The sequence below is a fragment of the Miscanthus floridulus genome, chromosome 13 (genome assembly GCF_019320115.1).
Source record: "Miscanthus floridulus cultivar M001 chromosome 13, ASM1932011v1, whole genome shotgun sequence".
Lineage (NCBI taxonomy): Eukaryota > Viridiplantae > Streptophyta > Magnoliopsida > Poales > Poaceae > Miscanthus > Miscanthus floridulus.
The window spans coordinates 30,489,182-30,561,270 of record NC_089592.1 but is presented as its reverse complement, the minus strand read 5'-3'; the positions used below and the strand labels follow the sequence as shown (position 1 = coordinate 30,561,270).

The 72,089-nt window shown below is 45.4% G+C and overlaps 2 protein-coding genes and 1 long non-coding RNA gene across 3 annotated transcripts in view; all 3 read left to right on the top strand.

The window, feature by feature from the left end:
- The first annotated feature begins 23,486 nt into the window (after window positions 1-23,486).
- On the top strand, window positions 23,487-28,805 carry LOC136500540 (26S proteasome non-ATPase regulatory subunit 1 homolog A-like). The gene is made up of 11 exons (XM_066495914.1): window positions 23,487-23,812; window positions 24,666-24,835; window positions 24,938-25,040; window positions 25,126-25,294; window positions 25,429-25,563; window positions 25,657-26,000; window positions 26,090-26,225; window positions 26,324-26,572; window positions 26,850-27,070; window positions 27,184-28,144; window positions 28,273-28,805. Exons 1-11 carry the CDS (start codon window positions 23,661-23,663, stop codon window positions 28,594-28,596), a joined length of 2,964 nt encoding a protein of 987 aa, XP_066352011.1. The 5' UTR covers window positions 23,487-23,660; the 3' UTR covers window positions 28,597-28,805.
- Window positions 28,806-61,137: 32,332 nt separating this feature from the next.
- Window positions 61,138-64,465, top strand: LOC136502281 (uncharacterized). The gene is made up of 8 exons (XR_010770463.1): window positions 61,138-61,177; window positions 61,293-61,333; window positions 61,415-61,457; window positions 61,888-61,954; window positions 62,055-62,113; window positions 63,083-63,173; window positions 63,602-63,738; window positions 64,043-64,465. It is a non-coding gene; the product is annotated as an uncharacterized lncRNA (long non-coding RNA).
- Window positions 64,466-68,591: 4,126 nt separating this feature from the next.
- LOC136499229 (ethanolamine-phosphate cytidylyltransferase-like) overlaps window positions 68,592-72,089 on the top strand; it is a 4,665-nt gene continuing 1,167 nt past the window's right edge. The window contains exons 1-6 of the mRNA XM_066494940.1: window positions 68,592-68,752; window positions 69,934-70,334; window positions 70,565-70,800; window positions 70,959-71,116; window positions 71,828-71,899; window positions 71,982-72,049. Coding sequence (XP_066351037.1) covers window positions 69,964-70,334; window positions 70,565-70,800; window positions 70,959-71,116; window positions 71,828-71,899; window positions 71,982-72,049 — 905 coding nt within the window. The 5' untranslated portion in view covers window positions 68,592-68,752; window positions 69,934-69,963. The remainder of the gene's footprint in view (window positions 68,753-69,933; window positions 70,335-70,564; window positions 70,801-70,958; window positions 71,117-71,827; window positions 71,900-71,981; window positions 72,050-72,089) is intronic.

Here is a 72,089-nt window from a genome sequence, read left to right as displayed (position 1 = left end):
ATTCTTATTGACAAAAGCTTATATGATCCAAGCATGTTAAAAACCTCAACTCTTTCACATACTCGAGGTGGTATTGTCATCAATCACCAAAAAGGGGGAGATTGAAAGCATCTAGGCCCCTAGTAGGGTTTTGGTGATTAATGACAATACAAGATTACTATGACTAACGTGTGTTTTGCAGAGGCAATTTAAGTTAGGTCATGGTAATGGAGATTGATTGGGCAATCGAGGTGGTCATGCCCCTATGATGGAAATCGTTTCGATTTTCAAAGGATGGATGACAAGGTTAAGGATGACTAGTTCTAAGTGTCGATTGGAGTTGGAGAGACACTTAGGGTAGTTTAGGACTTTGTTTTTTCCTTTGGCCATACTATTAAGGGGGGTATGGACGGGTAGCTTGACCTAGGTGAGTCTAGTGAGTTAGGTGTGGTGCACACTAGTTAAAACTAGCGCTAGGTAGCTCCTACATATGCCTAAGATCCAATGGAGCATACTTCATTCATGTATGATCGAGAGTTGGAAGTGAATGGAGGGTCAAATACTGACCGGACGCTAGCGCAGAGTCCGGTCAGTTCATTTGACTGAGGTGAGATCGTTCGGTGCAACCGGACACTGAGAGGTCAAGTGACCGGACGCTGAGAGGCAGCATCCGGTCGACTCCAGTAAGGGTCCAGAGAGGGAAAATCATGACCGGATGCTTTCGGTCAGTGCTGATCAGACGCTGCCCAGTGTTCGGTCACACTGTGAACACTGGAGTTTGGGGTGTACTGACCAGAGCGTCCGGTCACCCCATAGAGGCACATAACAGTTCGTTTTTTAGCCCATGTTATAAATAGAAGCTCCACTCGTGTGTGGAGTTACTTTTGCTCATTCCAACAGCTGAGAAACACCTTAGAGAGTGCCAAGAAGAGCAAGGTCCTAGTGAGGTGATTAAGATTTGAGAATCCCAAAGAGAGCCCTCATTAGTGAAGATCAAGAGTAGCAAAGTGTGCATCCACCTTCTCATTAGGCTTGCCGTGGTCAAGTGAGAGTCCGTGCTTATTACTCTTGGTGATCGCCATCACCTAGATGGCTTGGTGGTGATTGGGAGCTTGGTGATCATCTAGAGAGCTTGTGGATGACCCAACTCACATTGTGAGCGGTTGTGGGTGATTCACCATGACAGAGTGTCAAAGAATCAACCCATAGAGAGCACTTGATCCTTGCGCGAATCAAGTGGGAGCTACACCCTTGCGCGGGTGCTCCAACGAGGACTAGTGGGGAGTGGCGACTCTCCGATACCTCAGCAAAACATCGCCGCGTCTCCTCTCCCTCTCCATTTACTTTGAGCATTTACTTTGAGCAATTCAATACTTGTCTTTATATTCATAGAATTGCCATGCTAGAGTAGGATTGGAATTTTGGTTGCAAGTCCTTTGTGCGGTAGAACACTTATAAACACTTTCTAGGCACAAGGGGTTAATTGGGCTAACCGTAGGATTTAATTATTGCAAAGAAATTTAGAATTAGCCCAATTCACCCCCCCCCTCTTAGGCATCTTGATCCTTTCACACACCTGCGATGCCTCTCCGATGAGGCACTCAGTGAACTCCGACAAAGGGGTAGCGGCGTTATTCTTCGCGTAGAACCACAATGCATGCCACCCCTTGTTGGATCTGGAGAGCTGGCAGGGCATGTACTACGCCGATCGGTGCCCCTGAAGGTGGCTCACGCATCCCATCAACACCGGCGCATCCCTCTTCTTGTTCTTTTGTAGGGAGACAGAGAAGAAGTATCTCCACAACGCAAAGTGGGGCTCGATTCCCATGTACCCCTTGCATAGCGCAATGAAGATCGTGATGTGCTAGATCTCATTTGGGTTTAGGTGCTACAGCTCGATTTGGTAGTGGTGCAGCAGCCCCTAAAAGAATGGGTGAGGGGGATCACAAATCTGTACTCATGGAAGGGCGTGAAACACACGATGTAGCCATCGGGCAGTGCTGGCACCTCCTCATGACCGGGCACGAGCTACTCTGCCGCATCGGTTCTCCCATGGAGGAGGCCACGCTTGACGAGGCCCTCCATGCGCGTGTGGGTGACGTTGGAGCGATACCATGACTCCATGGGAAGCAAAGGCGGAGGAACAAGAGCTTTGCTGGCGGCAGAAGAGCAAGGGCAACAAATCCAGGTGTTGGCGGCGGAGAAGTGGAGATGGCGAGGTTATGGTCAGACGTATTATGGACAATGGGAAAGGCCCCTGTTTATAGTAGGAGGTGGAGCGAGAGGCGAATCGTCCACCTCAATCCATGCACCCGCCATGTCCCATCACTTTGCCTCTCCAAAAATCATGCACATGCCACCTCTGGATGCTCCCTCGAAGAATGCGCCAAATGATGGGTTGCCCCATTCGATGGGTTGAGAACCACCATAGGTAAGAAGGGATATGAAGCTAAAAACACTCCCACAGCCCATTAAATCCCAAGGGTTCGAAGGCTGGCCCACCAACGGGTTCACAGCTACTCAAGGGTACCTTTAAAGTCAGAGGTGGAAAGGGATGGGCCCGTTAGCGGCCAGTACCTGGGCGCACGAGCGCCACGGGCATGCCAACCCACATTCGAGTCTTGGCCGGTGCACAGTGCATGGTTTTTCCTCGAAGAAAGGCAACGAGCCCTTGGGACCGGTCGAATGGACCTAAGAACTATATGGACTGGCCGCTAGGAATCTAGAGTCGATCACCAGCTAACCCATGCTAGACCCCTGTGAATAGGAAGCCAGGGCCCCACCTAGGCTAGCCCATTAACAGCTCACCAAGCACCATGATTCGTTCATCAAGGAAAACATGGCATGGCTTAGCCCCTCCATTTTATTGAAAAAACATGTGAGGGAGGACGATTACAAGATGAGCTGACCCCTTGACCGAACCCTTGCTGCGCACGGGGGCTCGAGAGTTGGACTCGCATGGAGACCAAATATGCGATCGCATACCAATGGCGGATCAGTCGGATCCTAGGGAGGAAATAGAATCAAGAGAGATCTTTTCTGATTCCTTGAATCCCACAGCTACATGCTCTCGAGGAGTCCAAACATGATGGAAAAGAATCTCGACCATACCAAGACATCCTACGGCCCGCAAAGGGAGATCAAGATCCTCAGAATCCTTCCATCTGAAAAAGCCTTCGAAGGAGTATCCTACTCCTCTACAGGCTCGAGGGCTACTATAGGGTATCAGTATTAGGGATAGAAAAAAGAAGGAAGCTAATGGCTGCAAACGCTTACTCCCTCGGATGGTCAAGAGTGTATCTTGGTCTTGCCTGGCCCTAAGGGCATAGGCTCCATCTTGCTTGATGTTAAGGACACGGGATCTAGGTCACTCGACCCTAAGGGCACGGCTCCGTCTCGCTCGACCCCTCGAGCGAGAGCCCCATCACATTTGACCCCAAGAGCGTGGACTCCGCCTCCCCTAATCCCAAGAGCGCATGCTCTGCCTCACCCGACTCCTAGGGTGTGGGCTCTGCCTTGCCTGACCTCGAGGGCGTGAGCTCTGCCTCACTTGACCACTCGAGCGTGGGCTCTACCCCTCCCGAAGGAGGTCCTGTACTGCCCCCAACCACTATGGGTCTAAAAGTATGAGTCCATGGTCAAACTTCTAATGCTAGAAGGGGAGTAGGCACGTCTTGACGTGACCCATGGCCACGATGGGCCATGTCTGAGGACACACGTCGCCAATAGCATTGGGTGTGCCGATGCTGTGCTACCTACTTCCCATATGGTCTCCAGCGGAGGCTTTAGCTAGCCATATCGTCCGTTGGGACAGAATGGAGCGCCACGACCAGCTGACGACGCCCACATACATCACCAGTGATGAACAAGGCTGCAATGTGGAGCCATCCCTATCATCATCTATAGGGCCGGTGGGACCCACATAAAGGAGATGGAAGACATTGCAATTCCAAAAGCCTTCCTCTCCTCGTCTCTCTCTCTCTCTCTCTCTCTCTCTAATGTGACCTGCGTCTTCCCCTTCATCTATAAAAGGGGAAGCAGGGCACCCCATGGAGGGAAGGAAAAGGGGGGGTAGAGAGAGAGAGCTCAACTAGACTCATTCTTTTCACCAGAGACTTGGGACCTTCTCCCTCTCTCTCCTGTTTATAACCCCTACTACAAACCAAGTGCCGGTAAAACGAGCAACAATAGACTAGATGTAGGTATGTTCTACCCAAACCAGTATAAATCCTTGTTTTCTCCGAGCACAGCCATCTGGGTCAGAGCGCAAATCACAAAATTTACTAGTCGGTGATCCGAAACATCGACAACTGGAAACTCATATGTCCTTCTCAATGGCATCCTAGGGAAGTATTTCAACTATAAAGGGGGTGTTAGGTAGGGTGACCCTCTCTCTCCACTCTTATTTGTTCTAGCTATAGATCTGCTCCAAATAGTGGTAAACAGTGGTTAACAGAGCATGGCATTTGTCGGTGCGGGACCCACGGGATACCTCGCAAGGAAGGGAGAAGATCTAGTCTAGCTAGGATTCTTCCCATGTAATCTTAGTAGTAGTATTATTCGGTAATCCTACTAGGAACTCTCATTGTAAACCGACTAGGATTCTGACCTCCTGACTATATAAAGGAGGGTAGGGTTCCTAGAGACAGGACTTTTTACAACACAACACTTTACAATCAATCCAACGCAAAGGCTAACGCCGACTAGACGTAGGGCTATTACTCGATAAAAGATTGAGGGTCTGAACCAGGATAAATCGACTATCTCTTGCGTTAACTATCGAGTTCCGCATACGCTGAAGCCTAAACATACTGCCCCGGGTACTCCTGTGGTAGGCTATCGGTGGTGAAACATCGACAGCTGGCACACCAGGTAGGGGCTTTCGGTGACATTGCATCCGAGAGCTCGACGGACCTCGACAACATGATCTTCTCGACGGGGTCAACTTTCATCTTCGGTTCGTGGATCTATGAGGCAGGTGACAATGGCAAGCTCCAAAGCCATCTCCTCGCAAATTTGGATCACCATGAAGACCATTCCATTTCGGTGACTACGACATATCAACTTGCTGGAAGATTCACGCAGCTTACGATGTCCGATCCAACTTAGATTTCATGACTTTGCGCATCTGACTCAAACTCAGGTTCTGCATCTAAAATGGAGTCTTACCCGAGTTCTTCCAAGAAACCGAGTTCTTTTCTGATGGGGCTTAAGAACACAGCCTTGGCCTATCAAGAATACAACTCGGAGTACACTTAGAGTCTTTTCAAGAAGTCAGGTCCTTTTTCGTTCAGACTCCACAACATGGCAACGTCTTATCAAACATGGCCCGAAGGATTCCTCGATCTGGTGCCTAGAATGCCACTGAAAGGAGCCCAGGAAGGTCTCATGTTAACTATAACATCTCAAGACTGCATCGTCCACTGGCCAGGTTCCATTCCTGAGGATAGTGGCACCCAACTAGTCGATAATACGACAACAGTAATTCTACCCTAGCAAGAAGGAGACTCAATCTGTGACCTTGAAGCCTCTACTAAAGTTATCAACTACTCTGACAGTGTGGAAACTGATGTCGATAGCGGAGCAATTCACGCATGAGAAGTATTCATGGTTCACCATCCTCGATCACCATTGGTCCCCCTAGAAGCGCCCGATGTTAGGTCATCGGATGAATCTGAGTCCAACATATCACCCTTTACCCAGGGGCACGATGATGAGACCGAGAGTCAGAGGCAAGACAGAGAGAGAAAGAACAAATTGAAACAAGGACATCAACGCCGTGCTAGGCAACGCAAGGAATCTTGGATTAGATATGAGTTAGATCTAGCTGAGTACAATAGAAGAAAACCAGAGCGAGAGGTCAAAGAAGGACAAGCGGTGAATACACCCTACAATAAGATCTGAGAAGCACTAGAAGAACTTGGAGCGACATCACTTCCTAGTGAAAAATAGGAACAGCTCCGAGACCTCCTCCAATTAGCAGCCCTAAGGACGCACGACGGAAGGGCCTGCTCAAGACTACCCGCCAGGTCAACATCTCATAGGAAGGAAGATCAAAATCAAAAGAAGTTCGCTTTCGAGAGACTTGAACCAAGCGGAAGTCACAACAGAGAAAGTAGAAGGGACCATAGTCAAAATTACCGAATCAAACAACCAAGGAAGATCAGAAGCAAAGTACCTATTCAGACATCCCCACAAAACTACTCTTACCAAAACGATAGTTGGCAGGAAGGATGTGCCGAATCAGAATACAAAGAAGCCAGAACGCACGATAGATTCCCCTGTTTTGCAAACAGACTTGCTTCAATACGACTGCCTCACAAGTTCAAGCCGTCCAACCACTCTAAATATGATGGCAAGACCAAACCAAGGCAGTGGCTCAGGATTTACTCACAGTCGATTGAACTAGCCGGAGGAGGCGACGACATCAAGACCTTGTTCTTTCCTATGGCCCTAGAAACCATGCCCCTCTAATGGTTCGACAAATTAAATCCAGGGTCAATCAGAAATTGGGAGGACTTGCAAAGAGTTTTCTATGAAAATTTCATGGGTATCATTACGCACCCCATCACCCACGTAGAATTAAAAGGACTCAAGCAGAAAGGGGCGAAAGTCTCAGAGATTACTATCGACGATTTGGCGAACTACGTGCTCAAGTACATGACATCAGTAATCGAAGCTTTCTCTCATGGAATCATGGCTAGGTGGCAATTTTAGGACTTCTGCAAAGAAAATCCGAGAAACAATAAAGAATTCAGACGCACAGTAGAAAAGATGATTACTGTAGAGGAGAAGACACAAGAAAGGTTCCCGGATAGAAACAACCGAGACAACCTAGACAAGCAAAATCATCGAAACATCGACAGCTGGCGCATACAAGTTGATAACTGAAGATGGAAAAGAAGTCAACAATACATGGCACATCAGCCAACTAAGAAGATTCTATACATGAAAACAACTCAAGGGAGAATATATATACAAGCCACAAGAGATCAACATTCATGATCAATAAAGATGGTGTTCCTCGACAACAAATGTCTTATTATGAATCTTCCTGAGTTGTTTTCACTAAGCATACCGATCGAGAGCAAAAGATCTAAAAAGATGCTTGAGCCCGCCGATGAGGGTAGCTAATAAGCTAACACCTGAACCAAAAAGCAAAATGGCTGAAAATACGCCTGAGCATACCGGCCGAGAGCAAAAGAGCTGAAAAGATGCTTGAGCCCGCTGATGTGGGTAGCTAATAAGCTAACACCCAAACCAAAAAGCAAAATGGTTGAAAATACGCCTGAGCATACCGGCCGAGAGCAAAAGAGCTAAAAAGATGCTTGAGCCCACCGATGAGGGTAGCTAATAAGCTAACACCCGAACCAAAAAGCAAAATGGCTAAAAATACGCCTAAGCATACCGGCCGAGAGCAAAAGAGCTAAAAAGATGCTTGAGCTCGCCAATGAGGGTAGCCAATAAACTAACACCCGAACCAAAAAGCAAAATGGCTGAAAATACGCCTGAGCATACCGGCCGAGAGCAAAAGAGCTAAAAAGATGCTTGAGCCCACCGATGAGGGTAGCTAATAAACTAACACCCGAACCAAAAAGCAAAATGGCTGAAAATACGCCTAAGCATACCGGCCGAGAGCAAAAGAGCTAAAAAGATGCTTGAGCCCACCGATGAGGGTAGCTAATAAGCTAACACCCGAACCAAAAAGCAAAATGGTTGAAAATACGCCTGAGCATACCGGTCGAGAGCAAAAGAGCTAAAAAGATGCTTGAGCCCGCCGATAAGGGTAGCTAACAAGCTAACACCCGAATAAAAAGCAAAATGGCTGAAAATACGCCTAAGCATACCGGCTGAGAGCAAAAGAGCTGAAAAGATGCTTGAGCCCGCTGATGAGGGTAGCTAATAAGCTAACACCCAAACCAAAAAGCAAAATGGCTAAAAATATGCCTGAGCATACCGGCCGAGAGCAAAAGAGCTAAAAAGATGCTTAAGCCCGCTGATGAGGGTAGCTAATAAGCTAACACCCAAACCAAAAAGCAAAATGGCTAAAAATATGCCTGAGCATACCGGCCAAGAGCAAAAGAGCTAAAAAGACACTTGAGCCCGCCGATGAGGGTAGCTAATAAGCTAACACCCAAACCAAAAAGCAAAACGACTGAAACTAAGCCTGAGCATAAGTCAGAGCAATTTCAAGACAAGACCCTCCAGCCCCTTGTTCCAAATAGCAAGAGGCTCGAGGGCTACACTCAGAAGATTCCAAGAAGTGCTACACGGTTTCGCTTAGGAAAGCACTCAGATGACGCTTGTACCTACTCAGCAGGACCTAAAGGAACAAGACGAGGCTTCTAGAACTCAACCATGAAGTGCTCGGGGGCTTGTCGATCCTAAGATGTTTTTGCAACTAGGAAAGGACCAGACGCTGACCACATCCCGAGTTAAGCCAAAAAGAAGAAGCTAAAGATGTCCTAAGTCTTTTCAGTACTAGCAAGAACACAAAGTTTGTCAAGACAATGACATATACCGAGTTGTTTACACGGCACAAATGAAAGCCAAAAAAGCACTCGACAGATCAAGAAAGTTTGTCAAGACAACGATCTACCTAAACTGGGTTGTTTACAAGACGAAGAAATACAGGCAAAGAAGACATCAACAAAAAATAAAGAATCTTCATTCAATCTTCATTCAAAAAGAAGTTTAGTGTTCTATTACAGAAGCTGGAGTACAAAGGTCAATTACATCAAGCATTGTCATTAGGAGAAGAAATATCAATGTTAAGATTATCAACAATCCTCCTAGCTAAATCTTCGACCTCAGGCTCCACCTTCTCAACAGCATCCAGATATTCTTGACTCTTGGCTTCATCAGCAACCTTGGACAAAGGAAACTCTGGAGAAAGAACTCGGACCTAGGCAAGAACATTTCTGGTACATAGTTGGGCGCACCTCTTCATGAACTCCTGGAAATGGGTCGGCACTTGGGGAATAAACTGAGCCCAAGATTGACCATCATCCATTGAAGTCCGGAGAAGACCGGCTACTGACTAAAAGGATTTCCACAAAGCATTCCAGTTCTCAGTAGCCATCGCCAACTTGCCAGTCAAGACTTCGATAGTTTTTTGGGCCTGCATAAGATCCCTATTAGCTCCATGCCTAATCAACTTAGCAAGCGTGAGTTCTTCTTCAACTCGAGAAATTACCTCCTCAGCCCTATTGTGGTTAGTACGAACAAGTGTCTTCATCTCCTTGATACCCTCCGAGAGCTTCTACTTTTCAACTCAGAGAGCTAGACCAGGAAACAAAAAACAAGTCAGTAGAAAGGCAAATTGAATACAAAAAGAAATGAAAAAGAACTCGCAATACCAGTGCACTCTTTCTTCATGGCCTCCACATTTTTCAAGGCCTCCTAGGCAACTGCATCCCTCTGCTTTTCTACCTAAACCACCCGAGCACGGAGAGCCTTCTCCTCCTTCTGATGCGTCTGATGCTCGGTCTCCAACTCGGCTCGACAGAGGTCAAGCTCTGCCTTTAGGGTACTCACCTCAGAAGACAACTTTTTCTTGGTTTCAGACAAGAAAAAGAAGCTGGTATGATCACGAGAAAAATACTGAGCAAAAAGAGAGAGAGAAACAAGACATAAGGACAGAAGAAAGATGAACATCCAAAGAAAGAACTTCAGAAAAACTTACCTGGAGCTTTTCCCCAAAAGAAGTCGCAAAGGTCGCCAAGTTTCCCTAGGCACCAGTCAGCTCTGACAACCGATGAGTAGCATCAAATTGATGCAACACATCATCATCCAAACGCAGAGCACAGGTACCAAGAGAGATAGAAGGAGAAGCCGACGTAGGCAAAGAAGGCAAAACCAGGGCCGTATCCTGGGAAGCCTCGGCTAACTCCTCAGATGGATCCACCCCCACGGCCACGGTCACCCCCGGAGTTAGCAGATCCGAAGCAGCATGATCACCAGGGCGCCCCGTCTCCGTCACAACCACCTCACCGACCGTACTTTCCGAGTCCTTTGACTCAGTACGCGGGGGCGCACCAGAGGACTGACAAGAGGGCGGCTGAGGAGTAAGAGAAGGCAAGGGTCTGCAAGATGATAAGAAAACTCAACAATAAGAATATGAGTCAGGAAAAAGAAAATAGAAGCAAAGAATCATAACAAGGAATCACTCACTCAGCTACCCTCTTCTTCAGAAAACCAACATAAGACCTAAGAGGGGGAACTATAGCGGCAAAAATATCACCGCCACCCTATGATAGGAGCGGCGCGGCCGGTACTAGAGCCCCAGAAGAACTCGAACTCAATGATTGCTTACTACAAGAGAGCAAGACCAAAGTCAAAACAAAAAGAGGGGTTCAACAACAGGAAAACAAGAAAACAACTCACCAACGAGTAACAAGGGCGGCATCATCGTCCTCTTCTTCCTCACTCTTGACCAAGGACACCATAGCACCAGCTGAAAAAGGACAAAAGTACTCGGTCAAAGATAAAAACAAACTACAAAAGGACAGAGCGTATTAATATGCTCACCTAAGAGCATGCTAGCTACATCTAGAGTACCTGGACGAGTACTCGACTGGCGAGACTTCTTGGCAGCAGATAGAGCAGAAGAACTATCCGCTCGCCCCCTCTTTCTGACAATACGAGGAGCTCGAGGAACTGGGCGAGGAACATACTCTACATATACATCAAGGTTTGCGGAAGAAACGCCAGGAAATATTGTGGTGGTTTGAAACTTACTGGTCAAGGATGCCCCAGCAAGACTATCCCTAGCCTCCACATTTGCAGGGCAATCATCAAGGGGAATTGGATCAGCGAAATTACGCCCCAATTCCTATAAAAGAGTAAAACAATAAGACAAGGAAGACTAAGCAAAAAGTGGAGACAACAAAAGAAATACAAAAAGTACCCGCATAAGAAAAAACAACTCACAGTAGGAGGTGGGTTGTTAGCACTATACTCAAGGACAGCAAGTGGGACGATGCTTACTCCTTTCAGCATCTTCTAAAGATGCTCGAGCACCTCCTCATCAGTCAACTCAAGGGTAGGGACCATACGAGAAGGGTCCTCCACCCCAGAGTACTCAAACCCAAAATTCTCCCACTCCTTCAGAGGCTGAACACGGCGGCGAAGAAAACTAGAGATGATACCGAAGTCGGTCAAGCCCTGCTACTTCAGAGTACATATCCTCTCAAGAAATAGCTTGATCACTTGGCTCTCATCCGTCATCAGGGGGTTCTTTTCCCATCAGTCATTAACTAAGGGACCAGATCTAGAATGAATGGAAAGAGGAGGAATCAAATTGGCGGCATAAAACTAGTCGGCACGCCAATCCCTCATAGAATCAACTAGGTCATAGTAAAAGAATTTGCTCTTAAGACCCTGGCAAAACTAAATCCCGTAGCCACCAAGAACATTGGTGTCATCACGGTGGGGTTGTGGCTTCAGACGAAAGAAGTAACGAAAGAGAGAAAGAGAAGGAGGAATTCCAAGGAAAGTTTCACAAAGATGAATGAAAATAGAAAGATGAAGGATAGCATTGGGAGCAAGATGGTTCAGGCTAATCCCAAAATAGTTGAGAAATCGATGAAGAAAAGCAGAAGCAGGAAGGCAGAGTCCGACATGGATAAAGGAGACGAAAAGAATAATCTCACCAGGACCTAGAGTAGGGACCCAATGCTCGCCTGGAGCTCTCCAATCAGCAATGTCCTTGCTCTGAATTCGACCATCGCTAACAAGCTCATGAAGCTGATCTTCAGTCGTTGTCAGAGCCAGCCAAATCTTCTGAGCAGCCCTCATGGCCATAAACTCTTGATTCTCAATCACGGAAAGTGATGCCTCCTCATCTACAAAGGCTGCTTGGGACTTGCTCGCTGATTTCTTCCTACCCATATACTAGCGGGAGCAATAAAGAACTAGGAGGCAATGATGATTCAGATGGTGGCACTCAGATGACGGCAATAATGGCGGCGGCGAAAGTTTGAAGACTAGGGTTTCAAGGGAAAATCAGGGCAGTAAAGAAAAAGAAGAGGAAAGGCCCTTAAATAGATTTTACACCAGTAAAAACACGGCCCACCAGGCCCATTTTAACACGGCATGAGGACGCAACGGTCCATTTACTGACACAGCTAAAATGACGGACGGCACAAATCCACACAACGGTACAGTTCAATGGGCAGATTTTAGACTTATCCCTCCAGCACCACGGCGGAGTTATCATATTGCTACAAAAAGAACTCATCAACCATGAAGCAAAGAAGGGTTACCTCACAAGGAATGCAACAACCCAGTCCTTATAGAAAGAACTTAGGAATCTCATAAATAATCGAGATATCAGGAGAATAAAGAATGACAACTCAGAAGACAAGATTCTTTCCATTATAAATGGTTTCAAAAAATAGAAGATTACACATCTTACAAGACCCAACGAACTCGGTACTACGACAAGCAAGGTAGCAAAGAGGAACCCAGACACAGCTAGGCTCTAGAACGACTATGTGTTCCAAATTGCTACTCGGTAGAACAAATCGCACACGGCTACACTGTTTTCTTCAAAGGACGGACACAGTGCATCCAAGGCGGAAATCAGCAGCACGGCGGGAAAACATGGAGCAGAGAAGGCCGGTAGGCATCTGTCTACCCAAGTCTGATGTGATGTTGGATATGGTGTTGATCTGCACCGGACAATCTTAGGGCAGGCGATGAGGATCAACCCAGAACTGCCAGATGAAGGAACGTATCCCACATCACAAGACTCCCTCCGACTACCGCCACGTACTTCCAAGTACAATGCTGCTATGGGATTAGCCTACCTCTAATCCATATCACAAGACTCCCTCCAGCTATGGCAAGATACACAAGAACTACAAAATACGTCCGGAGGCTGCTCTACTTCACAAACTACCATATTCATGACTATAGAGATTTCAGACCACGCAACAAAATGCTCGATGAATTAAAATAGCACACAAGGAGGATATTTAGAGGCCAAAGAAGCGATGCACATGGACCGGGAGCACCAACGGAACAAACCTAACAAAGGACACAGTGGAAAGACAGAATTCAATGAAAGAGGACTCAGGCGTGAAGGAGCAATACTCAAGAACAAGCATATTCAAAAGAATATACCAAACTGTACAACTCGTGAACAAACAACATTTACTATCAACCACCACCATACAACTACATCTGACAATAGCAGACTACCAGAGAACATGCCAAGAACCTGTATCCAAGTTCTTTTTCCGGGGGTTGCAATAGGAAAGGCTTTCAGTCATTTGAACAACTCAGATTCAAGACCCTCCAACTTTTTGTTCCAAATAGCAAGAGGCTCGGGGGCTACACTTAGAGAGTGCACTTTTTCCTTCAAAAAAGCGCACATCACTCAGAAGACTTCCTCAAGACAGTAGTTTTTCAAACAACATAAGATTCAACACCCTCCAACTTTTTGTTCCAAATAGCAAGAGGCTCGGGGGCTACACTCAATGAGTGCACTTTTTCCTTCAAAAAAGCGCACATCACTTAGAAGACTTCTTCAAGACAGACCACTTCAAGGCCACACGACAAAAAGAACCCGGACATAGCTATATCCGAGCTCTTTTGACAAAGAACCCGGGTATATGCTCAGGAGCCCTTCGACAAAGAATCAGAGCGATTTCAAGAGAAAACCCTCTAGCTCCTTGTGCCAAACAGCAAGAGGCTTGAGGGCTACACCCAAATGGGAGTACTTTTTTCTTCAAAAAGGTACACACCACGCGAAGATCTCACGAAGCGCTACACGGTTTCACTCAAGAAAGCACTCGGACGATGCTTGTTCCTGCTCGACAAGACCTGAAGGAACAAGACGAGGCTTCTAGAGCTCAACCATGAAGTGCTCGGGGGCTTGTCGGTGCGGGACCCATGGGATACCCCGTAAGGAAGGGAGAAGATGTAGTCTAACTAGGATTCTTTCCATGTAATCTTAGTAGTAGTAGTATTCTGTAATCCTACTATGAACTCTCATTATAAATCAACTAGGATTTTGACCTCCTGACTATATAAAGGAGGACATGGTTCCTAGAGATAGGACTTTTTATGACACAACACTTTACAATCAATCCAACGCAAAGGCTAACACTGACTGGACGTAGGGCTATTACTCGATCAAAGATCGAGGGTCCGAACTAGGATAAATCGACTGTCTCTTGCGTTAACCGTCGAGTTCCGCATATGCTGAAGCCCGAACATACTGCCCCGGGTACCCCCGTGGCAGGCTATCGGTGGTGAAACATCGATAGCATTCTAGGGTCCTTAAACATCCACTATGTGACAATTTTCAAGATGATTACCCAATTGTACAATATGTTGATGACACTCTCCTCTTTATGCCTAGTGATGCTAGAGTGCTCTTTAACCTCAAAGGCCTACTCAGATCATTTTTAGACTCTACCGGGCTACATGTTAACTTTGGAAAATCATATTTGGTGCCCATCAACATGAGTAATGATAGAGCCACTCATCTTGCCAACACCTTTGGGTGTGAAGTTGGTGGTATGCCTTTCACCTATTTAGGTCTGCCCCTTGGAACTACTAAGCCCACCATCACTGAATTTGCACCTTTGCTCACAAAAATAGAAAGGAGATTGTCTGGTATTAGTAAATTTCTATCTTAGGGCGCGTTTAGTTCGGCCACCGAATCGGCGCCGCCGAATTTGCTGCGCTACTGTAGCGTTTTGTTTTTATTTGGTAATAATTATCCAATCGTTGACTAATTAGGCTCAAAACATTCGTCTCGTAAAGTACAACCAAACTGTGCAATTAGTTTTTGATTTCGTCAACATATAGTACTCCATGCATGTACCACAAGTTTGATGCGACGGAGAATCTTTCTTTTTGCATAGTGCCAAATTCTGGAATTTGGGGCAACTAAACATGGCCTTACAATGGAAGGCTCATTCTTGTTAATTTAGTTTTTTCAGCTCTCCCAACATTCTACATGTACAGCTTGAAAATTCCTCCCTAGGTTACCAAACAAATTGACACCTTCAGAAAGCATTACTTGTGGAGCAAAGGTGACATAAACAGAAGAGGCAACTGCTGGGCTTGTTGGGCACAGCCTGCAAACCAAGGAATCAAGGGGGTTTGGGAATCCTAGATATTCAAAGTCAAAATGATGCTCTACTGATGAAATTCTTGGACAAGTTTTATAACAATGTTGATGTTCCCTGGGTCACTCTTACTTGGTCCAAATTCTACTCCAATGATCAAACCCCACCACAAACAAGAAGCCTTGTGGGGTCTTTCTGGTGGAAAGATATTATGAAACTCTTTGACAAATACCAAAGTCTTGCAATATGTAGCCCCAATAGGGGCAATACAATACTCTTCTGTTCAGACATTTGAGTAGATTAAACAATAAAGACAAATTTCCCCAGCTCTTCTCTTTCACCAGGAAACCTAGCTAAATGCTCTGTCAGGTTCTTTCTCAATCAATAGATGGATAGAATATTCAGTTTACCCCTCTCAGCTGGCTGCAGCATAGCTAGAGGAAGTCCAACAGATTATGCAAGCTAGAACTTGGGATGAGTCTATTAGTGATACATGGAGCTACAGCTGGGGTTCCTCAAGGTACAACAGTAAGGGGCTGTTTGCTTCCCAGCCATGTCTCGACACACCTAAAGTTCGGCAGCCACAGACAAAAGGATAGTGTTTGGTTCCTCGCCTTGTTATGCGACTGCCACAATTTCTACATGCACTGTTCCATGGCGGGTGTGGCGGCCAAAAGGCTCACCACAAACTGTGGCGTGGAGTCCGCTGTGGTAGCAGACTTCGGCCATCTACCAAACAACCCGTAAGAAAGCCTATGGCATTCTCATTGGCACTACCCCAGCTTCCCCCCTCTTCAAATGGTTGTGGGCTTCAAGCAACCTGGGCAATCATAAATTTTTCTTCTGGCTGCTCCTAAGAGATAGATTGAACAGAAGAAACATGTTAAGAAGAAAGAACATGGATCTGGATGACTACAGTTGTGTCCTTTGTAGCTTGGGCTGTGAAGAAACATGTTTCCATTTATTTTTCGAGTGCCTCTTTAGCAGAGATTTCTAGGCTACTATCCCAATCAATTGGAACATGAATCTCAGCCCTCTGGACATGATACTGCAAGCAAGAGCAGACTTTGATAACATCATCTTTAGGGAAATAATTATTACGGCATGTTGGGTGATTTGGAACACAAGAAATAAAATCATTTTCGACAATGGACATAGAAATGTTAATCAGTGGAAGAGACAGTTCAGAGATGAACTTGGCTTGGTGTGCACCAAAGCCAAACCAGCTAGAAGTACCCTCCTTAGCATCTGGAGAGAGAGTTACTTGTAATGTCTTTTCCTTTTTATTTTTGGGCCTAGAAGCCTTGTATTTCTTCTTTTGGTTTAGTCTTTTTGTACATAAACATTCTTTTATTTAATGGAAAAAAATATAGGTAGGGGTTCCCTACTGATTCAGTAAAAAAAAAGATAAAATCTAGAGATTCTGACAATAATAAAACACCTAACATTGTATCGGCTACACTATAATAATCATCTCCAATAATAGCTATTAGATCTACTTTCTTTTATCAATAATAACCATCCTTCTAAATAATATATAAAGTAACCTCTAAAAGCATCTCCAATAGTTCAAAAATACGTAAAGTAATCTTTCGCACATCCGGTCTTCAGCGTCTATAAACCTTTCGACTGTGAGACAGAACTCATCTGCAGTCTCCTCTGTGATGGCTGAAAGCATGGTGCCGACTTCATATGGAAGTTGCCCCATTATGCCGACTGACCGCTAAGAATCAGATGGATTCCCAAGTAGCCGAGGCCAGTGTAGATCTTCCCTTGTGTCGTGGCAGAGAGGACCGTCCGAAGTTGAAGCGGGTAGCTGTTGGCGGTTCTTACCGACAAAATCTAACCACCAACTGTGATCCAAAAAGGAGAAAACTACATGTTTTTACACACATATACCTTTACTATTGACATAGTTCCACTTGTATTGGAAGATCAATGTTTTATAGGACATGTACAAGAATACAGTGGAATTATAGTCAAAATGCACCATCAGAGAAAGCGTAACGCGGATCCGCTCAAAGGAAATAGAAGAAGGCCCATCCAACTGATCCAATCCGGCCAAGCACCGCCGTGGCAAGGACCCAGGACCAGCCAGGAGCCCACATGCGCAAGGCAGTGGTGAGGCAGGCTAGCAGGGGTGCGCCCGCACCGCCCCCAGTGCGGCTCGGCCCACCCTTGCTCTGGCGGTTGAATGGTGGCATGCAATGATGGTGCAAGGCGGTTTCCTAATTTATTTTACACCCAAACTGACCTCACTCATGTATAAATATAGGGGTGGAGCTCTCACACCACACAAGAGCCTCTCTCCCTCCACATTTGTATTCTTTTTACTCTTTTAGTTGGAGTTAGACAAGAAGCTTCATTAGAGAGTTTAAACCTTGGAGTATTCTTGGTATGAATAATATGAAGATTTCTCTTATGTTCTTGCTCTCATATTATCAATGTAGCTATGCTTATGAATTAGAGCTAAGTTCTGATGTTATCACCCAACCTCTGAGGGCGGGCTTCGCCTCGCCCGACCCTTGGGTTTGCGCTCTGACTCACCCGACCTTTGAGGGCAGGCTCCGCCTTGCCCGACACCGAGGCCGTGGGCTCCGTCTCACCTGACACTGAGGCCATGGGCTCCACCTCACCCGACCTCTGAGGGCTGGCTCCACCTCGCCGACCTCTTAGGGCTAGCTCCGCCTTGCCCGGCCTCTGGGGGGACTCCGCCTCGACCGACCCCGAGGCCGGGGGATCCGTCTCGCCCGACGAAGACCCATAGCGCCGCCAACCACTCTAGGTCTAAGCGAATGGGCCTGGGTCAAAGCTATGACACCACAGAGGTGACCGCCATGTGCTAATATAACCCGTGGCCATGACGGGCCATACCTGAGGATTCACATCAGGAACAGCGTCGGGCGTATAGGTGTTGTTCTGCCTAACCCTCGTACGAGCATTGACAGGTGCGTCAGTTCACCACGACGTCTGCTAGGATGAAGTGGAGCACCACGACTAGGAGACAGCGCCTGCTCATGGCGCTAATGATGGATAGGGCCACGATGTGGAGCTGTCTCTATTGATGTCTATAGGGTCAGCGGGACCCACATGAAGGAAAAGAAGGACCCAGCGATCCTGGAGGACTTCTTCTCCTTCTCATTCTCCTCTTTTCCCTCCACTATAACCTATGCTTTCCCTTGGCCTATAAAAGGAATGGCAGGGCATCCCATGGAGGGGGACTTGCATCGCAACACATTGCATCGATTAGGACTGGAACCCATCGAACCCCGAACCGATCAGAACACACAAGCACACAGTCGGGAAGCGACCGAGCTCTCGGCACCCATTCGCTCCTCTCACCAGAGACTTAGGACCTATCCCTCTCTCGACCGTTTGTAACGCCTACTATGAACTTTTAGTGCTAGTAACACGAGCAACAACAACGAACTGGACGTAGGGACATTCTGCCCGAACCAGTATAAACCTCGTGTCCTCTTAGCACACCATCCAAGCCAGATGCACAATATTAGAAATTTACTAGTTAGTGGCAACTCAAAACACCGACAGCCGGCACTAGGCCCGCCGGTCAGGCCAAAGGGGAGTGAAGAGGGAGGCGACGCCGTTGCTCCCTCCCATTCTCACTCTCCCGCCCTCGCTCTGCCTCTCTCACACTCGCCGAAGCGAAGCAGAGCACTGCACCATCACCGCTGCACCACCACCGCGCTTGCTCGTTGCCCACGCAACATCACTGTAACAGAACTAACCAATTTATAAGAGCACAAGTACAATGGCGGCTCGCAAGCAGGCGCACTGTCATACTTGAGCCCATATAAACCCGATAGTCCGTCGAGTACCACAAATGGTCTCGATTAACCATCAATATACAATTAAAATCGTACATGATTTAACATACATGTCACATGTTACATAAAGTTCACAAATATAGTTCATCCATCAGAGTACGAGTTAAGGTTATTACAAACCAAGTTCAAGTAAAATAGTAGCGGAAGCAAATTAAAGTTTAAAACTAACATCTGCCATTATAGTTCAAATATAGTGCCAGCTTATGATCACACCCACAAAAGCATATGAGAAGGATTAATAAGAGATGCCTGCCTAGGGCTTACTCCTCGTCCATGGCGGAACAAAAGCAGTTCTTGCAATAGTCATGATAAACTATAGCATCAGCAACAATGGGAATAAAACCCTGAGTACGAGAAGGTACTCAGCTAGACTTACCCATCATAAATCAAAAATAAAGTGACTACAAGGACCATGCAAGGCTTTATAAGTAGAGCTAGCTTGACAACATTTTTGCATAAAAATCTTACCAATTCAAGTATACAATTATAATTTGGTCATCAAGTTAATTATAGCTATTTATCTCTAGATTAGCAACTAACATGTGCCAAACATGTGGTATATCTTTTAATAGCATGCAGTAGTAACCATAGCCGGTATAATAATTCCATGTTCATCATAACCATTATTTCATAATACAGTTACTACGATGTTGGAGCTAGCCAAGTTTCTCACGGTCTGGGAGAGACGGTGATTCGAGTCGATTTCAACCAGCTGGGAATATATTCCTAACACAAACCCAGGTAGACCAGATCAATGGACACCTTAGGTTACCTTTGGTACATCTCAGGTCCACATTTCGCGGGTTTACCCAGCGCTGGACAATTAGGGACAACCAATTGCCAGGACATTCATGCATGGCCTGCCCTTGGGCTCATGTCTAGCTCTCCGCACATCCTTACTACCATCCAGAGTGTGCACTTTTACAGAACGGGGCCTAGCCTGAGTTGAGCTACTCGGCTTGGCGGTCGGAATGAGTTATCTGGCCAGCTAAGTGAGAGGCATGCGTTCAATCTTGTCAGAAGTGCCAACAATAGTATGGTCCTTAACCGGCACAAACGGAATCACATGAGTCAACCTGCACATAGACTCCGTCCGGCCTCCATTTACATTACCCCATGATTCTTTTCCACGATAGCAAATATAGCCAACCGTGTTTCGGTATCCACCTATATCTTGCAGGTAATAGAAAATCGCTCGACTTCTACAGGTCTAAGCATGGCTAAGCATATATTCAATCCTGCACCTACACAGGGTTAAAGGTATATGTAACTGGACAAGGTAGTTCTATGCATCAAGTGTTTCCAATCAACTCTTATAATCTAATGCATCAAACATAAATGACTTAAGTGATATTTTGTAAAACATGAGAGACATAGAATGCTCCGGGGCTTGCCTTTGAGGAAAGAGGTTGGTAAGTGATCTGGGCACTCAGGGAGGTCCTCGAGAGTTTGCTCCTCTTCTCCAGGAGCTGTGGCATGAGGCGTCTCCTACTGATCATCCTCTTCTTCTTCGTTGAACTCCAAAAGGGTTATACCTTTGGACGATCCTATATGCATGAGCATGAAATAAGATAGAGTTTTAGGTGCCACTTGAGCCTTATCTTCCTGGCCATGAGGATCTCTTCAGGAATAGGCTTTTGTTATAAACAAGGAAGTCCTAAATGCTATCCATGTGAGTTGAGCACTGTCTAAGAGAGACTTCGTGCCCACTTGTAAGGATTCATGTTTAGGGTCCCTATGCAACTTGGCGCCATGCTAAAAGGAGTACACTTTTCATTTTATCTGGATTGCTCTAGCCTGATTTGCTTGCAGTTTCACCTTTTCAGTTGCTGTCATCCTACATAAAAACCATTTCTTTAACCATGATAAGGATACACAATCTGCTGAACTTGTTATTGATCCATTTACTGTTATTTTCAATTTCTTGCACGGTATTGACACCACAAGGAGTGCATTGAAGTTATGCAAGGTGGAAGAAAAGGTCAGTATTTTAAGAAATTATAAACCTCTTGTGTTGATAGTAAATTCTCGAATTACATTTGAAATTTTTTTTTCTCGAAAAACGCAGGAGATCTGCGTCTCATTGTATTAAGAAGAAATTACATTTGAAATACTGATTATATGTTAATGGTACTGGACAAATTTAAAATATGTCACCCCAGGACATTTACTGCAAATAGTATAGAAAAGTCCTTAGCCGTTTTTAACAAAACATTCTTTAATTTAGTAGCTATTTACTGTAAATAGTATAGAAAAGTCCTTAGCCGTTTTTATTTGGTCTTCTACTCTAGGAGAAAACGGGTGACAGATGGAGCTCAGTGTTCATTGTGTAGGGAACTGAGAGGGATGGGTGCAATTGAAAGGGCGATGAGTAAATACTGTGATTGTGTGATTCAAAAGAGAGACATATTTGACCCATTTCTTGCCCTAACATTTGATTCTGAGGGTTAACTCATGGAGTGCTATAAAACCTTCGTTCAAGGAAAGTTTGGGCTAGTGTCCACAAAGGAAATGTAAACAGGAAATGGTTTCCAAACAATGAGGGAGATTGATTTCCATGGACAGATGATTGTATATATTTGACAATCTATCCTAGTCAGTTCTTGTAACAGTTCATCATGTTGGTATAGCATTTCTTTGTTTTTTGGTTTGTTGTTTCCTATTTATGGTGTCAAGGATTTGACAAAAGGGTGTACTTCCAGGGCAACGATAAATGATTAGGTTGCACAACACTGGTAATGATTGATTGTTGGTTTATGTCAACATATGTGAATGAATATAATCATGAGTTCTCAACAAATTATGCAGAGGAAAGGGAATGGAATTCTCATAAGAAAATAGACCTGAGCACAAGGGACCTGATATATTATCTTCAGGAGAACAATGTTTCATTAAGTAAGGTACATTGTGATGCTAGAAAGCTTCTATATTTGAACCACATCATGCTATAAAATTTATATTTTCATTCAAGCTGAGGCACAAGTAGAGATTTAGGTGACCATAACAACCTTGACACAAGTGGATGTGGTTGACTGGGAAAAATATATTCTACTAGTGAACTAGTCCATTATTCTACTAGTGAGCTAGTGCAATAGATCCAGCATGGGGGGACGTTGCAAGGGACATTACAATATTGCATTATCTGTGATTATGGAATATGAATGCTTATAAGGTACTATTGAACCAATTTCTAACCTGATAAGAATGTGGCCTAGAAAGAATCACAAAATGAGGTTATTAGTTAGTTGTACTTTCCTGTCTGTCTGTTTCCATTCATTTTGCTGACATTGAGTTTATTTTTTAGGTGTTGCACTTGGTTTTATATTCTTCCAAATTATGTTCTAGCTGGATTTTGGATTCTTATTGATGTCAAGTTGTAAAGTGGATGACAATGGAGGGGTTGTTTATTAATTATTATAAAGTCATGTCTACTAAGGGAAGCAAAGAAGTTCCAAGAGCTGTGTTACTGCATCTACACTGTTTGTTGGATAGGAAAGAAAAAGATTGTACAGTGAGTATACAATGTCCAGAAATGTAAGGATCATGTTTATTTTTTTTAATAGAGATGATTCCTGTATTTAGAAATTTGAGCCAGGGTTCAAATGCTACAGTTCTTGAGGGAAATGTGAGCCATGTTCGCTTGTCTTATAATCCGTACGTTTTAGCTTATCTTTTCGGTCGAAACAGTGTTTTTCTCTCACAATAAATCAACCGGAATAGTATTTCAGCTTGTTTTTTCAGCGAAGCAAACAGGGCTGTGATGTCCATTCGTTTCTGAAGAAGCGAGTAAGGCACTGCCACCAGTGAACTCTTGCAAGTGGGAGCCTCGAGATGCTGGTGCAGTTGTTGGCTGAGCTAGCAGAACTCCTGTATGATTTCTAGGGCGGTCGGTGACTGAATTGTTGCTACAAGATGATGACTCTGTTCATGCTGCAATGATGTCTGGTGTAATTTCATAAGCCCACAAAGTTATTCATATCTAGCTGTAAAATTCTTAGAAGTACTTAAATTGGAAACACTAATCCTATATATGCTTATTGGTATGCAAAAGTGTAGCACTGCTTGTTGTGGTTCTAACAACACGTGAAAAACGATTTTCTGGACCCAAATCTCTGGAATTGTTTCCTAGCTATCTCCCACATTGCTGATATGGACAAGGATCAACTTGTTGAGAAGTAAACACATGTTAGTGCTACAAAAATTGTTGGCAAGAACTCAATTCTGCCCTGTTCGGCTTATCCAGAAATCGGCTTATTCGGCTTGTTTTTTTAGCCGGAGCAGTGTTTTTCTCTTACAATAATTCAGCCATAACAGTGTTTTTCAGCCAGTTTCAGCCAAGATATTATACAAAAATATTATATCTTATAGGGCACTGTATATTTCCACTAGATATATGCGTTGCACCCGGGCTTGCCACAGTCGGAGACGTACAGAATACGTATCCTACGTCGATTCATTCAGTATTATATTAAATTAAAAACCAACACTACAGCTACAGGAGAAACACGTCTCCGAAACAAAAACACATATCCGAATTGCCCTCCTCCAACCCTTATATTTGCGCCGCGGTCCCCAAAGCCCCCTCACCTAGAATCGAATCCGCGACCTTCTTCTGCTCCAAGCAAGGTAGCAAAGCCGCACCCGCACCCGCACCCAGACCTCGACGGGCGGCGAGCAGCAAGAGGGCAGCCCGTGCCCTATCGACGCGAACCCCTCAGCGGCGGATCGGTACTCGTAGGCGGCGGCGGACATGGCTGCGGCGGCGGTGATGGTGAGCTCGGCGGGCTCCCTGCTGGCGATGCTGCAAGAGCCGGCGCCGGAGCTCAAGCTCCACGCGCTCGCCAGCCTCAACTCCCTCGTCCACGCCTTCTGGCACGAGATCTCCACCAGCGTCTCCTCCATGTAAGTCCCCTCCTCCTCCCCGCCCCCTTCCCCGCTCCCCCAGCCGGGCGCTCCACTCCCGCCCCCCTCAATTTGCCCGTTCTGCCTCCGCCGCCACGGCCGTCGGCGGGTGCTGCGGCGCCCCGTCGCCGCGCGTTTCGTTTAGTTTCGGCGAATTTCGGTTAGGCTAGGTTCGATTCTGGCTCGCCTCGAGAGGTTCGGCTAGATGGCGTCGGCAGCGCCGCGTCGAGTTTTCGATTTAAACTTCAGAGGGAACCCTGGGTTCGATCTGTTCGGATGGAGGTTTTGGGAGGGTTAATGTGCTGCCACTGGTTACTGGAAACCTAGAATTTTTAGAATTTAGAGCTTGTTATGATTCGTGCCCTCCAAGTCATGGACACTGTTTGCTGAAAAATCTGAACTTTCTTACTAGGTTTCTAGATTGTTTAAGGCAACAAATCCTGAACTTTTAGATTGTGGATGTCATGATAGGATATGAATCAAATGTGGTAACTTTGTTCTTTAAAATAAAAAGCTGTAATCTGTCGCAAAGTAGTAGTACTGATCTATGTTTTTATACTGTTTAATGTGGGAGCTGCCTTTAGCTTATTAGTTGCTCCTCAGTTCAACAGAAGCTATTCACTTGTAGTGGAGATACCTGCTATGAGAATTGGTGTTTATTTCCTTGGAGTTACATTCATTTTAGAAGGATCCGTATGAATACCAAGATTATTCATGACTGCTGCAAGTGATGTGCATGGGCCAAAATATTTTCTCTCATTATCCTGTATAAAAAAGTTTTGACAATCAGTATAAGCTTGGGTGCTTTCCTTTGTGCTTGTATTTCTCACAATTTGTTTCCTGCTGCTTGCAGTGAGAGTTTGTATGAAGACGAGGAGTTTGTCCAGAGGCAGCTTGCAGCACTAGTCGCCTCTAAGGTGTTTTTCTACTTGGGCGAGCTAAATGATGCTCTGTCGTATGCACTTGGCGCTGGACCCCTGTTTGATGTTTCTGACGACTCTGATTATGCTCAAACACTGTTAGGTGAGGAACTGCCTGGCGCCTGGCACCTGGCACCAGTTAATTATTGCCAGCACTAAAAGTACTGTGTTAACATTACCTCCTTTGCCCTGTTTCTTTATTCAGCAAAAGCTTTGGATGAATATGCTGCCATCCAATCAAGGGCCACTGGGGAAGAAAAAACAATGGACCCTAGGCTGGAGGCCATTGTGGAAAGGATGTTGGACAAGTATGATAGTTTCCTCATGGTCCATTGTTTCTTGGTTTGTTAAAATTTTGCAGTTTTGAGCTCACACATACATGTTGCCTTTCAGGTGCATTCTTGATGGAAAGTATCAACAGGCCATGGGTATGTCTGTTGAGTGCCGGAGACTGGATAAACTGGAGGGAGCAATTTCTCGATGTGATAATCTTCATGGAGCTCTTTCATATTGCATCAATCTGTCTCACCAATATGTTAGTCACCGCGAATATCGATTGGAGGTAGGCATGCTATGGATGATTGATATTATAAATCCTGCCAATTGATTCAACCTCTTGTGATTGGCACACAACTACTGTGCACAAAATGTTAGAAAATCATCGTGTTGTCTAACATTTTGTTTCTGTATTTCCAGATTCTACGATGTCTTGTCAAAATATATCAGACATTGCCAAATCCAGATTATTTAAGCATTTGCCAGTGTCTTATGTTCTTGGGTGACCCTGCAAGTGTTGCAAGCATCTTGGACAAGCTGATTTCTGGAAGCAACGTATGCCTCTTTTTTCCCTTTGCCAAACAAGAGGGTTTCTTAATTTGCTGATTGCCTTTGTTTTTGAAACTTAACCTTATGTTCATTTGCCAGGATGATGCTCTCCTTGCGTACCAAACTGCTTTCGATCTTGCTGAAAATGAAAATCAGGCTTTCCTCCTGAATGTGCGGAATCACCTTGATGCATTGAGTTCACATACTTCTGCCCATGTGGACCCTGACAGCGGACCGGCTGTACCAAGTAATCAAACTAATGCTGCTACAGAACCATCTGGGGATGTCCAGATGAGAGACGACATAAACATGCCAAACGGCAGTGCTACCACTGTGGATCCAAATGCAGCAACACATGCTGATAGGCTGACAAAAATCAAGGGCATACTGTCAGGAGAGACATCTATTCAGTTGACATTGCAGTTCCTATACAGCCATAATAGGTAATGTGACATTATCTGACTGATGAATTGTAACAACTGACTGTTCTTTTAGTTTTGTGTCTTAAATTTATTTTTTGCTCATTTAACAGGTCTGATCTTGAAATTTTGAAGACTATAAAGCAAGCTGTGGAAATGAGGAACAGTGTCTGCCATAGCGCAACAATATGCTCCAATGCAATCATGCATGCTGGAACAACAGTTGATACCTTCCTCAGAGAAAACTTGGTATGATTGGTTTCATGCAGTGTGCTTGATGTTACCAAATGCCTAGCATCTTCAATTTTTATATCCATATATTTATCTCATATTGGTCTGTATTACAGGAATGGCTAGGTAGGGCAACCAACTGGGCCAAGTTCAGTGCCACTGCTGGACTAGGCGTCATTCATAGAGGCCATCTTCAACAAGGCCGCGCATTAATGGCCCCCTACCTGCCTCAGAATGGTGCTGGTGGCAGTGGTAGCCCATACTCGGAAGGAGGTGCCCTCTATGCTCTTGGTTTGATTCATGCCAACCATGGTGAAGGAATCAAAGACTTTCTTCGTGAGAGTCTTCGCAACGCCACTTCTGAGGTACTATTCCAGGGCCACATTCCCAAATCTTTGGTTTGTAACAATCCTTTCATGAGAGTGACTACAGTATACATCTCGATGTAGTTTATGTTCTTGAGTGAAATAGCTGCAGTCTTATAGTAGTCTGCAGGTGGGGGAAATGTAGGAGTGAGGCAAATGTTGGCACTGGGAAAGTTCAATTTTTTGTTACTTATTATATATGTACCGTAGCAAGTTAGCAACCATACACATGTTTCCTTCCTTTCACTCAATTACATTCTAACTTTGAACAATACAGGTGGTCCAACATGGTGCTTGTCTGGGGCTCGGGCTTGCAGCACTAGGTACATCAGATGAGGAAATATGTGAGGACATAAAGAATATTCTGTACACGGATAGTGCTGTGGCCAGTGAGGCAGCTGGTATTGGCATGGGTTTGCTCATGGTTGGCACGGCCAGTGAGAAGGCCACAGAGATGCTTGCCTATGCTCATGATACACAACATGAGAAAATTATCAGGTATGCAATAGGATGCCTTTTGACAACAAGTTCTTAATGCACTACTACACACATGATATTTATTTGTGAAGATGGTAAAGATGTTCCTGTTCTGACTCCTTTCCTGTCTCCAGGGGCTTGTCACTTGGAATTGCATTGACGGTGTATGGCAGGGAAGAAGAAGCTGACACCTTGATTGAACAAATGACTAGAGATCAAGATCCCATACTTCGTTATGGTGGTATGTATGCATTGGCTCTAGCATACAGAGGGACTGCAAATAACAAAGCTATCCACCAGCTTCTGCATTTTGCTGTGTCGGATGTGAGCGATGATGTGCGGAGGACTGCAGTGTTGGCTCTTGGCTTTGTCCTGTACAACGAGCCTGAACAGACACCCAGAATTGTGTCCCTACTATCAGAATCATACAATCCACATGTCCGTTATGGTGCAGCTCTAGCTGTTGGAATCTCCTGTGCCGGAACAGGATTAAGTGAAGCCATCTCCTTACTGGAGCCTCTGACATCAGACGTCGTCGACTTTGTACGCCAGGGTGCTCTCATTGCCATGGCAATGGTGATGATCCAGACCAATGAATCTTACGATTCACGTGTCGGAGCATTCAGGCGCCAGTTGGAAAAGATAATCCTTGACAAGCACGAGGATACCATGAGCAAAATGGGCGCAATACTGGCTTCCGGTATTCTCGATGCCGGTGGCAGGAATGTCACCATCAAGCTCAAGTCGAGGTCAAAGCATGACAGGCTCACCGCTGTTGTCGGACTAGCTGTTTTCACCCAGTTCTGGTACTGGTACCCGCTCACCTACTTCATAAGCCTTGCCGTCTCTCCGACGGCCCTCATCGGCCTCAACTCTGACCTGAAAGTGCCAAAGTTTGAGTTCCTGTCGAACGCTAAGCCATCGCTGTTCGATTACCCCAAGCCAGTCACTCAGCAGACTGCGACCGCATCAGTCAAGGTGCCGGCGGCCATCTTGTCGACGTATGCCAAGTCTAAGTCCAGGGCAAAGAAGGAAGCAGAGAGCAAGGCCAAGGAGAAAGCAGAGGAGTCTTCCATAGCTTCTACTTCGATGCAGGTAAGCGATGCAGTGTATTGAACTATTAACTGCTTTGCTTTGATTTGTGTCCAAGTTGATTTAACTGCTTGCTTTGATTTGCATCCAACTGATCGTTACGCTGGCAATTGGTTTTTGTGTGAGCTCAGGTGGATGGCGCCGCCACAGAGAAGAAGGCCCCCGAACCAGAGCCTACGTTCCAGATTCTGACAAACCCAGCCCGGGTCGTTCCAGCCCAGGAGAAGTTCATAAAGTTCCTGGAAGACAGCAGGTACAAGCCGGTGAAGGCTGCCCCCTCGGGCTTCGTCCTCCTACAGGACCTCAAGCCCATGGAGGCCGAGGAGCTCACCCTAACTGAGGCGCCGTCAACCGCCGCCACGACCAATGCCCCGGCATCCAGCGCCAGCGAGCCAGCTGCCATGGCTGTCGACGATGAGCCCCAGCCGCCCCTGGCTTTTGAGTACACCGATTAGAGGTTATGATGATCCTCGGATCTGGATGTATGGGTTGGGTTGTCTGTAGTAACTTCGTATTGTTGGATGGCGGAACTCGGGGCGTATCACTAATTCATTTATTTTAATTTTATATACTTTTCCTCGAGCATTTATCGTGTGAAGAAGATGTATTGCTGTCTGAATTTTCTGCTGCATTTGCACGGCTGAAGGAAATCAGGAAGTCCCTACCATGTTGTCGGGGAACGGGGGATGGTATTCTTGAGCTGTGCTGCATTGGTGTGGTTGCCATGTGCAGCACGTGCGGTTTTGTAATGTTTCATGTCGCTCTCGAATATGATCCCTGCTGTGAATTGGGGGCAGAGATGCGTGGACCACGTTAACAGCCTGTTTGGGATGCGATGCGAGCACTTGTCATGAATAAATTCGAACCTTTTGTTCCCATATATCATGGGGGGAAAACGAGAACAAATTCGAACCCGACGGACGTGAACAGAATTGGCGAAACGAAAAATAGCCAAACCTTTCCATCGGCGTCAGAAGGCGTGAAATTTACAAGAACCCTTTGTCTCTTTATACAGTGGAAACGCCTGGCGTGTGGTCGTTTCCTGTGAACTTTTTTTTTTCCGAATACGATGCTCGCTCGTATACGTATGCGCACTCATCTATATAAACAGCATACACCTTATTTCTAAAGGTACTTACCAAAGATATAAACACATGTGCATATACACTTTACTTCTAAGCGCACTTCCAAAAGATTGAGACTGAGATTGGACACATCCCATATCCTAAAATTATTTACTTCTATGGCAACTTTTGAAAGATATAAACATACACATACACCTACTTCTAAGGACACTTCTAAAAGACTGAGCACGTTCCATATCCTAAAATAAATACAGGCGAAAAACAAATGTGAGTATCCGCATAAAGTGAAGGACTTAGGAACAACTCTAAGAGACTTTTTTATATTCTTTCTAATTTATAGAAATAGGGATTTTGATGAAAAAATATATTCTCAAACAATCTCTTTAAATGGATATCTAATATTATAGATTTCTCATAAGCCAAAGATAAAAAACGAGAATGACTTTCCAGAGTGTACATAAGATAAAATGTGTAGAAAATGAACTCAAATAAATCTCTGAATAATGATCTATAGAGTAAATTTTAGAAAAACTCTTACTCTAAACCTAAATAGATAAACAACACAACGAGCTAAGCTACCTCATTTCACCAAGACTTTAATAAACTCTTATAAAGTATATATCTCCAATTCAATTCGATAACTCTACTACTGACTCAAATTCAAGTGTTCAACTACTCTACCTCGAGTCTTGCGCATCTTTTGGTTCCGCTGTCCGTTGTCCTTGTGAAAGCATCAAGGTCCTTAGTTGGGTTTTGGTGATTAATGACAATACGAGATTACTGTGACTAACGTATGTTTTGCAGAGGCAATTAAGTTAGGTCATGGTAATGGCAATTGATTGGGCAATCATAGTTGTCATGCCCCTACGATGGAAATCGTTTTGGTTTTCAAAGGATTGACGACAAGGTTAAGGATGGACTAGTTCTAAGTGTCGTTTGGTGTTGAAGAGACACTTAGAGTAGTTTAAGACTTTATTTTTCCTTTGGTCGTACTATTAAGGGGATATGAACGGGTAGCTTGACCTATGTGAGTCTAGTGGGTTAGGTGTGGTGCACACTTATCAAATCTAGCACTAGGTAGCTTCTAAGTAGCCCTTAGATCAATTGGAGCAGACTTCATTCACATATGATTGTTAGTTGGAAACGAATGGAGGGTCAAATGTTGACCGGACGCTGGTTTTGGTGTGACCGGATGCTGGCGTAGAGTCCGGTCAGTTCATTTGATCAAGGTGAAGTCGTCTGGATGCGACCGGACGTTGAGCGAAATGTGACCAGACGCTGGGTGTCAGAGTCTGGTCAACTCTAATAAGGTTCTAGAGAGAGAGAATCCTGATCGGACGCGTCTGGTCAGTGCTGACCGAACGCTGGTCAGGTTCCGGCTACTGACCGGACGCTGAGCAGCAAAGTGACCGGACGCGGGGTTCTAGAGTCTGGTCAACATCAGTAAGGTTCCAAAGACCAGTTTTTGTGACCGGACGTGTCCGGTCAGTGTCCGGTCACAACTTAACTGCTCGGTGGCGGGGAGAACTGATCGAAGCATCCGATCACCTTAACTAGAGCGTTCGGTCACCCCGCAGAGGCACATAACGGTTCGTTTTGAATGAGGGGTTATAAATACTTCCTCTATTCATTCAAGGGATTACTTTTGCTCATTTCAACAGCTGAGAAACACCATTGAGAGTGCTAAGGAGAGCAAGATCCTAGTGAGGTGATTGAGATTTGAGAATCCAAGAGAGAAGCCTCATTAGTGAAAAGAGAGTAGCAAGTGTGCATCCACCCTTCTCATTAGGCTTATTGTGGTCAAGTGAGAGTTCTTGCTTGTTATTTGTAACACCCCTGGTGTTACGATCTTGTTTAGCACCTTGATTAAGGCCTAAAAGAAATTAATTAACCAAGCTCTCATGTTTTAAAGTTTTTAAACTCACATAAAATGATAAAACAAATTATCCATTGTTTTTGTATAGCTTGAAGGTTCACGACGAGTACCTTGGCTTGGTGTAGTTCGTAGGTTGGTTTGACGTGCGGGGTTACCCCAGAAATATCCCGAAGTTCTTTCAAAATGCACTGTAACCCACGTTCCAGGACTTAGTTTGTGAACTGGTGCCTAGGTGATGAACCCAGGTTGGTGTGCTGGTATCTTCTTCTCGTGTGGCCCGTGTATTGTGCGGTTTGCTTCGTGGGATAGCTGATGAGAACAACTTTAGCGCCGCGACATTAGGGGGCCTCAATTACGATCATTAGCAGTTTCACGTTGCTTTAGATTTAGAGCTCTTCATTATTCATTGTTGGTCGGCCTGAGCCAAAATTACCGCATGTGCACATTACTGCCGGTCCTGGCCATCGTCGCGCCTGTGGCCGGTCTTGCTCGCTACCGGTCGGGCCATGCGGGGGCCCCGCCGAAGCTATAGCCGCTGCCTCCATTATCCCATCGAACTTATGGCCTTGTCGTGATGCCGCTGTTTTCCCCGCGTGCCTTCTACGTTGGTTTTGCGTGGTGGGCTCTGCACAAGGCCATTGTTCTGCTGTCGTCGTCCGCACGCAGCCAAAGTCGATCCGTCCCATCATGGTACGTTGCGGCACGTCTTCTTTAAGCCGTATAGCGCAAACACCATAGGCCTTCGATGCATCCGCGACCAATGATGGCCGAGACATGTAAATGTCGTCGCCCAGCTAGTCCAGCACTCACTCGCGTCGTGTCCTGGTCCTACAACGCTGTCTGCCTCTGTGCTGAGCCGTGCCACTGAGGTGTCTGCGCCTGCACGTTTGCCACTATCATGTAGTCATCACGACAAAGCAAGTCAGGCTAGGTCACCTCTGTGTCGCTGCTGCTGCTCCCGCTCCGCAGAGCGGCCCTTCTTTTTCTTCCCCGTGTGGCGTGCCTTGTTTGCAGCGTTGCTCGTCGCCTCTTCCTTTCCCCCCTCCGCTTGGCACCTTGCACGCCCACACCCCGCCATGGCCAGGCGCGCGTGCTCCTCGGTCCCTGCCGCTGCCCCACTGTCTTAGCTCTGCCGTGGCTACTCCTGTTTCCCCGGCGCACCATGGAGCCGTCCGGCTCGCCGCCTCCTTCGCTTGCAGCTCCCCATGCTACCATCCCATGCGCATGCCACGACCTCGCGCTGGTCGTGTCCCTCGGTCCCGCTGCTGCCCACAGCTGTGCGCCGCACCATCACCGTGCCCCTTGCCTGCTCGCCCTTCTCACCCACGCCACGTCTCCGTCATCAACAACTACCGCGGAGGCGTGCCCGTGCCCCGCTATCGCGGCGTCCCGCGCGTCGGCGCCCCGCCGCTTCCCTTCCCGCGGCCCGCGCTGGACCGCTCCACCTCCGGCTTGCCCTCACCGCAGCGCCCGTTGGGAGCCACGCTGTGCCGCCGCCGTGCCTGCCCGGTGTCGTGGGGCCTGTCCCTGCCTGTCGCTGCTGTCGTCCCATGACCGCTCGTGTGTGCGCGTGGTGGGTGCACCACGGGTCCCGCTCGGCCATGTGGTTGCCATCCTCGGGTGCGGCCAGAAATGCTGATGCCCCCACGCGCTGCCCCATGACGATACCGCCGCCGGCGAGCCCTCTTGTGGCCGGCGGATTGCTACCCCGGCTGGTGCTCTGCTTTGGAGGATGAAGAAGGGTATGAATCCAAGCCGAAGTTTTGTACATGGTGCTTACTGCAAAATACATGACTCATTTGAACAGTACTATGGACCTAGGGTTGAATAGAGAAAAGTGTAGGGGTCGTTTCACAAATATACCGTCGCCACCATGCCCAAACCATGTTGGGCCGGCTAGCTGGGCCGGCCTATCGCTGATTGTGCGCCTGGACCGCCGTGCTGGGCCGCGCATGCCATTGCCGCGTGACTCGCTAGGCCGGCTTGGTCCACCTGCGCCTGGGCCAATGGCCCACGCTTAGGCCGCTGGCCTGCGCCTAGGCCGCTGCCTGCGCTTGGCCCGCACCTGGTTGGTGGGCCGCGCCACGCCTTGCTAGGACGACCGGGTCTCGCCTAGGTCGCGCGCATGTCTACGGGCCGAACCGAGCCGCTGCCCCTTTTAGTTTTCTAAAGTATTTGTTAATTTAGTCTCGGAAATAGACTTGTAAAAATTGTAGTAAATAGTAGAAAAACCATAAAAATGCCAAACCATTTTTGTTGGGTCTCTAAAATCATGATCTACCAGTTAGTATATTTTGTTCACATAGTTTGATAATATTCTTAGAAGCTATATAATTAATTTAAGGTACTTAATATTGTAAAATACAAACTTGTAGGAGTTTCCATGATAAATTGGTAATATTGTTGAATCTAAAAATTGTACAGTAGGCTCCTAGCAATATTAGGTACTCACTGTAATTCTTGTAGCTCTAGAATAATTAGTTTACTAGAGTAGTTAATGGTGTCCTATTACGAATAAAGATTAAATTGATAGAATAGAATAAAGAAACAATTGGGATTTGTATCAATAAAATATTTGCTGGGAAGTAACACCTTATTCAACAACCTGGATATGTAGACTAGCGTTAGAGCTATCTCGTTAGCTTGTGAGGCATGATCGGGTTTCTAAGTATATTCAGCTGTCATTGATTATTTACATCTATGCATTTGCATCAATGCATATCATATAGGTACGATGACGGAGCAACGGATCAATTGAAGGATGATTGGGAATCTGAAGATGGTGTCATGGTATTCTCTCCAGGAGATGATGTAATGGGTTTTCTATTCAGATGATGGTGGCTGATCTGAAGATGCAGATACTAACTTTTTAATATATATCTTACCCAGGCAAGCCCCGATGCATAACCCCTACTTTCTACAGTTTAAATTATATTTGTGCATTAAGTTTTAAGGAGTTGAATGAAACCCACTTGCATATATATCTTTATCCTATGAGTCTTACTAGTATTACAGTATCGTGTAGAATGCTATGCTACAGGACTCCGGTAGAAGTCGGGTGATTGCCTGTCACTCGCGAGAGATAGGAAATATATTACTGTATTATTATCACTTGGAAAATATAAATGGTGGAAAGGAAAATGGTGACCGGGCAGTGATATGGTTTGGATATTGGTGGGTGTAAGAGGTTATGTCGCCGTAGACACGGGGCATAGCTTGGTTACACTACTTTCCCTGTCTATGTTGGTTAAGGACCGATCGTTGCATAAGCCATCGAGGCAAGTCACAGACTTATTATCCCAAGCACATACTTGGGTATGGGTGCTTGGAAGACTTGTTGCTCTCTTGTCATGGGTTCTAGCTCTTTCCGGACTGACTGTCAGGGTTTTGTTTTGGTGGAGGAGGTCCTTGCACCGCACTAAGTCTAGGACTCAGGGCGGGGGCTTGGAGTCCTAGTTTGGATGGAGATCTAGGACCCCAGGACATGAGGGTGACGGGTTGGTCCTGCTTGTGCCTTGGGCACAAGTGGGGCGTGTGTTTTCGGGGTACCTAGCTGGGGGCATTGATTCACAAATCGCCGGGAAATCCGGTATGGCTTGTTTCATGCCTAGCACCGTAGTAAGAACTAAAGATGGAAAAAGGAAATCTGATTGCTTACCACCTGCTTGAAAGTAGCACAGATGCTTACATAGAATGGTTAGTTAATGAACTAATGCGGCTATTAATAAAAATCGAATATAAGGACGCACGCTTAGTAATGCTTCCTGCAGATGTGATAAACCCACAAGCTAGATAGCCTTGCATATCCTTAGAGTCATTTCTTTCCTCCTATCGGGTAAGTCTTGCTGAGTACAACTGAGTACTCAGGATTTTATTCCCCCTGTTGCAGGTGACAGGTGGATGCTAGAGCTGACCCTTGTGTGTGGATACCTCCTGGTGGGCTCAGTGAGGATTCCTTTACGCTGCGATTGTAGTTGTTATTTATAACTCTTACCAAATGCTTTTTATAAATGAAAGTTTCATAATCTGTTGTCGTAGTTTATATATCAATACTTCATCATGTCATGATTAGATATTCATTTCCACTGTAATTCCGATCACATGTTTACATTCTGTTGTTATAATAATAACTACTATACTCTGATGTTGTAATAAAAGTGATGTAAGAAATGGGTAAATGTTGTAAGCTTTATTATCTCATTTGTGATCCTGATGACAAAATTGTGGATTTTTGGGTTCTCCCCTAGGGTGTGCCCGACGAAACCGGTAATTTAGTGTTCTCCCCTGGGTGCTTAGTGTCTAATGGAGGACAAGCACTCCTAGGAGGCATTAGATTAGGCAGTTCTGCCACATTACTCTTGGTGATCGCCATCACCTAGATGGCTTGGTGGTGATTGGGAGCTTGGTGATCATCCGGCGGGCTTGTGGATGACCCAACTCAAGTTGTGAGCGGTTGTGGGTGATTCACCGCGATAAAGTGTCGAAGAATCAACCCATAGAGAGCACTTGATCCTTGAATGGATCAAGGGGGAGCTACACCCTTGCGCGGGTGCTCCAACGAGGACTAGTGGGGAGTGGCGACTCTCCGATACCTCGGCAAAACATCGTCGCGTTCCTCCTTCTCTCTTTACTTTAAGCATTTACTTTGAGTAATTCAATTCTTGTCTTTACATTCAATGAATTACCATGCTAGAGTAGGATTATAACTTAGGTTGCAAAACTTTTGTGCGGTAGAACATTAGAAACACATTCTACGCACAAGGGGTGAAGTGGGCTAAGTGTAGGGTTTAATTATTGCAAAGAATTTTAGAATTAGCCCAATTCACCCCCCCTATTGGGCATCTTGATCCTTTCAATTGGTATCTGAGCCTCGTGCTCACAAAATTAGACTTAACTGTCTAGAGAAAGATGTCTCACGGGGATGGTCCTCCTATCTTTGAGGGAGATGATTTTCCATATTGGAAAATCCGTATAGAGGCGTATTTAGAAGCTCTAGATGTTGGAATACTTAGAGCCGCCTCACAAGGTTTCCCAAAACCTTGGGATCCCACGCACATTCAAGGCGATGAAGTGAATTACGAAAAATTGAATGCAAAGGCTAGAAACACCATCTTTAGAGGTCTTTGCAAAGATGTGTTTAACCGGGTGAGGAACCACAAAGATGCCCATGCACTATGGTCGGATATTTGTGCGCTCCATGAGGGAACTAAGAGCGAGCATGAGGAACGCTATCATCTTGTGATGAAAAAGCTTAATTCTTTTAAGATGCTTCCAAAAGAAAGCGGTAATGAAATGTACTCACGTTTGAATGTTCTTGTAGAGGAAGTCAATGGGCTTGGACTTACTCAAATGCAACCATCCGATGTTGTAAGAAAAATCTTGAGTGTTCTCCCCATTGACAAATATGGGCATATTGTGACGTGCTTCATCAAGGTGATCTTTCCACCGCTACACCAACTCAAATCTTGAGAAAGATCAATGCTCATGAGATGTGCATACACATCACACCATAAGATGGCTCATCCTCTACCAAGAAGAAAGACAAAGACTTAGCATTTAAGGCTAGCCAAGAGAAGGGCAAAGCAAGAATTGAGTATGAGAGCTCAAGTGATGATGAAGTTGATGATGCAATTCTTGCTCTCATGGTGAGAAGAACCACCAAGATGCTAAAGAAGCTCAACAAGAATGGCATCAAGTTTGATGGCAAGAAAAAGTTCTTCACTAGCACTAGAAGAAAGCCAATCTCCGAGATGGATTGCTACAATTGTGGAGAACTTGGTCATCTAGCTCATCAATGTACCAAGCCCAAGAAAGATAAGTACAAGAAGAAGTACAAGGGCAAGAAAGATGACTCAAGTGATGAAGATAATGATGAGAAAAAGAAAAAAAACCATACAAGAAGAAAGGTGGCAAGAAGGACTTCCACAAGAAGAAGAAAAATGGGAAGGCATACATCGTCGGTGATTGGCTCATGGACATTGATTCATCTAGTTGCTCATCCGATGATGATAATGACAATGAGTAGGTGGCCACCATTGTGATTAACTCTTCATCATCTTCACCGACACCACCACCATCATCCTCTACACACCTATGCCTTATGGCCAAGGGTGAACAAAAGGTATCAAATGACGATGATAGTAGTGGTGATGAACATGCTAGCAATGATGATAGTGATAGTGATGATGATGAATTTCAATCACCTTCATATGATGATCTTATTAAATTGCTAAATTAATACACTAAGATCATTAGAAAGACTAGAGCTAAGAATGAAAAGCTTGAAATTAAGAATGACTCTCTTTTAGCTAAATATGACATAGCGGAAAAGGCTAGTGTTGAGCTTAGAGAAGCAAATGATGTTATGTCATCCAAACTCAAGGAGCTTAAATCTTCTAAGAAAGAGTTTAAAGAAAAACATGATAAGCTTGAGGGGACACATAATGAGCTCATCACTAGCTACAAAATGCTGAAAGATGAATATACAAATCTCAAGACCAATCATGATAATCTTGTTATCTCTCATGAGTATTTATCCAATGAGCCATATGATGCTACTAACAATGTTGTTAAGATTGATATAGCTACATCATGTGATGATTTGATTATTGAGAGCATTGAGCAAGGTTCTAGTAGCAAAGGCAAGCAAGTGGTTTAGTCCGATGACTATGATGAGTATGTCAAGATCAAGAATGAGAATGAGAAGCTAAAGAAAGATCTTGGGAAGCTATCAACCACCAACACCATTGTGTTAGAGAACCTTGATCATGATTATGATGTAGCGCTCAAGGAAGAGAATGAGAAACTCAAATAAGAGAACAAGAAACTAAAGTTGGAGAAAAATCATGATGAGCTAAAAGAAGAGAACAAGAAGCTCAAGTTGGAGAAAGAACATCTCAAGATTGGCTTGAGCAAGTTCACAAGAGGCAAGCATCTTCAAAGTGAGCTACTAATGAACACCATCATGAAGATGGATAGAAGTGGAATGGGATATTTGGCAAATTAAGAGAAGAAGGCTCAAGCACACCACCACCAACAAAAGTCAAAGCCAAAGCCAAAGAGGTGTTTTGAGTGTGGACAAGAAGGCCACTTTGCCCATGAGTGTCAAACTCCACCACCACAACCCTTGCCCAAGCATGCTAGACCCTTTGCTTTCAATGCTCATTACATGCTTAGAAAGGACTCTAGTGGAAAGATGAAAGTTATGTTCTTAGGACCTTCCAACAAGAATAGGCCTAAGAAAATTTGGGTAGCAAAGTCACTTGTTGAGAAAGTTAAGGGCCCTCAACAAGTTTGGGTCCCTAAACAAGCTTGATCTCTTATGTGTAGGTGAACTACAAGATCGGTGGAAGTCATTGGGTAATTGATAGTGGTTGCACACAACATATGACCGGTGATCCTCGTATGTTCACCTCACTAGATGAAGAAGTAGATGGCCAAGAAAGAATTACATTTGGAGATAATTCAAAGGGCAAAGTCAAGGGATTGGGCAAAGTGGCAATATCAAATGATCATTCTATCTCAAATGTGCTATATGTTGCTTCCTTGAGTTTCAACTTGCTATCCATTGGGAAATTGTGTGATCTTGGCTTCCAATGCTTGTTTACCGAGAAGGAAGTTGTTGTATCTAAGAAGGATGATGATCAAGTGATATTCAAGGGATTTAGATACAACAACCTATATCTAGTGGATTTCACCTCCGAAGATGTTAACTTGAAGACATGTCTATTCACCAAAACATCACTTGGGTGGCTATTGCATAGAAGACTTGCTCATGTTGGAATGAGTTCACTCAAGAAGCTTATGAAGAATGAATTGGTGAGAGGGTTGAAGGATGTGAAATTTGAGAAGGACAAGCTTTGTAGTGCATGTCAAGCTGGCAAACAAGTTGCAAACACTCATCCTACAAAAGCTTTCATGTCAACAACAAGAGTGCTAGAGCTCCTTCACATGGACTTATTTGGACCAACAACCTATAAGAGTTTGGGAGGGAATCTTTATTGTCTTGTGATTATTTATGACTACTCAAGATATACATGGGTGTTCTTCCTTCATGACAGGACCGAGGTTGCATCATGCTTCAAGAAGTTTGCCAAGAAAGCACAAAATGAGTTTGAAGTGAAGCTCAAGAAGATTATAAGTGACAATGGTAAAGAGTTCGACAACACAAATATTGAAGTATATCGTGATGAAGTTGGAATAAAGCATGAAGTCTCTGCAACCTACACTCCTCAACAAAAATGGTGTAGTTGAGAGAAAGAATCAGACACTAATCACACTTGCAAGAACAATGCTTGATGAGTACAACACACCCAAAGCTCTATGGGCAGAAGCTATCAACACCGCATGTTATGCATCTAATCGCCTATTCTTTCAAAAGTTTCTTGGCAAGAACCTTATGAGTTGCTCAATGGGAAGAAGCTGGATGTCTTCTTCTTTAGGGTGTTTGGTTGCAAATGCTACATCTACAAAAAGCGGTAACACCTAGGGAAGTTTCAAAGACATTGTGATATTGGTTTTCTTGTTGGTTAGTCATCAAAGTCCAAAGCATATAGAGGATTTAATCATGCCACCGGCTTGGTTGACGAAACATATGATGTGGAATTTGATGAATCTAACGGCTCCCAAGGAGCACATGAGAATCTTGATGATGTAGGTGATGAACCATTGAGGGGGGCCATGAAGAATATTTCAGTTGGAGACATCAAGCCACAAGATGATGAAGATGATGTATAAGTGATTAATCCACCTTCTTCATCAAATGTGCCACAAGATGGTGATAAAGATGGGATTGTAAAAAATGAAGACACTCATGTCTCCCATGATCAAATGGTGGCACAAGCACAAGATGTTGATGCTCCACAACCTCCTCCTCAAGTGGTTGATAGAAGAAACTCAGCTCTACTACAAGCTCATCCATAAGATCTCATCATAGGGAGTCCATCAAAGGGTGTAATGACTCAATCTCAAAAAACTTGCTTCTTTTATTGAACATCACTCTTTTGTCTCTTGTGTTGAACCTAAGAATATAGAAGAAGCTCTTCAAGATTCCGATTGGATAAATGTCATGCATGAAGAGTTGAACAACTTCGCTCGCAATGAAGTTTGGACTCTTGAGGAGCGACCACAAGGTAGAAGAGTCATTGGAACAAAGTGGGTGTTCCACAACAAGCAAGATGATCAAGGCCTTGTTGTGAGGAACAAGGCAAGACTAGTTGCAAAGGGGTTCTCTCAAGTTGAAGGGTTAGATTTTAGAGAGACCTTTGCACCAGTTGCAAGACTTGAAGCCATTCATATCCTCCTTGCATATGCATCACATCATGAAATGAAACTATATCAAATGGATGTTAAAAGTGCTTTTTTTAAATGGCTTTATTAATGAACTAGTCTATGTTGATCAACCTCCTAGGTTTGAAGACCCTAGATATCCTAATCATGTTTATAGGTTGTCCAAGGCGCTATATGGGGTTAAGCAAGCCCCAAAAGCATGGTATGAACGCCTTCGGGATTTCCTCATTGAGAAGGGCTTCACCATTGGGAAGGTCGACACCACATTATTCACCAAGAAGCTTGATGGAGAGATCTTCATTTATCAAGTATATGTTGATATTATCTTTGGATCATCAAATGAAGATTCTTGCAAAGAGTTTGGTGAATTGATGTTGAAGGAGTTCGAGATGTCTATGATTGGAGAGCTTATATTCTTTCTTGGTTTTCAAGTCAAGCAAATGAGAGAAGGGATTTTCATCTCTCAAGAAAACTATACCAAGGATCTTCTCAAGAGGTTCAATATGGATGAATGTAAGCCAATCAAGACACCAATGCCATCTAATGAACATCTCAACCTGGATGAGGGAGGTAAAACGGTTGATCAAACTCTCTACCGCTCTATGATTGGTAGCTTGTTATATTTAACCGCATCTAGGCCCGACATCATGTTTAGTGTGTGTATGTGTGCTAGATTTTAAGCTAATCCTAAGGAAGCTCATTTGATTGCCATTAAAAGAATCCATAGGTATCTTAAGCACACACCAAGCATTGGCCTTTGGTATCCCAAAGGAGCTAGATTTAAATTAGTTGGCTATTCTGATTCGGATTATGCCGGTTGCAAAGTTGATAGAAAAAGCATATCTAGAGGGTGCCATTTGCTTGGTAGATCACTTGTGTCTTGGTCCTCCAAGAAGCAAAATAGTGTGGCTTTGTCCACCGCTAAAGCAGAATACATTGCCGCGGGTACTTGTTGTGCACAAATACTTTACATGAAGCAAACTTTGCTAGACTATGGTGTAGTTCTAGAAAATGTACCACTTTTGTGTGACAATAAGAGTGCGGTAAAGCTTGCTAATAATCCAGTTCAACACTCTCGCACCAAGCACATAGATATTCGCTATCACTTTCTTAGATATCATACAGCTAAGAATAATATTTCACTAGAAAGTGTAAGGACCGAGAATCAATTGGTAGATATCTTCACTAAACTACTAGATGAGGCTACATTTTGTCGGTTGAGAAATGAGCTCAATGTGCTTGATTTTAGCAACTTCACTAGAAAATGAGCTTGTGTCGTCCCTTGCATTGCATTGTAATATACAATATGTTTAATTTTTGGTAATGCATTTAGGGCTTGTCTAACATGGTTAAGATAACCGCCGAAAAGCGTGTGAAGAAGCTTAACCTTTGATTAAACTTGACAAGCAACTAGAATTACTTTCAAGTATTGCATTGCATATGCATGAATGTTGTTTTGTTATTTCTCTTCAATTGCCCTTTTATTGCCTATTTTCTTAAAAAGAATTATAGCCTAAGGCAAAATACTTTGAAAAATTTGAGGGTTTGAGATAGGTCACTTACATCAGTCCCAATTAGTGTTTATTTGGGTCTTATTGAAGTTGGGACTTAATTGGGAACAGGCAGCGTGAAGGAACTTTGAAGATTTACTGAAAAAGAGTGATCGGACGCTGCACTGGACTCTAATGTCCAGCGTCCGGTCAGTTCACAGGAGGTGAACCGTTGCTGTGAAGGAGTGACCAGACGCTAAAACAGTTCTTTCCCTATGTCTGGTCAGATGACGTTCCTGCGTTCGGTCAAGCGAAGAGGAAGATCTAAGGATCGACCGGACTCTAGCTACGTCTAGTCAATGGTGATCGAACGCGTTCGGTCATGACTCAAGAGGTTTTGGACCTCTCTAGAGTCGACCGGACTCTAGGTGGTAGCTCCGGTCGTTGCCACCGGTGCGTCCGGTTAGTAGAAATCGTGCGGGTTCCGAACTCTTATTCCTTTCCTTACCCATCACATTGGGGGCCACCATAAAATCGAGCCACGCGTTGACCTAATCCAATCATCCACGCCAACTTCATCGTGCCCTAACCGCCGCACTCCCATGCCCGATTCGCCGTCGCGCTCGCCTCCGCCGCCACACAGCCGTGCCTCCCCACGCCCACGCGCCACCGCTCACCCCGCGCACCTGCTCCGTGCTACTCCCTCACCATCTGCCTACGCATGCGCCTTACTCCCGAGCCACCATGCCTGCTCCTCTGCTCCGTGCCGCTATTCGTAGAACAGCATCGTCGTCTAATCCTCGCCGGAGCCCCTGCCGCCATCACCAGCGCCACGCACCCAAGCCCAAGCACCTCCATTGCCGAGTCTATCGCCGCATTGCCTCATCATACCCTAACCTGCCATTGTCGATTTCAGTGGTGCCCCATGACTCTTTCCTCTGCTAATTCATCGCTGGGTCATCTGATTTTGTTAGGTAGCAAGCCCTCGCTTCCAATTTTGTATCTATTGCTTGCTTCTTAGGATTTTATATCTCTAGATGTATATTGAAATTTTTCGTATATCCGATCTATTCTTTCATGCAGCGAGTCAGTGTGTTTGAGATCACTTTGGTAGTTGTCAGTAAACTCGGGGCCAAGCCCACGAGTACGGATCGAGGCCAAGCCTCACAAGTGGCAGTGATAGTTGGTTCTTGTCTGTGACAGTTGTTCTTTTTTAGCTCCATCAATGGCACATGTCAAGAACACTGGAGGGGGTCTAGATGATGAGGAACCGAGGCCTCCACCTCGCTTGCCTGCTGATGTGAAAGGCAAGGCGACGAAGAAGATCACGTCAAAGAAGCGAAAGTATGCAGATGCTGATACAGCGAGAGAAGCAGCAGTGGCGGCCATCGTAGAGTGTGCAGAGAGAGGAGGTGCTCGGAGTGGAGTTTAGATTGCATATCAGCTTTCACCAGCACAGAGGGCAGCCTTTGAGCAAGTCAAGCATCATCATGGTAGTCTAGTGGGGACTGTCATGCTTGAGGGATGGCATGTTGCTTTGGAGGAGACTCAGCCTCAGGGGGAGCCATAGCCACCAGTGCAGTCAGAGGGTGCTGAGCAGACTCAAGAGGGAGAGCACATAGAGGAGATATAGCAGGCATCTTAGCCACAACTTCGCCACTCTAGTTGTACCCATACTCAGGTGACACCAAGGCCTAAGACACAGCAGAGGGGTTCTCGTCCACCTCCTAGACCACACGGTCCGCCTCCAGTGACTCATCTAGATTTGAGGGCTACCACTGCCAAGCAGGTGCAGCAGCTCAGGTTTGTGCCGTTCGAGGACTGGTTCTCACTGAGGAGGGATAAGCGTGCTTCAGAGGGTTTCTATACACTACTGTAGGAGGATTTCTATAATGCATATCTTAAAAGTGGGGTTGCCTTCAGATCTTAGTGAGTTTGTTCTATTGAGGCCATTGTAGCAGTAGGTGGAGAGCAGATCCGCCCTCATCTCTCTTACTTGCTAGGGCTGACAGATTTACTTAGACGGACTAGTTGATATGTTCCATCATGGGTCCATGAGTTCTACGCTACACTTTATATTGACCTAGGCCACAGGCTCATACACTTTGCATTCCGAGGCCATGACTATAGGCTAATGAGCTTTAGGGTCAGAGAGATACTCAGGCTTTAGAAGTCACCCATCTGGCTATATGAGGTTTGCTATGGTCATATAGAGCCTCCTAGATGCCCTCACGGTAGTCTTGTGCCTCCCACAGATCTCATCCGACCTTGCTTCATGGAGCCATTCGGCGAGGGGTCAAGCAGGACACCTAGGGATCTTACTCCTACAACTAGACTATTTGATGCTATCATGAGGAGGACCCTGCTACTAAGGATGGGATATTACGAGGGATTAACTCGCATTCAGTTGTGGCTACTAAACTCCCTGATCTAGTAGACAGTTTTTGATATATGGGATCTTATTCTTTATGAGATGGAGGATACACTTGTAGAGGGATTCAGGGGTCATAGGTGGCTGCCATATGCTCACAGGATTACTTTTCTAATTCATAAGGCAGTCATAGTGAGGCCTCCTGAGATGTTGGTAGAGTATTCTAGTGCTACTACAAAGTTTCCAGCATACAACATGACTCAGATGCTCCGCCACAGTGCAGCGAGGACACCTAGCCAGCCGCGTTGTTGCCCAGAGGTACTAGAGTCTGTAGCCTAGCAGGATGAGACTATCAGGGGCATTGCAGTGACTGAGGAGGAGTAGCTAGATGCTCAGCAGGAGGGTATGGTCGAGAGCGATCCCAATGATAGTTCAGATGATGACTACCAGGATATCCCTCGGATGCCTCCTCAACGACATGACAGTGAGGCTGGTGGCTCCAGCTCATCTCCACCTACACCACAGACAGACCCCGCTTTACTTACTATTCTTGAGTGGATGAGGTAGGATTAGGCTCGCTAGGCCCAGGAGATAGTAGCTGCTCTAGCACTAGTTCAGGCTAGACAGGATGAGTTTCAGCGACAGCAGCATGCTATCCAGCAGCAGCAGTAGGCCATGTAGCAGCAACAGCTTCTCATATAGTAGTAGTTACTTAGATTCATGCAGCATATCGTCTCTGCTATTGGGGCTCCACCGCCACAGCTTACACCTCAGCTTGGCTAGCCTGCCATGACTACAGTGACTCTAGCTTTATAGCCCAATGGGCTTCAGAGTTAGGGACAGCCAGCTCCATAGTTTGCTTCACCGACAGAGTAGGTGTCCTAGTGGTTTGCCTCGCCTTTGATAGCCCAGCGTCTTTCCTTCACACCTTTACATACGGGCTTCGCATTGGCTCAGACCTCATCGATGCTTGTGACAGATACTCTAGTTTCCAGGAGCCTTGGTGCTACCTTCAGTGAGTTGACAGGGTAGCCGACACTGCTAGATCTACATGTCCCTGGTCCTTCCACAGTTGCTCCTATTACTGGGACTATAGAGACATTGCTTTCATCAATTGCATCATTAGAGCCACCTGCTTCAGTGATACCTGTAGAGTCACAAGCTGCACCAGTCTCAGATCTGACCTAGACCACTTCAGCTTCACTTCCAGTGACAGAGGGTCATACAACTCAGAGCTCAGGATCAGATGATGATGCTTCCTAGTTCTAGATCGCTCATCGCACCTTAGTGCCCGACTCGTCCACTGTAGCCCCGTCGATCGACCCTTAGGTTTTGGTGTTTGACGCCAAAGGGGAGAGGGATCAAGTATGATAGACTTGGGGGAGCGATATATTTAGGGGGGCTTATTTATTACATTTGGTTTTCTATGCGTGATATATTATTATGCATTCATGTCTATTTTTATGCATCAAACTACATATGTGTGATCGTAATTGTGATATTTATGTGATAGTGATATTTATGTGATATGTGACATGTGTGCTCTCTACTTTGATCTTTATATATGTCATGTCACTTGGTTATGCTCATTTGCCTTGCTTCCATGTTTTACTCCGATGCAAATGAGCTTTATTTCTTGTACTCATGCTTATTTCATATCTATTGAGTACATCAAGTTGGCTTAGGTCATATAAGCTTGTCTAACTCTTTTGTTCTTATTGTCAAAAGCTTATATGAACCAAGCATGTTGAAAACCTCATCAGTTTTACATACTCGAGGTTGTATTATCATCAATCACCAAAAAGGGTGAGATTGAAAGCATCTAGGCCCCTAGTTGGGTTTTGGTGATTAATGACAATACGAGATTACTATGACTAACGTGTGTTTTGCAGAGGCAATTAACTTAGGTCATGGTAATGGCAATTGATTGGGCAATCATGGTTGTCATGCCCCTATGATGGAAATCATTTTGGGTTTCAAAGGATGGACGACAAGGTTAAGGATGGACTAGTTCTAAGTGTCGTTTGGTGTTGAAGAGACACTTAGAGTAGTTTAGGACTCTATTTTTCCTTTGGTCATACTATTAAGGGGGTATGGACGGGTAGCTTGACCTAGGTGAGTCTAGTAGGTTAGGTGTGGTGCACACTTGTCAAATCTAGCACTAGGTAGCTCCTAAGTAGCCCTTAGATCAATTGGAGCAAACTTCATTCGCATATGATTGCGGGTTGGAAGGGAATGGAGGGTCAAATCTTGATCGAACTCTAGTTCTGGTGTGACCGAACGCTGGCGCAGAGTCCGGTCAGTTCATTTGATCAAGGTGAAGTCGTCTGGATGTGACCGAACGTTGAGTGAAATGTGACCGGACGCTGGGTGCCAGAGTCCGGTCAACTCCAGTAGGGTTCCAGAGAGCGAGAATTCTGATCAGACGCATCCGGTTAGTGCTAACCGGACGCTGGTCAGGTTTCGGCTACTGACCAGATGCTGAGCAGCAAAGTGACCAAATGTGGGGTTCTAGAGTCCGGTCAACATCAGTAGGGTTCTAGAGAGCAGTTTTTGTGACTGGACCGGTCAGTGTTGATCGGATGCTGGTCAGTGTCCGGTCACAACTTAACTACTCGGTGGTGGGGAGAACTGACCGAAGCGTCCGGTCACCCCACAGAGGCTCATAACGGTTTGTTTTGAATGAGGGGTTATAAATACTTCCTCTATTCACTCAAGGAATTATGTTTGCTCATTTCAATAGCTGAGAAACACACTTGAGAGTGCCAAGGAGAGTAAGGTCCTTATGAGGTGATTGAGATTTGAGAATCTAAGAGAGAGGCCTCATTAGTGAAAAGAGAGTAGCAAGTGTGCATCCACCCTTCTCATTAGGCTTGTTGTGGTCAAGTGAGAGTTCTTGCTTGTTACTCTTGGTGATTGCCATCACCTAGATGGCTTGGTGGTGATTGGGAGCTTGGTGATCATCCGACGGAGCTTGTGGATGGCCCAACTCAAGTTGTGAGTGGTTGTGGGTGATTCACCATGATGGAGTGTCGAAGAATCAACCCGTAGAGAGCACTTGATCCTTGCACAGATCAAGGGGGAGCTACACCCTTGCGCGGGTGCTCCAACGAGGACTAGTGGGGAGTGGCGACTCTCCGATACCTCGGCAAAACATCACCGCATTCCTCCTTCTCTCTTTACTTTAAACATTTACTTTGAGCAATTCAATTCTTGTCTTTACATTCATAGAATTACCATGCTAGACTAGGATTGGAACTTAGGTTGCAAAACTTTTGTGCGGTAGAACATTAGAAACATATTCTAGGCACAAGGGGTGAAGTGGGCTAAGTGTAGAGTTTAATTATTGCAAAGAATTTTAGAATTAGCCCAACTCACCTCCTCTTGGGCATCTTGATCCTTTCACCGTGCTATCTTTTTCTTTCAAACACAGGGCGTTCTTTGATTCTCGTGCTCTTTCTTTTTTGAAACCATTATCTTTTTGTTACTTTTTTTATTAAAATTGATTCTATTTCTTCATTTTTTGGTGGATTCTCTATTATATTTATATACTAATATAATATGAACACCACGACTTAAGCCTTAAGCTGCATCCAATGCACACATAAAAGGTCCTAATGGCTAGAGGGGGTGAATAGCCTATTAAAAAATCTACAACAACACTTAACAAACCGGTTAGACAATTATGAGGTGAAGCAAGTGTTGCGCTAGCCTACTAAAATAGCAAGCAACCTACCAGAATTATAGTTTATATAGTTTCTATCCACACAATAGCTATGACACTATACTAAGTTAGTGTGCTCTCAAAAGCTAACTAAAGAGCCACACTAACCAAACTAACAATCTCTCACAACTAGCTACACTAAAGAACTTGACAACTAGTTTTCGGTAATGTAAAGAGAGTGAGCAAGATGGTTATACCACCATGTCGAGGAAGGAGCTAATCAATCACAAGAATGAATAACAATGAAGACCAATCGCCTTAGAATCAAATGATGACACAATGATTTTTACCGAGGTTCACTTGCTTGCCGGCAAGCTACTCCTCGTTGTGGCGATTCACTCACTTGGAGGTTCACGCGCTGATTGGCATCACATGCCAAACCCTCAATAGGGTGCCGCACAACCAATACAAGATGAGGATCACACAAGCCATGAGCAATCCACTAGAGTACCTTTTGGCTCTCCGCTGAGGAAAGGTCAAGAACCCCTCACAATCACCGCGATCAGAGCCGGAGACAATCACCACCCTCCGCTCAACGATCCTTGCTGCTCCAAGCCATCTAGGTGATAGCAACCACCAAGAGTAACAAATGAATCCCACAGTGAAACATGAACACCAAGTGCCTCTATATGTAAACACTCAAGCAATGCACTTGGATTCTCTCCCAATCTCACAAAGATGATGAATCTATGATGGAGATGAGTGAGAGGGCTTTGGCTAAGCTCACAAGGTTGCTATGTCAATGCAAATGGCCAAGATGGTGAGCTTGAGCTTGCCATGGGGCTTAAATAGAGAGCCCCCATGAATAGAGCCGTTGGGCTCCTCACTACACTAAACACAGGGTGATCGAACGCTCCAGTTAGATTGATCGGACACTAGACCCCAGCGTCTGGTCGTGCGATGCATGCCATGTGTCCCCTCTCTTCAAATACTGAGCGCTCGATCTCAACGGTCAAGTGATGACCGGAGGCGCTGCTGCGAAGTGATCGGACGCTGGACCTCAGCATCCGGTCGTTTCCAGTAAGCATCCAGAAACAATTTTTCACGATTGGACGCGTTTGATCATGATTGATTGGACTCACCCAGCATCTGGTCACTCGGCGTCTCCTGTGTGCACTGCCACATCAGTAGGACCGGATGCAACCCTCCAGCGTCTAGTCACTAAGTGACCCAGCGTCCGGTTAGAGACTGACGCCAGCGTCTTCGCTGCTTCTTCTGACCGGACACGCCGATCCTACCAAGACCAATGTCCGATCACTTACAGTGACCTCCATCTTTTCTGTCTAGGGTGCCGGTGGCACCATCAGACTGTCCGCACTCTATGGGCGGACACTCCATCGGTGAAGTTCCTAACCCTTGCTCAAATGTGCCAACCACCAAGTGTATCACCTTGTGCACATGTGTTAGCATATTTTCATAAACATTTTCAAGGGTGTTAGCACTCCACTAGATCCTAAATGCATATGCAATGAGTTAGAGCATCTAGTGGCACTTTGACAACCGTATTTCAATACGAGTTTCACCCCTCTTAATAGTACAGCTATCGAACCTAAATGTGATCACACTCTCCTAGTGTCTTGATCACCAAAACAAAATAGCTCCTACCATTTACATATTTGCCTTGAGCCTTTTGTTTTTCTCTTTCTTCTTTTTAAGTCCAAGCGCTTGATCATCATCATGGCATCACTATCAACATGATCTTCACAATTTCTTCATCACTTGGAGCAGTGCCACCTATCTCATAATCACTTTGATAAACTAGGTTAACACTTAGGGTTTCATCAATTTACCAAAACCAAACTAGAGCTTTCAACACACCTTTACACTGAGAATTTTTTAACACTTTTTGTAAACTAATTTTAAATCTAACATTGTTTTAATTTTTTTTCTCCAAAACTAGCACTTTTGGCCGCGCCTATTTTCCTAGCGCGGTGAAACGCCTGTGCTACGTCACGCATGGTGGTGCGGCGAGAGGGGTGACGTGGCGACGACCGGGGCGCTGACTGCTGACGTGGCAGGGTCTGCCGCGCCACCGATCTAGGTGCAGCAGTGACACGCCCTGATCAGTGGCGCGGCAGAGCTGGATAAAAGGGTCGTGGCCTAGTCTTGCCTACCTACCATGCCCACCGCGCCTTCGAGCCCTCCACGCCTGCCCGCCGCGCATGGCCACCGCGCTTGCCGCTGGCAGCGCCTGCCTGTCGCGCCTACCGCCGACCATGGCCGCACGCCGCTCGTGCCGCACACGGCCACACCGCTGCACCCGATGTGCCACCCCCTCTGAACGCCCGCCGCACCATGGATGCCCACCATGCCCACCACCGCCCTCACTGCCATACCGCCACCCTCATGGAGGGCCCACAACTGCCATTGCCGCCCTCACTGCCACGCTGTACACCGCTCCCAACTACCACACGCCCTTCTCTCTATCCCATGTCCACCCGCCGCCACCACCGAGGCCAGCGCCCACGCCTCCTGGCCCTGTTTAGCACGCCACCACCGCGAGGACGAGCGCCACTGCCATGAGGTAGTCCCCTAGTGTATTTGTTGATTGAATTAACATTGTTAGTATAGTAAGTTAGTAAAATAAATAAAGTTAGTATAATTAGTAAAGTATAGTTAGTAAAGTTAATTTGTTTAGTTAGTATAGGCAATATAGTAAGTTAGTATAGATAGTAAAGTTAGTTAGTATAGATAGTACAGTTAGAATAGGTATTAATATTACTATGGACATTACGTACGATGATTTCGATGAATTGATGAAGTTTCTTGAAATACTTTTGTAGATGGATTGTTGTGTTAGAGTTTTTTATGGAGGAAGTGTTAGGAGAGAAGATGGTATGTTTGAGGATATGGAAGAAGAATTGGAATGGTTTGATGAACCTCCTAGCTTCAACGACCTTTGTGTCCGTTTGAATGCAAAGTTTGGCAGTGATTTCACACTGAAGGGGAGGTTTGATACTGGGAAGACTAGGGCACACTATGTCCTCATGCCCTTGCGTGACCCTGCTCACTGGTCCTACTACACTAGGGTGCTCCAAGGTTCCAATGTGTCCATAGCTGAGGTGGTGGTGGAGAATGAGTACAGGATGTAGGGTGTCTAGGATGGGCCGCCCATTGACAGTGTTGGAGGCAATGAGTAAGAATTGGGGGTCGAAGGGGAAGCAGCTCAGGGTAACATGGATTTGGACGGTTAGTTGATGCAGAAGCAGTTTCATTCAAGTCTAGTAGGCTATATAAGCAATGATTTCGATGTGAACGAGTTTGAACTGGAAGAAGAGGAACATGAGGAGGAGGATAGGATCGGTGATGTAGTTAGCAGTGATTCGGACAATTCAGATGGTGACGAGGGAGATAGACATGCTATGCCCACACCAGTTGATGCCATGCTAGTACCTATTCATGGTATGCTATTACCAGTACCAACTGAGGTTTTGTATGCTATCCAGGCTCAGGGTAGACTAGTCACAGATTTACCAGCAAATGATACCCCCTGAAGCGACCTGATTTCCGCGAAGGGAAATCCATAGAGTCAAAGTATAATAAGACCGTTGTAGATCATATTACCTAAATTTCTAGTCGAATACCACATCCATACAACGATAATATCAGAGTACAAATAGTGCAGAATTACATAATTTATTACATCGCCGTATTGGCGGAATCAAAAGTAGCATTCATTCAGAACAGCTTGAAGATAAGATCGCCAAACTCGAGCGTAGGCACGAACCCCTCAACCATCAAACTCCTCGGAGCTATACTCCTCAGCAGAACCTATGTGCCAAAATTTATCAGTACAATTTGTACTGGCCAGTCCCACCCTATGAGCATTGCTTTGTGGAAATTGGATGCAAGTTGGATATAATCAAAAGGAACCTATAAGGCTGGGGTTTCCTATGCAGTATCATATCAAGTATATAATAATAGTTGGTCAAGTTTTAACACCATTCCACACACCTTCCACCCCATTTCCTTTCCCGAGCTAGGTTTCGATCCTAGGATCGATTCATCACCATCTCCATCAATACCATACCATCGCTCAGTCGACAGGCCAACTCCCTCTCAGCACTGCCTCAAGGCCCATAGCCCCTGGCTACGACCGACACTCTCTCACGGGGGAAGAAGAGATGGACTCATCTCTCTATCTAGTTTAAGCAGAACCCAGGAAAAGGTCCATAGCCGACAAGTCGGCACATGTATCGATCGATCAACCATACACTCTATAGAGGTTTTACATAACCACAAGATCTGCCTTCCTCGCTGACCGTCATCAACTGGGTTGATTCCGGCCGCTTGCTAGTCTAGGATAATGCCACCCTACCATTTAGCCCTGGTACACCCCAAGTCTAGTATGGGGTGGCTGAAACTGTGAGTCATGAGCCAGTCCACAAGGTCTCCATGAAGTCTCGAAAGGGTGTGGGGGAATCCCCGCGCCCTGTACCTCCTTACACTGTCCGCTATCAACCTAGCAGTAGTGGCAATATCCCATCAAGTAGTCCAGCCGTCCCACACCATATAGGGCGAGTGGTATGTAAGGCTTCCCGGTGAATCTGAGTACTAGTAAGTCCTTAGGGATGACCAAGCCAGAATGTCTTCATCAGGGTTTCCATTTACCGTGCCACCACAGCACCTCCACCCGGGCTCCTCCCATCACAGGTTCACACCCAGGACCACCTCATATACCATTTACCCACCACAGGTATCCATTCCTAGGGTGCCTAGGTAGCACCACATGGCAAGACTTGCCCCAGGCTTGTCGTATACTCCAACTTGGTCAACACAACCCTCACCCTCCACACACCCAAGTCACACATGCAGCACTCTCCCCATAGTCCAGATAACACCAGTTTCCACCATGCATGTAGTATAAGCGTAGTAGAAGTATAAGTAATGAAATATATAGTAGTAAGCGTGTGTCTAGCCTAATAGCAGGGTATGCAGGGGTAAGGTTGCATCAAGGTAAAGGCCTTCAAGTAAGCATACTACCATGCAAGTCCTATCATAATCTGATCATAGCAGTAAAGTAAAGCAATAGCAACTCTATATTAGCCATGCGTAATAGGTTCTATGAGATTAGGTGGGATGTGGCACCTTCAGTGTAGTCATCTCCGTACTCCTCATGGTACTCACGATCCTTGTCCGTCTGGTTCTTCTCTGAGTCTGCAACGATCGTATCATAGTCGCGTTAGCGACGTCTATAGAATAGCACAAAGAAGCAATGAAAATTCAAAAGAGCCAAATGCACTCAAACATGGGTTCATTGCGTAAAGCTCGATTTTAGATGAATTTTGGTCCTAGTTTCATATTTTTTCGAGGTTGTATGAATTAGTTATGAATTTCCGAAGTTTAAATCATTTCTGAAAATAGAAAAGGATGAATTAATTCTGGGCTGACACGTGTCACGCTGTGACTGGTCCACATGGCATGCTGATGCCAGCATGATGTCAACATGATGTCATCATCTCAGTTTCGAGCTGATAGGTGGGGTCCAGCTGACATCAGAATGACGTCAGCAACGTCATCAGTTCCGACAGGTGGGTCCAGGGACTCTTGGGTCACTAACATGTGGGTCCGGTCAAAGTCAACGTCAGTCAATGGGTGAGTCAATGGTCAACAGTCAATGGTTAACGGTCAGGGTCACTGACGTGTGGGGCCAGGGCTGCTGACGTCAGCAGCTAATGTCATCGTGACGTCAGCATGACGTCACCCCGGCAGTGTTGGCTTTTGACGTGTGGGTCCCGTGTGATGTTAGCATGATGTCAGCATCTGACATGGGGTCCAGAGTGTCTGTGCCACTGACATGTGGGGCTAGGTCAACAGTCAACATTGACCAATCAGCGGTCAACACGGACCGGGTCTCAAATGGGCTCTGGCGGGCTCAGGTTGGGCTGGTCTGGGCTGGGCCGACCCGGACACGTGGCATGCTGTGGCGCTGCCACGTCATTGTCATGGGCTCTTACTGGGCTTCGTCTACCGTGTGGCCTGCACTATGTGGTCCATAGTGAACTCAGGTTCACGGTCCATGGACCGTTTGCAGGCTCACGTGCACCGAGTGCAGGGCTGCGCTGCCCAACTCACCCCCTCTCCTCTGTTTTTCCCCACGGTGGCTTACACGCCGGCGATGAGCACTTGGTGAGCCTTGATAGCGGCGCTGGTGCGTAATTGATGCGGGTGGAAGCTCCGCTAAGCCTCGGTGTCTTTGTTGGTGGGGTTAACACGGCGTGCGGGGTCCCGTGGTGTGCCGGCCACAGCGGCGGTCTTCTGGGCATGATGGTGGCATCGGTGAGGTGGCTATGGCCTCGGAGAAGCGTCTCAGTGGGGCGTGTAAGCTTCTATGGATCTGTGGGGATGCGGCGAGGGCGTCCAGGGCTCAAGGCAGGGCTTCGGGTTTCTAGGTGGCCGGTAGGGGCTCCTCGGCGGCCACGGCGACATGGTGACGACGACGAGGCATGCGGGTACGCTACGAGGCTCTAGTGGGGTGGTCACGGCGTGGTCACGGATGTGCACGTGGGTGCATGTGTATCCCGAGGCCAAAGACGGCCCTAGCCTACACGCTCCTGGTGTGGAGCACCATGGCCGACACGGTGAGGTCCGGTAGCGAGCAGGGAGAGACCAGGAGGGGCCTCACTGTTGGTGTTGAAGGCGATAGGGTGGTGATGCAGTGGCGGTTCGAGGCCGTGTAGCTCCAGAAGCCATGCAGTGCTGACCCGCGACTGTGATGATAACGACGGCGTCGCCCTTGGCTCCGGCGACTTTGGCAGCACGCGGGTGGCTCCGATCCTCCTCTCCTGAACTCCTTCTCGGCCCTCTACTCTCAGTGCGGTGCGGCTGCTGGGCCACCAAGCGGCGGCGGTGGCTGAGGGAGAGGCTAAGGCACCGGGCATGGCTTTATAGCCAAGCACCATGCCTCCAATGGCATCTAGTATCGTGCGGTGGAGAGGCGTGGGGCGCATCCGACGGTGGCGTGAGGTTGCGTGACCGCGGTGCATGGGGGAGCAAGGCCATGCCCTGGGCGTGACCCCCTGGCCTGCCCCTACCAACGTTGTTGGCCCCCGGTCGCGCGGGCGGTTGCGGCATGGGCATGGAGAAGACGACACTGTGGACGGGGGTGGCTGACGTGCGGGGCCCGTGTGGCAGCGGTTGTAGGCGAGGTGAGAGCGGCGTGCGGGCTGGCTGCGTGGGCCGCGAGTGCTAGCAGGCCAGCGAGGCCAGGAGGGCGAGCTAGGCCAGCCGTTGGGAGCGCACGGGGTCTGAGGGCGAGCTGGGCCAACTCGGTTGCTTGGGCTGGCTGGGCTGCGAAGCCGAGCAGGCCTGGCTGCTGTGAGGCTTCCTCCTTCCATTTCTTTTTCTATTTTATTTTTCTTCTTCTTTGTTTTGAATTCAAATTTGGTTTAAAATTTAAATTCCAAATTGGTGCACCATATTCATTGGAGTTTTAGATATGAGGCCCACAACATTCTTATATAAATATTAGGAATTTATTTAGCTATTTTGTATAACAAAAATAGGTGTAGTTTTGTTATACAAAAATAGAATTAATTTTCTCTTTAAACTCTTATTCCTTGGTTTGAGTAATAATTACTTTTATGGTGTGTTTCCTTAAAGGAGTTGTTAAGCATAACATAAAGCAAATGGAAATCCAAATCACAATTTGAGTTAACAATGTATGCAACACTTTATTTGTCAGTATTTAAATAAACAGGATTTAACATATGGCATGCCATGCTTATGTGTTGACTTGGGTTGGGGTTAGACCTAATGCATCTCTTAGGTTGGGTTTCTATACATGACACTCATCATCACATGGGAGTTTTTAAGAAAAATTTTGTAGTTGGTATTTTTAGTGTATGGATTTTCGGGTTGTTACACCCCCTATGATTCATGGGGCAGAATTAGTGAAGCGCAGCAGTATGTTCCACCACCACCTTAGACAGCGACTGAGCTTGAGCAACTAAGGTCGATGAATGTACTTTTTAAGGGCATTCTGAACTATAGGGATGTCAGCATGATGGATATGGCAGTTTGTGACATCAGTCTCTAGATGTGTAGGAAATCATTGTATGACCATGAGAAAGAAACCCTTAGAAAGGGGATGATATTTAATACAATGTCAGAGATGAAGCTCTTCATTCAGGACTATGTTGTGTATCACCATAGGCCATACAACATCACTCATTCGGACTACGAGTTGAGGTAATGTGGGCCTTGGCACGTTAGTGCCGTGCCGTGGGCTATGGCGTGGTAGAACCTGAGCTTAGGGTTGTGTGCCAAACGAGAACATCGATGTACCAAATGTGCCACACCGTGGGCCTAGTTATTTTACATTGATCTGATGCTAATAACATAAATTACATGCTACTATTTTAAAATACATAGGAAACATGCAAGATATATATGCCAGCCAACCGTATTCGAAATAATTTCACTCAATTTTGTTCGTTTTAGAAATTCTCAACGCATTCGCTATTATTAAAAAAACTTGGATGCATCGGAGAGCAACAAACGGATGGCTCGGAGGGTGACAAATGCATGTGATCACTTAAGATCCACCATGGGTAATCCGAGTACATGATACATGGGTACAATACATCAATAGTTCAAAAGAAAAACAAGACAACACAATGAAAGTTCTAGTACATAGCTACATTGATCATTAATAAAGCATGGAACTAATAGACGGCACAATCAAAAACCCTCAGTCAGAAACATACTAAGTAAGCAACTCATTGTTCGAGTACCAATCCTCTACCACAACCTTGTTGCTATGGCTAGGGTCACCTGCATTGCCCTTATCTGCCTTTTGCCTGTAGTAAGCGGCCTCCGCTTCATCTGTGGCCTGAGACAAGAACGCGTTCTCTTCCTCCCCGTTCATGTGGCTAGGCTCACCTACACTACTCTAACCTGCGTGTCGCCTATAGTAAGTGGCCTCCGCTTCATCTACAGCCTCTGTGGCCTGAGTAAAGAATGTATCGTCATCCTCCTCCACCTGCAAGCCTCCCTCTGCTAGAGCGATGAGCTCGCTCAGTCTGTCAGTGTCGTCCTCAGCCTCCTCAGCCTGCAAGCCTGCCTCAGCAAGAGCGATGAGCTCGCTGAGTCTGCCAGTGTTGTCCTCAGCCTCCTCTGTCTGCACGCCTGCCTATGCTAGAGCGATGAGCTCGCTCAGTCTAGCGGTGTTGTCCTCATCTTTGTCCCTTTCATCAGACAACATAATCGGTGATTGAACGGTGCGACCAGCTCGCGTTCTGTGCTCATCTAACTTCTTTTCCTCATACCTTGCACGAGCCACCTCTCCGTCATGGTCCTCACTATATCTAATCCCTTCATGTATAAAATGCAATCAATTAGCAACGTGATTATATTACATTTAAAATCAGGCAACGAAAAAATGGCTTTTAAGTACTCATTGGCACATAATGCAACAACTTGCTCGTTCAAGACCTGCATCTGTACTCTTGTCTCCTCCCTTGCCTCCTTGCTTGCTCTCTCCTCCTCTAACACCCTCCGTCTCTCCTATCCCCATGTGTCAAGCCCAATATTGATCGGGTTACGAATACCGTGTTGTCTAGCAAACTCATGCATCTTGTCTTTATGATGTTTAACGAATAGGTTGACGTAGTCAGGTCCAAATCCCCTCTTTCGTGCAATTACTTGCCTCCCCTTTAGTTCATCCAAGAACTTAGCTTGACCATCATAACATTCCCACCTGCATTTCCTAGTGCTCTATTCAAACAAAAAATTATATCATATATGTCTTAGCAAAAGAAACAAAATACGATTTCATGTTTACCATAAAAATAACCAACTTCATCATAGTCAACCATATGGCCGCAATAATGGCCTATTCCAAGCTCTGAAGGGACTAGGCCATAGTTGGATTCAACATCACATTCGCACATGACAGGAGGTGCTTTGTAAATTACCCTTTCTTTCTTCTTTTCTTTAACCTTTGGTGGTTCTTCCGGCCATTGGTTCTTAGGACCATACAACCACTCTTTGAAACGGCACTTCACCATTGAAAACACCTAAATAAGGTGACATTAGTACATGAACACATATAGCTCAACATTTCAACACATACACTTTGTACTTACTTTATGCTTGTTTGGACACACAAACTCCAACGTACTCTCAGGGTTTATCACACCTCGATCTTCGTAATCGCACAGAGGAGGTTTCTCGAGTCGTCTAACTACGGCTAAGTGCTTCTCCTTAGCCGTCATTGGAGGGGGTTAGGGGGAGGTGGAACCCACCGCTCGAAGTGCTCTCGTGGATGTCGTCCTCTTCACCAATCGTCGAAAAGGAGGTACCTGGGGTCAAACTTATCTACACCGTCGATCCACTGAAAGAAAAAGCACTTCTCATGGGCCTACACAACAAAATTCCAACAAAATATTAGTAACCTAGTAATACAAATGAAGAAAAAAACATACGAAAACAATTATTTACATTAAAACGACTGCATGTGTAGAAGCAACGAGCCGCTGTGTCTGGATGTCTTGATTGAAACATGTCGGTCGGACGACCACAGTCACAGTTAGGGACATGGAGGTCAGGAGGGATGGGGGCATCTTTGCTAGACTCGTCGGGGTATAATTCTCTAGGACGACCCCGTTTTCGCCACAACTGCTCCCGAAATATGTCTTCCATCTAATAAAACGGTTCAAATTAAACATCAATCAAAACATCGCAAATTAATGTAAAATATAATCATTTGCATTGTAACTCAAATAATATAACCAAAACTTATAGCAACAAAAATATACATGGTAAACATACTTCTAACTAAATAATTAACCTTAACATCGACAAAATCAAACTAATATCTTTCTCCAAACCATAGCCCATAATTCTCAAACATAATTTTCCTCCTAACCTTAACTCTCATTCATAATATTTCAATCCAACATTTAAACAAAAATAAAAAATGCGTCATTACCTTGAACGAGGCCGAGGAGGGAGGGAGGCGGCCAGGGAAAGGAAGGGAGGGAGAGAGGCGGAAACAGAGGGCCAGACGCCAACAACACTTGGGAGTGGTAGGCAGGCAGGCGCGACGGCAAGCAGGCGTGGCGGACAGGCGGGCCAAGGCGTGAAGGTAGGCAGGACTGGGCCACGGCCTTTTTAGCCGGCTCTGCCGCGCCACCGATCAGGGTGCGTCACTACCGCGCCAAGATCGATAGCGCGGCAGACCCTGCCACGTCACCGGTCAACGCCTCGGTCATCGCCACGTCGTTCCTCTCGCCGCGCCACTATGCATGACGCGACACAAGCATTTCGCTGCGCCATGACAATAGGCGCGACCAAAAGTGTTAGTTTTAGAAAAAAATTAAAAAATGAAATTTAAAATTAGTTTATAAAAAATATTAAAAATAAAAAAAAATCTAAACCGACCACCACTGTACGAAGATGCAGCACCTATACGGACGGCTTGGATATCGGCATATGGCCTTGAAGTTACTGTTCAGCTTGAGATTACCTTTCCACCACGGCTAATTGGATATCGGCACATGGTCTTGACTCTTGAGATTACTGTTGAGCTTCAGCATGGTCGATTCAGATAATCTTATTACACTCACTAGTATCGTCCAGCGGCAGCCAAAAAAAAATGTCTCAATATTGTTCGCTAATTTATTACGAGAGAAAAACACTATTGCTCCGTTCGCTATGCTAAAATTGACTGAAAAAACAAACCAAAGCTGAATTATCGTGAGAGAAAATACTGTTCCGATCGAAAAAAGAAAGAAATCGAACAAAGCCGAACCAACCCAGTATCGTGACGGATAAATTCACACGAACAGGCCCTAAACCTCGTCGACGTGTCGGGTCGCCTACTCGCCGTCCGGCGCGTTTCGTCACGCCATCTGGACGATCTGTGTCCGCTTCCGACTCCTCGTCATTTCGCTGCAAACAGCTGTGGTGATGTTGTTTTCTTCTGTACTAGAAGGATGCTACACGTATTGCCATGAAAGTCACAGATAATTAAAAATGAAAATGAGATAATCTGTAATAATTTTATATCTATACAAGAGAATACATGGTCCTGTTCGCTTGAAGAAATTTAGAGAAATCTGGATGAATCTGAAGGAATTTGTGAAAAAGTGAATAGTATTTTTCATCCATAAATAGTGTTTTCGGCTGAATTTCAGGGCAGCCGAACGGCCCATTATTATAAATACTGTAGTTCGTGATGATATAAATAAAATGATATTTTACTATGATTACAGTTTTTCCATGCTAACAGGCTGCTGACGCAATTTCTTACTATCAAAGCAGCGAGCTTCGGCCGCTCCTCAGGGTGGCCACGGTAGCATATTTATTTTGTTCCATTGGATCGTCGCTTCAACATTCAGATTCAGTTCCGGCTACTGTTCTGTAGCCTTCGTTCATCTACTCTCCGTCTCTTTACTGTGACCGTCCTCATCCTCATTCACCCCCTCCTCCCCTCCGTCGCCCGCAGCGTCCCTGCCTTCGCTCCTCCCTCCACGGCCCTAGATCTGCTCTTTCCTCCGTCCCTCTCCCTCTTCCTGTGGCGGCGCCGCAGGCGCGGTGGCACAGGGCCAACGGCGCCACCCCTGGCGCGCCCTCTGGCGCGGGCTGCGCACCCTACCGCGCCGTTGCGTGCCTAGCGCTACCTCCCCGGCGCGTCTAGGCCCCACGCGCCAGCTCGGCCACAGCCCCCAACGCTCGTTGGCTCTGGCGCCACAAGACATAGGTGAAGGTGGCCTCCCTACCTTACTATCCTCCCTTTCCCTCGTTGGTGCCAGGGTGCAGCGTTGATCTGTGCTTGTCTGCCTTCTTTGCTAGGGTCCATCTGGGGTCTCCATGCCCGGATCCGGTCTTTTCCCCACCGGATCTGTGTACAGCACCAACAGTTAAGCCTGGGGAGCCATGGACGACGGTGGCATGGGGGAGGGCCGCTCCGGCCACACGATGAGAGAGGACTGCCTAGGTGCGCCGACAGCGTCACTCGACCTCCATAGGTCGACGTTGGTCCTCCGGTGATCGCACCTTGACTGTCTAGATTTACTCTCTCGGTTGCTTACTGCATCTCCACGTGACACCCTCCCAATGGTTAACAGCACCAAAAATATCTTGCCTTCTTCTCTCTTCCAGATTCAGATCCAGATCCGGTCTCTCGATCTTCTGCACTAGCTACCGAGGAACATGCAACTACACGTTGTGATTATTGATGATCCACGATTTTGTTGGTAGGCACCACTACTTTTAGTGTTTTTTTTTGGGTATTGCTCGCCCTTTATGCGTTACTGAAAATCAATGATTTTTGCACATCTATTGGAAAATGAGCTTGTCATATCCAACCAGGTTCACGTCGCTGCGCCACGGTCCCTACGACTATCTTATTGGTAAGATCTGATACTAGCCTGGTCGATTTGGTACATCTATGTACCGGTTCCATCGATATGTATTCCATTTATTTTTTGCAGCTGCATCGGCACTTCATTTGGGGGTAAATCACTAAACGCCCTGGTGAGTCTGCAATAGTGCCATCTACCTCTTCGTTTTCTTGACAGTTATTTGTGTGTTGATGGCTGATGCTACTTGCCATTTACCTCTTGCAATTTAGTGACCATCTGCTGCTGCAGCTCCGGCAAGATTAATGCTTGGATATTGGAGATGTTTTCTTTAATTAGTGATGTTACATGGTTTAGGTTAATGTATTGCATGTACCCACATTGCAGTGGAGCTATCTTTGTTTAAGAAATAATTGCATCAAATTATGTGTTTCATGTCCTGACACCGGACATTAATAAGGTTATTAATTTGAAAGTTTCTGTTGACTGTTGTGCTCATTTTCCACGACATCGCTGGTTGCATTTATTGATGCAGTATTGATTTTGATCCGTCCTTACTCAGGTCATTGTTTACCTTCTCTAGTTATGGTCTATCTTTCCAATAGTTACAGAGACGCCAATGGCATCCACTGCTTCTATAAAGATGGCAACCTTTAAACTACAATATTTCAGGTACATCCTCATTTGATCATGTTATCTTTATGAGGTACTTAGTTTTCTAATCATATCGCAAGACTCATCTAATTAGACACTTCGGTTTTACTTGGTTTAGGAGGCAACGATGATTACTGGTTGCATCTACATTAGGTGACAAGAAGCCACATCTTTTTGGTATTTCGCTTCTATACAGTGCTGCTTCATGTGCTGCATTGATTTATTGTGTTCGTTTAAGATAAAATATTGCCTTTTCGTCTCCATTTTGATGCAATTCCATTTCTGTTGCCTGCTCAGGTTTAGTACAGTGAGATTTTCTCCTTCAGGATGGTATATAATTCTAGTCTGTTATTTTTCCACTTGATAACATTTTCCATTATTTTCTAATATTGCGGGTTCTAATTATATTCGTCAGATAAATTGGTTAATAATGTAGTGACCTTCCCAACCTTACAAATGTCCTCCCATTCAGCTCTAAAATCAAACCGATGGATCAACTTAATACAATCAATTTCAACAACTATGTTTACTGATCAGCATCCTCATTGAGTTTCATTCATCGTTCTGTGGCCAATAGTGCCTACACAATTTTTCAGGATACGTTCCAGAGCACGCTCTAAGTTTGAGTTGTTCTCCTTTTTACCTGATGATGTCTTTTAGCCTTGTAGGTGATTTCAATTTTACAATAGCCATTTCCTTTATGACTGTCTTTCAGTTTCGATTCGTTTTAGATCGTTAGCTGCAGTATTGTGTTCAGTATGGATTTATTTTTCTCACACATAAGGTTTTGCGTGCAGCTAGGCCTATCGACGGTAGCACAAATTTTGCTACCCGTGCCATTCATGTTGTGGCAGAAAAAAACTGAACATGTCTCAATGCGCAGTGCTGCTGTTGTAATCTTTTCAGCATATATAAGTGTGTGCCTATGGTGCCTAGCGTCTTCAGATATTATATATATTCAATTAGCCTTGATGTCAATTAAATCTATCTTGCTTGCTCTGCCACTCGAATATTTTAGCTACGGCAGAGAATGGTTTGGTGTCGATGCCTTCAAGCCTAAATATCATTTTCGTACAATTGTTCCATCGTTATTTATTTTGATATGAACATACATCATGTAAGCATAGTCTACATTTTGTTTTGCAGAAATAAAAAATAGGCAATGGGATAGCCACATACATATGTAAAGGACTCTCGGACGAAAAAAAGCACCTCATCAAGATTGCAAATAGGAGTGGTAATGTCCTCTCTATTAACGACGTCCCATTTTGCCTACTTTGTGGAAAGGATCCTTCATTTGGTGTACTTATTAATTTTCCCTTCAGTGCCATAAAGCTTGTTGCCTTCCAGCCTGTCATGGAGTTTGGGTCAGCAGCAGTACCATTATGTCGCTATTTGGAATCTAATTTATATACTTGCTCACCTTACGTGCTCAACCAAGCCGCCCTGCAGCAATCGTAGCAGATAGGCTACAGCTAATTTTTATGCAGTTACATTCCTCAGACCAACTTTTGGTTGCTTGGTTCAGAAAATCTATTTGCGGCATGCCATACACTTAACATATGGCATCACCCTGCCCTCTTCTCTATGTTCTCAGTATGCAAACATGGTTTCTGTTTACTTCAGTTATATGCACTGATTCCGTAATGTACTTTCTTTGTACAGGGACATCATTCTTACCTCAGTGTGCCATCACGGGCAGCTTGCTGATGGTTCGCAGGCTTACAGGCTTTGAACCTATAGGGTCTACCGAATGACAGAGTGGACGATCGGGCTACCAGTGCTGGCATCCCAGCAGCAAGGTAATATGGATTATGTGTTTTTTTGCAGCATGCTCATATCATAGCTCATAAGAAAGGATGATGCTTTCTTTTTCTATTTATCGTTTACATTTTGTGACCTCTTACTCTAGAGTAATAAATATGTTGAGCCAACTAGGAAAAATGTTAATTGCTTGGTCTACGCCATCTTTTTCAGACTGAACTGTCATTAAGAACTATAACACTACTACCTTTCCTAGGCCTCTATCCCTTCCTGTTGTAGGCACTATTCCTTACTAAACTGTTGTGAGACTTTTCAACATATCAAACATTTCATGCTTTACAGGTGACCAATTCGGATGCAGCCACTACGCGGAATGCATGCTGCTATCAGTCATTTGGCAAATTGCTCGGACATGCACACTCCATGCCATCATCTTACACTTCACAGACCAGGTAGATCTAACAAAAGCAAATGGATAAACATATTCATCCAGCAGCTATGCGGTGTGCCTCACTCTCCGTTGGTGAGCTTTCTGACCGTGAACCAAAATACTAAGAACCTTGTCAGCACCGTCAACCCAAATGTATAGCCGCTCCGTCAACCATTGTGTGTAAAAAATATGTTGTTATGTGTAAGACAACATTGCTACTTATCATGCCGCCTAATGTACAAAGTCGCTCTGTGCTATACACTATTATGCAATGTATAAAGTATTGCCTATGCAATCAGTTTAGAACATCGCTAGACTTAAGTAGTGCCGTTATATAAAATATATACCCATCCTGCTTGTAATACACTGTCAAATATTTCTCATACAAGTGCTCCAATCTACATAAAAAACCAATGCTTCAGCTTCCCTATATATATATAATGGATGCATTTCCACCTAACTTGCGACGCGCGCAATGGCGCGCGTAATGCACCGGTTAGCTTACACGCGAAGTTATATGCCGGTGCTTATATACGGGTAACGGGCGGTCAAAGGCAATGGCCGCGACACGCCAGACACCGCGGGGCCACCGCCCGCAGCGGCTGGAGCCGGGAGCCCAGGACAGGAGGCCCGGCGCCCCGTGGGCCGCGTGCCGTCGGGCCCACGCTACAGTGCCCTGCGTCCGACGGGCCAGCGGCGCACGTACGCGACCGGCAAGTCCGGCCGTGGGACCCCCGACGGCGCCTCGCAAAAATCGCGTGCTCTTCTCCTCTGTCGTGCCGCTTTCGCACATTCACCCCTCAAAAGTCCAAAGCTTGCGATGAAAAACTTTGCGTAGCCACTTCTTTCTTCTCCATGGGATTATTAGTTTCCCTAATTTATTAATTTTTATTTGTTAATAGGATATCGGACAACGCTCGTTTTACGCGGTTTCAAGCTCTGATTCCATTTTCATTTCTGAAATATTTAGTTTAAAATCACAAAGTAGATTTCTCTTGAAAATTCTCAGTCTAATGCAAAAACACAAAATTATTTAACACTAGTCCGCCACAAGGTATCGATTTGGCTAGCATTTTCTTAATAGTAAAACACGCTCTTTCGTTACGAAAGTATTTTCCAATGTAAGTCTAGTCTAGCATCATCAAACCTTAGCTTTTCAATCAATGAACTTGACTTTTTCATCATTTTAGTGGTCAAAGGTTAAGAAGGTTCTATTTGAATCATCATTAACTGAAGTTTAAAGTTTAGTCATATGCCATCAAATAGGTGGACTAAACTCTAGTTTAGCCTAACTAGTTGCTAGTCCCTCCTCGGTCTTCATAAGTCATAGCTCATGTATCGAAACAACATAGTACTAAACTTAGTCATCTAAACTGTCATATAAACTTTAGTTGAACTAACAACTAGCCACAGATGATCCAAGCAGACCCTAAAACTAGAGTTGGACGAGCAAGAATCCTAAAAAGAATTGTATTTTGGAAGCAGTACTCCACCGATGGTTTTTTTTTATCAAATTGTGCTCAGATCCGTAGAAGTTTAAAAGCATCACATCTATCCGTCCCAAGATGGTGGAAGCAATGTATAGCCATTCTATCCAAAAAGAAGAAGAAGAAGATAGCACTGCAGTCAATACACCATGTCTTCTTTCTTAGAAACTAGGGTAGGATTAAAATTGGAACCGAGCTAGGCCATTGTGACGGTCTCAGTGAGGTTTTCTTATGGTCGTTTTCAAAACCGTCATGCCATATAGAGTAAACTGAAACATGAACTCCTAATAGAAAAAGTGTTATTCTATGGTTTCATAAACATTTAATTTTATTTTATGACTCATATAAAGTTAGTAGTCATGTTAAGAGAGTTTCATTCATTTATTATCTGTCATTTTCGGTTTTCGTGCTGAAAGTTTGACTCGATTTATAAAAAATACGTGCAACATTTGTATCTTCAAATAAATTTATTAAAAAAACTAGATTTAAAGATCTTTTCAATGATACCAATTATGTACCATAAATATTAATATTTTTAATATATATTTTGTCAAAGTTGTTTCTCCAAAAACGAAAACACATATACTGAGGGAGTATGTTTAACAGCTTGCCTCATCGTCGAGGAACATCACGGGGTGGCAAACTGCCGTACCGATGCAGTATCGGTAATGCTATGACTCTGACGTCTAACGGTTCTAGACGCGCGTCGTATAACGATTCGATACGCGCCGCATGTCCTCCTCCACTTGTCTCTCACGGTCTTATCCGCTCGCACTGCAGTTCAACCCGTCCACACATTTGCTGCCGCTGCTGCCCCTCTCCTCCCTCTCTCATCCCCCCATGGATCCAGGAGCCCTGTGCGCCCCCAATTGCGCTTGCAGCGTCGCGAACCAACGGCCGCGCTCCTCCCCGCCTTCCGCCTGTCCTCCACACACCTCGCTCCCTCCCTGGCCGGCGGTGGCGGCGTCCTCCTCCGTCACTACAGCGGCTCCTTCCTCTACCCCGTGTCCTTCTCCCCCACCCCGGCTCCCTCCACCCCACCCCGAAGGTGCCCCTCCCCCACCACGACGACTCCTTCGCCCACACCGACATCTCCTTCCTCCGACCCCGGCGTCCTCCTCCTACATCCCGGGTTCCTCCTCCGCACACCGGCAGCGCCCCTCCTCGATACCGACGTCCTCCCCCACAGAGAGCTCCTGACGCCCTCAAATCTGGTGGCCATGGGGCTCCTCGTGCAAGCTCTCTCCCCCCTTATATGTTGCAATTGTATCTTTCAGTTGTTTCAGATGCTTCAGAGGTATGTTGCAGTTGAATTGTAAGGATGTTGCACAAGTAGATCTAGGGGGTGTTTTGCCCATGTTGCATTTTGTTTCAAAGGTTTTGTTGCAGGCACTCTTTTAAAATGTTTCACTTGTTTCTAGATGATGTTGCAATCGTTCTGATCTGGATGTTTCATATGTTTGGCACAAATGTTGCAATAATATTTTCAAAATATTTTAGTTGCTTCAATCTCATGTTGCAGTAGTTGTTCCATGTTGTTGCAAGTGTTTTTATTCGAGCGTTATTTCATACGCTTCACACCCAGTGTTGCAATAATATGTTCTAAATGTTTCAGCTCCTTCAACCTATTGTTGCAGCAGTTTGTTCCGTATTGTTGTAATAATATGTTCATGGTGTTTAAGCTGCTTCAGCCTAATGTTGCAGTAGTTGTTTCCGTATTGTCGTAATAACATATTCATGGTGTTTTAGTTGCTTCAACATAATATTGCAGTAGTTGTTTCCGTGTTGTTGCACGTGTTTTATTCCAGCTTTCTATGTTGTTCGGCGGGGGGCGCGTGGCTCGCCGGAGGGATAGTGGACGGAAGCATTGGGGACGAGCGGATGGGGTGCTGCAGTCAGGGGGGCGATGGGGCATGCTCATCGCGTACGTGGGGCGGTGCGAAGGCAGACGCAACAGGCTGTGGGGACGGGCTGCAGGGGTGAGCTGGGGGCCCGCGCAGCGCGAGCGACATGAGGAAACAAGCGCAGAAGAGAAACGAGGGGAACAACGTGGGCCTCAGTCACGTAGACATGTGGAGGCTTGCGTCCACGGCCCCGTCCGATGGATCGCTATCCATCGGACGTCCGGGCGCCAGCACTACCCAAGCAGTATTTTACTTTCGGGGAAATTCTCTGTGAGCCATTAAAAAAGATCATAATTCCCTATGAGCCACTGAAAAAGATCAGCGGACTTCAGCGCCACTGCTCTAACTTTTTTTGCCCTCCATGTCACTGCTGTCAGATTAGGCTCTAACGGTGTCAAACTGTAGGTGTGAAAAGTCAAAAATACCCTTAGGTCTAAATATACCATTATTTTTTTAGCATCTTAAAGACTTCAAATAAAAAAACTCAAAACTAAAAAGTTGTAGATCTCGTCGAGATCTATAATTTTCATATAAAAATTATCTTTATTTAATTCCGTAAAAAAATATGATTTGATATGATTAAATCATGTCTTTTTTTTACGGAATTAAATAAAGATAATTTTTATATGAAAATTATAGATCATAACTTTCTAGTTTTGAGTTTTTTTTATTTAAAGTCGTTAAGATGCTCAAAAAAATTAATGATATATTTAGATATAAGGTATTTTCAATTTTTCATACATACAGGTTGACACAGTTACAGCCGATCTGAGGCAGTGGCAGGGTGAAAAAAAAAAGTTACGTTGAAATCTGTTGAATTTTTTCGGTGGCTCGAAGGAACGAACTTTTTTAATAGCTGAATTCCCTCCTTACTTTCCGTCGGGTACTCCAATTGCAAATAAACATATGACAGTACTTCCAGCCGTGTGGGCCCGGGGCAGTTTGGTGGACGTGAACCCACCCACGCTTCCACCAGCCCCCAATTGGGACCACAACCAGACGGCGAACAAGAGCGACACACCTCTCCTCTGTCCTCTCCCTCCCCTCCGTCCGGCCTCCTCTCCTCCCTCCCAAAACAAGAGCAGTGACACGCGCGCGCGCCACGAGCGGGTGGAACCTCGCCGCCTCCCGCGGCAGATCTCGCGCCGAGCCCTGGTTTCGACGCGAGATCAGCGCCCGCCTTCCGCCGCCCCCCGGGGTCGCCCCTCCGCCGCTCGCCGCCTCCATCTCGGTGCGTCTCCCTGATCCCCGCTGTCTTCAGGTTGCGCGCTCGCGCTCGTCAAATGCAGTGCGGAAAGATCTCTGTTTTTGTTGCAGTGCGGAAAGATCTCTGTTTTTCTTTCTCTTCTTTTGGTTCTTGTTGCGATCCCCTTTGATCTATGCCACTGCCTGTCAGCTTGGCGTTCACGAAAAGAGAATTCCTTTTTTCCCCCTTTCCCGCGACGTCATTTGTGTGGCGATTCACGTGAGTGACGATGGAATTGGGATCACGGCCGGCCGGCCTGCCGGGAGATTGCATTCTGGTGCCCCCGCTCTTCGCGGCGCTGTAAACGGGGATTCCGGGTGGTTGGAGTGTGAATTCGAGCTGATGCTTTTTTTGGCTATAATCTCCAACCTTCCTCCCGCTATCCTGAGCCTGCTGGAACGTCGAATCTCTACAGATTCTACCTGCCTGCTTAGCTGGCTGCAGTGCTCAACTTGAGGCGTGCTGGGTGCGATGGGAATGTGATTCTCTGCCGGGCATGTTTGATTCTTTGGTTGCTGACAGGATGCTGGAGATGGAGACGGATTCGTTTGTCAATTCCCTTGCTCGCCTAATTCTATTTTTTTTTTGTTATCACTGCTGCGAATTAGAGGAGCTTGCTCAACAGTATTCGGAGTTGTTCTTTTTCTTTTCCCCTTGGAATGAACAAATGAGCTGTGTTTCTTGCTGAGAAAGAAGGTGGAATAGTATCTCATGCTAACAGCATGTTTCTAGAGCTCCATCAGTCGTTACGTGGCTTCTTCCAAAAGCAATTCGAGTCTTTTCCAAATTCTCCGCGATCGCCCCTCTGCACAAAAATCTGGTTTTCTGAAATATCTGGTGGTTAGGATTTGGTCAACGTGATGTGATCGTTAAGCACGTTTTGGCATATATACATCTAATTCTTCTGGTTATATGTCTGCCATCCTTCCAACCATCTGTAGTTAATATAAGAAGTAGTCAGAAAGGCACGCTTTTCTTCTTTCTTTTTCGAGTCACTTTCTAGGTTTTAAAGATGGCAGTAATCAAGCTGCAAATGCTATTGGTTCCTCCAAATGATGGAAAATGACATGTTTTATACTGGCTTACTGCATATATAATGGTTTTCATTTGCCACAGAATACGTCAACTAAGTTGGAGTCTCATTTTGATATTCTACTTTTTGACAGAAGCATTACCAGGATTACACTGCCTTGAAGATGATGATGGGATTACTAGCGTTTGAGAGCCACCAGGGGCTCTGGAACAGCGGATACTATTCACAGTTGTTTGGAATTGGAGGAGTTCTGATCACTCTTACCTTTCTTATGTTATCCACGGGCTACTTTGGGGGGATTGGTGCTCCATTTGCTCCGTATTTCTGGCCGTATCTAGGACAAGTACCAAAGAAGAGGGAACACAAAAGGCCTGTGAGAGTGTACATGGATGGATGCTTTGATCTCATGCACTACGGCCATGCAAATGCATTGCGGCAGGCTAAGTTGCTGGGAGATCAGCTTGTAGTTGGAGTTGTCAGTGATGAGGAGATTGTGGCAAATAAAGGTCCACCTGTCCTTTCCATGGAAGAGAGGTATGGAAGAATTTGATTATTTTATTCTGTGAAACACGCTATCTTTTTCCTAAAAATCCTGTCCATATTAGCAGTACTGTAGCAAACTGATTGAACAGCTGGTTCATCAACATATTTTGATATGGTCTCATATTGATTTAAGTATATTTTCATAATAATCTAAATTTTTCGGCTTTCATTACCTGAAAAATGCACCATATTAACTCTGTTTATGTTTTTGCTATTTCTAGGTTGACTCTTGTTAGTGGTCTGAAGTGGGTTGATGAGGTCATTCCCAATGCACCCTATGAGATAACAGAAGAATTCATGAATACTCTCTTCAACAAGTACAACATTGATTACATTATTCATGGAGATGATCCTTGTCTTCTACCTGATGGCACTGATGCATATGCATTAGCAAAGAAGGTCGGGCGTTACAAGCAAATCAAGCGAACAGAAGGCGTCTCGAGCACTGATATAGTTGGTAAGGCTCAGTAGCCTCAGTGTTCTTTTGGAGGACAGTTTCTCCTGAATATGTTATTCACTACTAAGCATATAATGCATTACCTGAAAAGGCTTTTCAAACTTATTCAAAATATTGTCTTTTTCAATCTTACACAAATGATATCCTTTTGTGCACAGGGAGGATACTGCTAACATTCAAGCAGAAAGATACTGACACTGATTTAAATGTTGCCGTTGCTGAGAAGGCTGGAGAGAAATCAAACGATGAAGTGAAAAGTCAGCTATCTCATTTTCTTCCAACTTCTCGCCGGATCATGCAGTTTTCAAATGGGCAGGTATGAGCTCTGATGGTTAAGATCGCTTGGCATTATCACCGTTACATATTTGTGACCTTTCATGAAGAATGGAGGCCACATCTACCCCCAGACTCCCATAAAGGAAATTCGAATAACATTTAGTGACCTTAACTCGATCAACCTTTTAGGGCATGTACAGAAAGTGGCATGGTATAGTATTCTTAGCTAATTAACTAGGCCCTGTTCGTTTTAGTTAGGGATTCTAGAAAGCAGCTTGTAGAACCTGGGTTGTGGAAAAGCTAATGTCCAAAATCTGAAGCTGTATGAATTATAGCTTATGGCCATCTTTATCTTCCTCCCACCTCCTATGTCTGTAATGACATGGTGGATAAATATGTGTGCTACAATCTGGAAAAAGCTGGTGGAGGGTGGATCGTGGGATTGTGAAATCTGGGCAAACTAGATTGTGGGGTTTGGGGTCACAAGCTGGTTGTTTGTTTTAGCTAGGGATTATAGAAATAATGCCACAACCTCTAGGTCAAACAAATAGGCCTAAATAAGTACCACACTTGTGATGCCTTAATCATGATCCTTAGTGTGGTATTTCTGCCTTTTCAATGTTGTTGGTTACTGATTTCCTGACATCTAGAGTAGTTAATAGCTTTTTATATATAATCCTCTGCTTTAAATCTTCATAATTCATAATGCCTTATGTTTCTTATATTGAACAATATGCTCATATGCACTCAGGCTCCTTCGCCAGGTGCTCGTGTTGTCTATGTAGATGGCGCATTTGATCTTTTCCACGCTGGCCATGTTGAGGTGCCATTTTCTTGTTCTCTGCAAATCAGCATACTGTAACTCCTTTTTTTTCACTAATTTGGTTCATATTTATTTAATGTAGTTCCTCAGGAGTGCTAGACAACTTGGTGACTTCCTTCTTGTGGGTATCTATGACGACCAGTCTATCAGGTCTTACTCCTGTTGACTACAAAATAGCATATATCAAGTA

What these genes read in the sequence shown, in the direction of transcription:
- LOC136500540 (XM_066495914.1), top strand. Translation starts at nt 23,661, where the DNA reads ATGGCTGCGGCGGCGGTGATGGTGAGCTCGGCGGGCTCCCTGCTGGCG. An exon ending in GTGGAAAGGATGTTGGACAA is followed by an intron (nt 25,041 to 25,125) that starts GTATGATAGTTT and finishes GTTGCCTTTCAG; the next exon opens with GTGCATTCTTGATGGAAAGT. An exon ending in TAGCTTCTACTTCGATGCAG is followed by an intron (nt 28,145 to 28,272) that starts GTAAGCGATGCA and finishes GTGTGAGCTCAG; the next exon opens with GTGGATGGCGCCGCCACAGA.